This window comes from Cibotium barometz, chromosome 3, assembly GCF_041138505.1.
Source record: "Cibotium barometz isolate CiBa-2024 chromosome 3, ASM4113850v1, whole genome shotgun sequence".
In the NCBI taxonomy this organism is placed as follows: domain Eukaryota; kingdom Viridiplantae; phylum Streptophyta; class Polypodiopsida; order Cyatheales; family Cibotiaceae; genus Cibotium; species Cibotium barometz.
This window is the reverse complement of record NC_141048.1, coordinates 7,423,032-7,495,120: the sequence shown is the minus strand read 5'-3', so window position 1 is coordinate 7,495,120 and position 72,089 is coordinate 7,423,032. Positions and strand designations below refer to the sequence as shown.

The 72,089-nt window shown below is 40.5% G+C and overlaps 2 protein-coding genes across 2 annotated transcripts; one reads left to right on the top strand and one right to left on the bottom strand.

Moving 5' to 3' along the window:
• Window positions 1-13,523: 13,523 nt before the first annotated feature.
• On the bottom strand, window positions 13,524-25,282 carry LOC147639663 (uncharacterized). The gene is made up of 3 exons (XM_086822050.1): window positions 25,132-25,282; window positions 14,282-14,425; window positions 13,524-14,071 (listed from the first exon to the last, which is right to left on the bottom strand). Exons 1-3 carry the CDS (start codon window positions 25,280-25,282, stop codon window positions 13,524-13,526), a joined length of 843 nt encoding a protein of 280 aa, XP_086678176.1.
• A 14,848-nt stretch (window positions 25,283-40,130) lies between these two features.
• Window positions 40,131-42,809, top strand: LOC147639662 (pentatricopeptide repeat-containing protein At3g09040, mitochondrial-like). Its single transcript, XM_086822039.1, has one exon. The coding sequence runs from the start codon at window positions 40,131-40,133 to the stop codon at window positions 42,807-42,809; it is 2,679 nt and encodes an 892-aa protein (XP_086678165.1).
• Window positions 42,810-72,089: the final 29,280 nt, after the last annotated feature.

The following is a 72,089-nucleotide window of genomic DNA, read 5'->3' as shown; positions in this document are numbered from 1 at the left end:
GAGACAGGGAAGTCAAGGACCGAGAGTGCAAAGACCAACCCCTTCCTATCAGTCAACCATCTCGCCCAAATCAGGGAAATCCCAAGAGAACTCCAGCTCAACCATCTGCCTCTGTCTAGAGTAGCCTCAGAACTCCTTCCCAGAACTGGGGCAACCAAAGAGAAAGAGTTCTGCCTCAGACTGCACTTTCTGACAGGTCAGACATTGACGTACTTGATTAAGCATATACTTTTTTAGACCAAGCCAAAAGAAGCTTTTCTTCACAGACATGTAGGTTTTGATGAAACCTGGATGTCCTGCAATAAGGCTGTCATGGGCTTCATTCAGAATTTGACCCTTAGTTCCCTCATCATTGGGAATACATAGCCTGTAAGCGATTATAATACATAATTCCATCATCCAGGCTGTACCCTTAAACTCGGTTCAACTCTTGTGGAGTTTTGCTTTCCTGCATAAGTAGGGTAGCAATAGGGCCAAAGAATCTATCCTGCATGATCTTCTCTCTTGCATCAAAGGAATTGACACTACAGTAATTGCAAGCAAGGAGGCTTTTCTGGTGAGGGCATCTGCTACCACATTTTCTTTGCCTGGGCGGTACTTGATTTCAAAATCAAATTCCTGCAGGGTCTGCATCCACCTTCTCTGGCGCATGTTGAGATCCTTCTGAGTGAAGATACACTTTAAGCTCTGATGATCTGTCATCAAAGTGAATCTTCGACCCAGTAGGTAATGTCTCCACAACTTCAGGGCATATACTACTGAAAGTAGTTCCAGGTCGTGGTGGAGAGTATAATTCCTCTCATGCGTTTTGAGTTTTCGAGATTCATAGGCCACTGCATGACCTTCCTGCACATGAGTGCACCTCCCAGGGCAAAACCACTGGCATCAGTTACTACCTCAAAGTGTAGAGAGAAATCTGGCAGCTTTAGAACGAGATTGGTTACCAAGGCGGTCTTCAGCTTATCAAAAGCACTCTGGCACTTGGCAGACCATTGAAAAGAGATATTCTTCTTGAGAAGATTAGTTAGGGGGGAAGCTATGAAAGCTACTTTGGTATAAAAATTCTATACTTTGACCAATCTATGACTGCTTGGACTTTCACGGAGTTTGGAGAAATTCCATCTTTGGATACCAGAAAGCCCAAGTATTCAACATCAACATGGTCGATAGAGAAAGCCCAAGTATTCAACATGGTCGATAGAGAAAGTGCATTTGCTCTTTTTTGCAAAGAGTTGATGCTTCCTTGGAATCTCAAGAACTTTTCTGACATGGCTTCATGGTCAGCTGCATTCTTTGAGTAAATCAGAATATCATCAAAGAAAACAAGAAAAGAACGAAATCATCCAAGTATTCTCTGAGAATGTCTTGCATCAAGCGATTGAATGTATCTGGGGCATTTGTCAATCCAAACGGCATGACAGTGAATTCATAATGCCCATACCGAGTATTTTATTGATTGACTGTCTTCGGGATATCTTGCTCATTAATCCCCTAATTTGATAATACCCTGATTTGAGATCTATCTTTGTGAAGAACTGGGCTCCACTTAGCCTGTCCAGAAGCTCATCAATTCTGGGGATAGGATACTTATTCTTAACTATCAGCTAATTGAGACCTCTGTAGTCCACACAATCTTAGTGTTCCATCTTTCTTTTTCTAAAAGAGAACTCGCACACCCCAAGGTGAAACACTGGGTCTTACAAGCCCTTGTTCTAACAGTTGTCTAAGCTGTTCCTTGAGTTCGATGGCTTCAGGAACTGGCATTTTGTACGTGCGCAAGGCTACTGGCTGAGCTCCGGGGGTCAATTCTATGACATGATCTACTTCCTGAACTGGAGGCATCTCTGTTAGCTCTGCTGGGAGTAAATCATCATAATCACTTAAACATTCAGGTTCTTTAGCTTTTAACTTTGAGTCTACCGGATTCATTTTTACAAGATAAATGCGCTGCTTCTTTCTAAGGTATAACTTTGAGCTGACAGTCAGTTAAATTTTCATCTAAATTGAACTGAATACGATCAGTCTCAAGGTGAGTGAAAAGAATCTTCCCACTTGCCAATTCAACTTGCATAGGTTTCCCTGATTTCTGATCTAAGACTAGCTTATGTAAATTTCTTAATAATTCACTAGTTTTTGACCATTCCCTCTTCTAAAGAATTGGTGGCCACTCTTGTTGCAAACAAGAGTAGATCCTTCAAACTATCAAGCCAAAGGAAAGCTCCCAGAATTTCATGTAAGTAAAAAAAAAACTTACTTTTTCTTATTCTTTTAATGGTTTTCTAAATTATTTGTTATCTTAAAATGATAAACAGATGCTATGCCTTCTTGAAAAGGCTTTCCCCCTCTCTCATTCTTAAAATTATCCCTTCTTTATCCTAGTTAAGTGATCTAATTGTTGGAATTAAACTTTTCATATTGTTTCTCTTTTAAAAGTGAAAATTGATTAGTTTAGAATGCTTTAAACCGATTGGGGATAATTCCTAATAAGTAGATTAAGGTTAGAAAATTTGAAAAATGGTCAGCCATACAAAGGAGGTTATGGTAAAATTTTTTAAAAATTTGTGAAATAAATTTCATCTTTTATTAATCAAAACGAGTAATCCCCATCGTTTGTGTATTCTAAAAGTGTCATTTTTATTCATGCATAGAAAGATGCATATTGATTATTTTTATTATAAAAGAGTGATTTTCAATAGAATTAAGTACTATGCATAGAAAGATGCATATTGATTATTTTTTTATTATTATAAAAGAGAGATTTTTAATAGAATTAAATTCTATGCATAGAAAGATGCATATTTATTATTTTTTATTATTATAAAAGAGTGATTTTTAATAGAATTACATTCTATGTATAGAAAGATGCATATTGATTATTTTTTATTATTATAAAAGAGTGATTTTTAATAGATTTAAATTCTATGTATAGAAAGATGCATATTGATTTTTCTTTATTATAAAAGAGTGATTTTTAATAGAATTAAATTCCATGTATAGAAAGATGCATATTGATTATTTTTTTGAATTATAAAAGAGTGATTTTAAATAGAATTAAATTCTGTATAGAAAGATGCATATAGATTATTTTTTATTATAAAAGAGTGATTTTTTATAGAATTAAATTCTATGTATAGAAAGATGCATATTGATTATTTTTTTATAAAAGAGTGATTTTCAATAGAATTAAATTCTATGTATAGAAAGATGCATATTGATTTTTTTTAATTACAAAAGTGTTAATTTCATCAAAATGGATTTTATGCATAAATAGATGCATAAAAAAATATTTTTTTTATTACAAAAGTGTTAATTTCATCAAAATGGATTTTTTGCATATATAGATGCATAAAAGAATATTTTTTAAATTATAAAAGTGTTACTTTCATCAAAATGGATTTTATGCATAAAATAATATTTTTATTGTAAAAGTGTTACTTTTATCAAAATGGATTTTATGCATAAATAGCTGCATAAAAGAATATTTTTATTATAAAAGTGTTACTTTCATTAAAATGGATTTTTATGCATAAAATGATATATAAAAGAAATTTTTTTATTGCAAGTGTTGCTTTCACCAATATTGATTTTTATGCTAAAATGATGCATAAAAGAAATTTTTTTATTACAAAAGTGTTGCTTTCACCAATATTGATTTTTATGCATAAAATGATGCATAAAAGAAATTTTTTTATTACAAAAGTGTTGCTTTCACCAATATTGATTTTTATGCATAAAAGAATTTGTTTATCAAAATAAGAGTTCACTTTAATCCTTTATTTAAATCCTATGAATATTGGAAAAATGAATAAGTAAATACTCAGTGAAGGAAAATTATACCATTTTATATTCTCTAGGATGGTAAATGAGAAAATTCAAAAAAACTATTGAAGTCATAAATTAGAAAAATGACTAATTTATTCCTCATAGAAATGCGTGTTTAGTTTTGAATTCAATAAAGTAGTAATTGAAATATTACCTTCGAGAAAGATAGTTTAGCGAGAACCTTTCCAGACTCAAACCCTAAATCAGACTATGACCAAGACGTAACTCCTTCGTCAGTTTCAAGAAATGATGATGTGACCAGCTCAGTAATCTACACTCAAATCACCCACCGAATCTGAAACTAAGTTGAGACCTTTGATTTTGATCTGAGAATCAAGAATTCAGAATTCGAGGAATTCTGTTTGGGAATCCAGACCTGTGACCTAGAAGTCTTGGGATACGGAATTAAGATATACTCATTGTATTCAAAAGAAAATAAAAATTGAAAACTTGCATAGAAACCCTGTTTTCTTAAAGGACTGTCTTACGCCAGAATGCTGGAGGGAGCATTGGTATATGTGTTTTTCTAAGGGAAGTTCGGTTGCAATAGCTGGCGCGGAGTGTTCAAAGGACGGCTCACGTGGCAAAAACCTGCCCAGGTCTTGACCAGCCTGGGTATGGTGTAAAATGGTATGCTTCCGGTATGATGGGCGAGGGCCGATGAAGCGGTCCCTGAGTGAAGTGCCAAGACACCTGAGGAGGATCCTGGAGGGTTCTGACCAGGAGATGCACAAGCTCGCGGTGCCGAGGACACCCATGCGTATGTCGTGGAAGATATATATATACGATGACGAGAAACTTATTGAAATCTGTTACTGGATCTTGTTGCTTGTCTCAACGGAGAGTCTAGAGTGATAATGTTTTGTGAGAAACAAGGATTGAATGGAAATTTTGAGTTGTGACATCTGTACTCAGTAATTGTTTGTTAATGGATTGTTTTATAAATTAAAGTTTAAAGAGGAGTGTGTGAGTATCTGTATTCTAAAGCAAAAGTTAAGAAAGGCTTTTAATTATGGGTGGCTGAGTACTTGTCTGCTAGTTCTGCTATTCTTCCAGTGGTTTGGGTCGGATGGGGTTAGGCTGGAATTAGTAGAGTTTTAATAATAAAATTGTTCAATAGGAATACGCTTAAAACTCAAATAATTAAATAATAACTTGAAGACTTCTCAAATGAATAGATCAACGGCTGTGCCTAATTCAATTATGAAAAAAACGTTGATTCCTTCAAGTTAAGTCTGTTATAGTTTCCTTTCTATCTGGTTTATTCAGATGAAAGTTAGTTCAGTCTTGACTTCGTTAGAAAAATTTGCTAAGAAATTCAAAACGGTGGAATCGTCCCTGCTTTTTGGACATGGAAAATTCTCTCGGTTTCGGTTTTCGGAATGACCACTAGCTTGGTCTCATGCTCGGACATTTGAGGGCGAGGCCCCGAGTGGGAAACCCTGCCCTGCACATGAGGAAGCTACTTCCACTGCTACCATCTGGGAATCCGGTGCGTGGAGGGGGTAGTGGGATCCCACAACGGAGGTCTTACATTACTTTGGATTGAAACCGAGGGTTGGTTAGAGGGTTTACCTCTAGGATTTCCCTGACAAAAAGGAACCTGATTACTCGCTCAGGTGAAAAGACCACTTTATTTATAATTCAAATCCAACTTTAGATCCAATTGATTCTGGGGTTCCTTATAGTCTGGTCAACCCCCGCAAAATCATGGGATAAAGATCCCTTCTACAAGAAGAACACACATAACTCATTATGAGAGAATAATTCATTCAAAACATATCATTCATATCCTTAACACAATAATGATCCATCAGACCAAAAATTCTATCTGAACATTCTCCACAAAAAATTCAGTTATGCAAGTTTTCAATTTGTCATTCCTTAATTATATCCACTAGGTCAAAGGTTAACGCAGCAATTTGTCAGCACAATCCACTAATCTCATAGTGATTTGCTAAAGTTATCACTGGGATTCGTCCCATTCATCCTCATTGTGGCTTTGTTCAACTTATCTTCTTTCAACCAGAATTCAAGAATCATCATCTTTCAATCAGAATCCAAATCAATTCATCAATTCTCAATGAGAATTCTAAAATCATATCAACCAGCATTCGAATTCATCATTTTGATAGCATTTTTTCTTATAATTTCAAGGTCTTAGATTTACTCATATATATTGTCAGTAAAGAGCTATAGTTATACCCATGGTATATACGGGTAATCACGGTCCTTGGAGTTATGAGGTAAAGGATTCCATACAAGTCAAGGATTCCATACAATTGCGATACTTCCATCTGAAGACCCAATTTCTAATTTACGAATCTTTATTCTGAATATCAATTTATATGAATTTCATCAAACAATTACAATCTTTTACTGGTACTTCATAAATTTTTGACATTTCTTGCTTCTCGGTTGATCCACTTTAGCCGATTCTAATACTAGCTCAAAGATCCCTACTCCCTCTGTGCAACGAATTCGGGGGTGCTAGCAGTGAAAGTAGCACTTCTTGCACAGGGCGGCAGAGCCTCTCACTCGGGGCCTTGCCCATGGATATCCGAACAAGAGACTAATCCCTCGATTCTTCCAAAACCGAACCTAGAAACTAATGTAGTCAATAACCTTAACTAACCAAATTGATTCAACCGAACCTGTAAGTCACATGGTCCAATTAAGGGAAGAGACTTGCACTTGGATCATAGAGACCAACACTTTTTTCCTCGTCAAGAGACACAACCGTTGATTCTTTTCCATAGAACAAGGACTATCCGGGATTTACTTCAACTATTGTAACTTAACAGAATTGAATCTCATTTTAGGGATCTATCGGTCTAGCTGAACCCCATCCAATCCCATGGGTTAGCCAACCACCCAACAACTATAGTGATAGGAGCTATTTAGGAATTTGGGTATGTTTTGCCAGGGAAAAGAGTTCCCAGGACCCTTAGCCGGCGTGTTGGTGATGATGGCATGGCATGTTACATCACCATGCCATCACCAATTTGGGGACTTCTTGAATATTCAAAATTTTCCATCATGCTATATATAATTGGAAATGTCTCCAAGAGTAGATTCCAAATGTGCAATCTCCCTCAACTTTTGATTTGATTTGCAACAATTTCAGCATGATCCCATTTTTTAGAGAGAGGAGGTGTGGAAATCCTTAAGGGAAAAAAACTAAAGTCCATATTTTGTCTAATGAGTCCGAGCATTACGTGAGAGGGATAGGATGATACTGCACTCCCACACAAATGTTGGGAGCACCACTCGACCACATGGCATGTATCTTTGAACCGCGTAGCAATTGATTATGTCTCAAAGCACGTTTCACACATGCACTCGCACCATCATGCTCGCCCTTCCCATGACCAATCCCAAAGAATAACCAAATCACTAGGATACTAGACTACACATGCCACTACAAACCCATAAAAACAAGTCTTGGTTATTATTTTTTTGAAGATGAAGAACGAAGACTTTGTAGCACCGCCATGCTAGCTCTCTTCAACCTCCAATGTCAAAAAGCGCCCTCCACTCATCCATGTTGGGTTGATCGATCAAAGCATCAAGCATGCATGCATGTGATAAAGGCATGAGATCTTTGAAATAGGATTGGAAGATTGCATGGGCATGACGATGCATCCCCAACTTTGATAGTTCTTTCATATCCACACTATAGATGCCCAAAGGAAGGGGTGGATTCTTGTGGAAGAGAAGGGGGGGTGGGGGGGAGGGGGGGTCTTGTGGAAGATAAGGGGGATCTTAAGAAGGAGGAAGGGCTGGTTCATATGGATTATCTAAACTAAGGGATAATGGTGGAGAAGAGGGCGGAGGGAGAGGAAGAGGAGGGGCAAGGCTTAGATTGTCGCCAACAAAATGTGTTGCTCGTGTTGATGTGCTCTCCACTTTCTCTTTCTCTCATGAGCTACCCTTTTCCTCTCCTTCTCTTGAGCTTGGTGGACTGGGAGGAGTCTTGTCCTATCATGTTTCCAACACCTACGACTTTGAGAACCCATTCTCAAGGAAGCTAAGAGAGAAAGGATGGGATTGTACTAGAGATGTATGTGAAATAGTACTAGAGATGTGTACTTATATAGGAAAAGGAGCTTATCCACTATATAGTACGTGATTGATTAGATAATTAAGATAAACACAAAGATAAAAAGCAATCTATTATCCACTTTAAAAATCAACATTATTAATAATAAGTATTTATAAATCTAAATATTTATCATTACTACATATATAAATATAAATATATATATATATATTAAAACTATCTTTTTTTAATAATTTTCTTCCATAATGTATCTTTTTAAATTTTATTCAAAGGTTTTTCCTACACTTAAATTTTTTTTAAAAAAATATTAAATTTAAAAAATCAAAATTTTAAAATAAAATAACATGGACTTTAAAATTTTTACTATTTATCTAATTTTAAAAATATAATACTTTAAAATTAGTGATTTTAAATTCTTTTATATTTATCAGTTATATATATTTTATTCTTTAAAATTTTGTATTTTTATTCTCCTCTTTAAGAAAATATTAAACCGCGATTACATCTCTCAACACCCCCTCTTAATCGAGGTGTTCCACAACTCACCCATCACCCATCACCCATATCAATGTAGCATTGCACAAATGCAATCGCTATCTTTTCACACTCCCCCCCTCAATGATACATTGGAGTGCCCATCAACAAAACATGTGTGCCCGTGTCTATCACTTAGACACCTAGTCCATTTTGAGCCGACTCGTCGCTCACAGCGGAACCACTGAGTCCGATTTGAACGTAGAAGTTCGGGTGGGAACCAACCCATGCGCATGCACCTCACACATGCATCGCTCATGCACACATCACGCAACAGCCATTTCGAGCTTCTAGGTGAGCTCGGGCATGGTTACTCTCATACCATGGGTGAATAATACATATCTCGTTTTGAGCTTTAAACTCGGGTACGATTACCCTTATAATCATGGGTGAACAATACAATCATTTTGGCCGAAGCTAGACAACGGACTCAATGTAAAAAAAAAAATCATACATGGCTTTGTTTTACAAGCCAACATTTGCCCAATTATTTCAAGGCATAGGAGAGATACAACCACCCTTTGGGAAATAAATCTTGAGCTTGCCTTGTCCTGTCAAAAATATCAACTAGACATAGCCACAAAAACAACATTGCAGGACTCCCATGGTGCTACATTTTACATGTGACTCCACCGTCAAAAATGAATACAATACATGTGGTTTTCCATGACCATAAAACAAGGCCTTAAATGGCTATGCACCATAGAAATAATGCTGCTAAGGGTCGAACCCTTAGATTTTTTTGAGCCACACATTTTTTATTTTTAAAAAATGAAATTGTAATTGTCTGCTGTGCGCTACGTTAAATGCGCCTTTGTGCACCGACGGGCCCATGTCTGCAGTCGTTATAGATGGTCTTCTTCTCCTTCCTCTCGACTCACAGCAGCTATGGCGATCTCCCTTGCTCCTGTTGCTGCGCTCCTCACTTCTTCCTGCAGTAAGTCCCTTGCCTCTGCACCTTTGCTACTATTTGCTTAGCTTGCTGCTGCTTGGTTTGCTGCTTGCCTGCTATTGTGTTGCTGATGCACCTCCTCTAGTCTCTTCACATGTTTTTGCTTCTCACTTGTACGAGGTGTACATTGCCTGCTGGACTTCTACCTGCTACACAGCCATCAATGTGGCTACTATGGCTCAATATTTAGCCCTTAACATGCATACTTTTGATCTTTGCCTCCTTAAACCTCCAAGTAGAGTTATCTCCATAGCCATCAACATGGCCACATGAGCTCACCATTGAGCTCCAATATATGTGCCCTTCTTTGCGTGTATCCATTTCCAAGGGTCCTTCTTCACATGGACTCTCAAATGAAACCATAGGTGCATGTGAAAACTGCCAAGGTTTCCATCCCCTTCTTTGCTCTCCTTCATTGAGCAAACATTCACAAGTGAATCCTCTTCTTGATGCACACACATGTGAGCTCCATTGAGTTCATCATCTCACTTGCCATCATCTTGACAAGCATGCACCTCCACACAAGATTCATGGGATACACAAATCCCATACATAGCAACCCTTCATAGAGCATTCTTCCATGCCCAAACACAAAACTTTGAGGCAAAACTTCACAAAACCAACCTTCTTGAGACATAATCAGTAGCATATCTTCTCTTGGCAGCTTCTCCTTGACGATGATGAAGACTCCATAGCCTTCATAATGCTAAAATCTCCATCATCAGCTTCCTTGATGATGAGCAAGCTCTCCATGTTGCAAACCCCCATTTGCAACTAGCTTGGGCAGCTTCTATGCAACCTCCTTGTTGCAAATCTCCTCTCAAATCCTCACAAATGCAAATCCAAATGATAATATGAGTGTGCATAATTTTTTTTCATAATAAGCTGAAAATAATGCTTAATCAAAGAAACACACAAACAAGCTAATATACATAATAATCACCATGACTAAGAGCCCACCCAAGCTCTGATACCATGTTAACATTCTAAAAATGGGATTGATCATGGTGGACATTAAGCAACGTAATTAAGGTGGATTAAACCACACTAAAAACTCCATGAGAGAGAGAGGGAGATTGCACACTCAACACTCAATTCTATTAACTTGCATATCACAATGAACCATACAATGATATAGGCTTTCTAGCCTTATCCCACTTTACACATCATCATCCATGTGTGGCACTCCCTTTTCCACTCTTTTGGTCAACACACACACCATACAATATTACATGTGGCATTCCTATCTCACCATAATATCTTGCACCTCTAGGGTGCTTTCCCACATACACACAATACCACGATTACATATCTCAACATCTAGTGCCAATGCCAGTGTGGAGGAGGATGTTAAGATGGACACATCTGATTTCTTCCATAGTGGTGCCAATGCTAGTGTTGAGGACAATGCCACTGTGTCTAGTGCCAATGCCAGTGTGGAGGAGGCTATTAATATAGACACATCTATGGATTCATTGTGGAAAATATTGTTAGGATGGCCAATGCTAGTTTTCAGGAGAATGTCAATGTCAATGTGGAGGAGGATAATAGCCATCGTGGTGCCAATGCCAGTGTTGAGGACAATGCCAGTGTTGAGGACAATGCCACTGTGGAACAAGACAATGCCAGTGTGTGGAGGATGCTATTAATATTGACACAAAACAGGACAATGTATGGAAAATGACACTGTGGAACAAGACAATGCTAGTGTGGAGGAGGAAGTTAACATGGACACAGAACAGGACAATGGTCTTGCAGCAATCCCATGTTAGGCTATATGTACGCCCTTGCGTGTGAAGACTCGATGCATATTGCTCGATGTCAATGGTTTGCTAGAGTGAGAATAACATATAATTGGGGAGTCCCTCACGTGGATTGATGGTTAAGTATCCAGTCTATACCACATCATCACCCCCCCAAAGGAGGATAGAAAGCCTCAGTTTCAATATGTTGTAAGGCTTGATGCTCTCAGATTTCTCTATGTAGTTGCGGCACACTTTCATGTTGCCTTATGGACTAGTATGGTCAAGGACAACCTATATGCAGTGTTGAAGGCATGTTTTCTTGAACTACAAAGATCCTTTTTGTGGGATATTTTTCCAAAAGAGAGATGCCAGGTTGCACCATTCACCTTGAGAGATGTGATAGGTATCCCCATCTATGATTCCACATACAAACTAATATTTTTGAAGGTGATTAAGGATCACTTCCTATTATGGCGCCCACGGTTTTCTGCCCAAGACCCTTTGTTGATCAATGACACACGGTACAAAAGCATGAAGAACCCTTGGGAATGTTGTATATGTCCACTCTCAACATTTGAACCGGAGGATGAATCTCAAGAGCCAGAATTCTTGACGAGGACCTTATTTCCATGGATGGTCAAGTGGAGGTGTGCTAAGGATCCCTTGTGTTATGCACGGGGTAACATGATGTATAATCCTAAGGATAAGGTATCTGCTGTTGTCATTGAATACTATGTATGCTCACAGCAGAGCGACGAAGGCAATGAAATATGCAATTGGGAGGCTTTTTGTATACACCCCCATTATCCTTTTTGTATACACCCTCATTTTTGTAACAACCATTAACTTGAATATAATATAACTCACAAAAGTTATTATACGATTTATGGCTCAACTAGAATTGGATCTTGTTTTGTCTATGCTATTTTTTCTTGCTTAATCCTTGGTTATGTGTCTTGTGCACTATGTTGTGTTGTATAGTACATGTGCTATATAGCACAACCAGACATGGTGAACTTAGAGTGAGGGGCATTGTGTTGTGCTGTATGGTACAGGAATTGTGCTATATAGCGCAACTAGACATGGTGAGCTTGGAGTGAGAGGGGCAATGTGTTGTGCTGTATGGTACAAGAATTGTGCTATATAGTGCAACTAGACATGGTGCACTTGGAGTGAGAGGGGCAATGTGTTGTGCTGTATGGTACAGGAATTGTGCTATATAGTGCAACTAGACATGGTGAGCTTTGAGTGAGAGGAGCAATGTGTTGTGCTATATAGTACAGGAATTGTGATATAAAGCATAACCACACATGGTGAACTTAGAGTGATAGGGGCACTATGTTGTGCTATATAGAACAGGTATTGTACTATATAGCACAACGAGACATGGTGCACAAAGACACTTTGCTTGCTAGATAGTTCTGTCTTGTGCTATATAGTACAGGTACTATGCTATATAGCACAACCAGACATGATAAGAGAATGAGAGGGACACTCTATTGTGCTATATAGAATAGGTATTGTGCTATAGAGCACAACCAGACATGGTGCACAAAGACACTATGCTTGCTAGATTGTACTGTCTTGTGCTATATAGTACACGTACTGTGCTATATAGCACAACTAGACATGGTAAGAGAATGAGAGGGGGCACTGTGTTGTGCTATATAGAATAGGTATTGTACATGTATTGTGTTATATAGCACAACCAGACATGGTGCACAAAGACACTCTGCTTGCTAGATTGTACTGTCTTGTGCTATATAGTACAGGTACTGTGTGCTATATAGCACAACCAAACATGGTAAGAGAATGAGAGAGGGGCACTGTGTTGTGCTGTATAGAACATGTATTGTGCTATATAGCACAACCAGACATGGTTCACAAAGATGTTCCACTTGCTAGATTGTACTATCTTGTGTTATATAGTACAGATACTGTGCTATATATAGCACAACCAGACATGGTAAAATAATGAGAGGGGCAGTGTGTTGTGCTATATAGAATAGGTATTGTGCTATATAGCACAACCAGACATGGTGCACAAAGACACTCTGCTTGCTAGATATGTGTACATGTTGTAGTCATATGTTGTAGGTATGCCTATCAGGAAATATAGCACATCTCTCTGCTATATTATCTCTTTGCTTTGTTGAGACAATGCAAATGTTTAAGAAATGACAACTTGCACACATTTGATTTGCAGAATTCACTTTTCTGAGACTTTGCAAAGATTTTGCTAATGACAAACTCCACAAATTAGATTTAAGAAATGGCCTACATACAAATCAAGTATAAGAAATGAGAACCTACATACATATTTGATTGCACATGCGACTCTCTCAACAATGTTTTTGCAAGGTTTCAAAGAAAGATTACTATATAAAAAGGATACATAGAAAAGCTTTCAAGAAGCCTCATATGGCATGGCATTGTAAATGGACTCGTGAAGTTTAGGGGATAAATAATACATCTTAGAGGCAGCATCCACAAGGGGCATGTCAAACTTGATTGACCTAACTACTAGGTCAGAATATGTGTGGCCCACACCCTTGTCACCGAGTAGTTTGTGGTGATTGGGATTCTCCATTTGCTGCTTATAATAAAGACCTATGACAACATATGTGCCTCTAGCATACTTGTTTTTCCAAGTGTCCTTAAGAACCTTCTCTGTCTTCCACCTTGCTTTTACACATTTCAACACATAGAAATCTACTCCTATGTTATTAGCCTCTGCATTGACTGCATAGTTGTCTTGCTCAATAAGAAGTTGGCTGAGCATATCTAATGATCCCTCAAACATGGGTCTCTCATCTTCAAACTCAGCCACCCTATCTAGTATATTGATTGGTTCTTGCATATCTTTCATGTCCAACCCTTTTGTTATAGGCTTGAGAACAATATGTGACCATTCCTGGACATACGACTTGTTAGAGCATGATCTCCAATGACCAGCTATACATGCATTGCAGAAACAAGCCAAATTTCTTGTTTTCAACTATGTCAGGTCTAGTTTGCAAAACCCACACACAAAATGTAGGGATTGTGTCCCCTTGAGTATTGCACATCCCCATGCATTAGACCTGTCCACATCATCTGCACTTACTAACCAAAAATTTCGATGAATATGGGGACCATTTCTAGTAGTGCAAGCATACAAGCTACTTGCACCATGAGACTTATTTTTCATTAAGAAAGCTACAATGCCAGCAGCATTTTGAAGAACTACACCATCAGACTTGAGTTGTTCGTGTGTTAATGTCCTCTTCACTACTGCACCAGCACCATCATGTTCTCCCTTGCCATGGCCTGAAGCAAAAAAAATTCCAAGTCATCTCCACACGTACCAGTTTGTAAAAGCGACCAACAAAATAGAATGGTCGGGTAGCTTTAAACTGTGAAGCGGCACCATTATACCACACCCACTACTTTCAAACTTTCAAACCCTGGTCTTCAAGCAACCAATTATGAAGCTAGAAGCAATGTTGCACAAAGAGAGTATCATGCTTCTTTTCATCAGAGATATAGAAATGCATCTCCATGATTATGCTTTAGTCGTTGCTTGTACTACGCCTATATGTAATGTGAACAAGGATTTTGCATTGATCTGAGTGCCAATGCATGGACTGTATTTCATTTTGCTGTTTGAATGAGTAGTTTTCAGCAAAATCCATTACTAATACTATAGGAAATTCTTGAGACACTCCCTGTACTGATCACCTTGCCATCTGTACTTGAACTTATGCTTAATGAACTTTGATGTGTGGTGTTTCAGCATCACTAATAACTCTTTGATAACAACCTACTTGATGGATAACAATTTTTGTTGTCTGGTTACATCATGTCTATTTTGAACTTGAATATTCTCAAAGACCTAAATAGTGGCTATCGTTGTTATCTCCTTTTCTTCATGTGGACACAAGCGTAGCTTTTTAACTCCGCATTTATTGCATTTCCCCATGATACATCTGAATTGATGGTATGTGGAATCCTCCTTCTTTATGCATAGACAAGATTCCCACAGTTCTGTAATTCTAGGCATGACGTGCTCGTGTGCAACACATTTTCCCTTGGCTACCACATATTTGTAAACAATACAATGACCACGTGATATAGAGGATTTACATATAGTGACCCCCCCCTGACAGTGATAGTCCTTAATGAGAGTGCAATGCAGCCGTCCCCCTACTCTATTTTTCATTTGGCATGTGAGAGTGGAGAGGACTATTTTATACACATCAAGGTACAAGCTTGGTGTACATGTCCTGATTTCATGCAAAGAGAATCTAGAGGAAAGTCTTACATTGCATGTAAGCATATCTATTTTGTCTTCTTGCGAGTTTTGGGATTACATAAGAATGAGGATATGGTAATGCATCAACCGACACTATCACCAGAGGAAGGCAAATTTAATGGGGAGCAATTTTATACATGGCAAACAAAAACCATGTATCTATTGAGATATCGAGCTCGTCTAGTGAGGCGGTGGACACTGATGACCCGCCTGGGGGATAGGCCCCACACTTACACCACTGGCATGGTTGGTGAGATCATGGGTGATATGCGGCCAGTGGGATGACAAGCTATGTGACAGCCATTCTAGAGACTGGCATAGTTATAGCGCCAGCTCATTTAGTTGGGTTTACACTATAGAGAACCCTCATATGTATTGGTTGAGTACCTTTCATATTATGTGTACTCTTATCTTGTATATGGTGTGTTGAGTGTTGAGTGAAGAAGAAGAAGATTTTCAGCCTCTCACCTTGTGTGTTCTCTATTAGGGTTTTGTAAGTGTGTGTGTGCTTGCAAGAGCTCAAGCTCTCTTCCCCCCTGCATCGTTTCATGGTATCAGAGCTTGGTTCATGCTAAGGATTGAGCTGCAAGCAAGAGAACCACATGAAGCGGTACGAGGATAAGAGCTTCAACTACTCTTCCCTATTTGTGTTGGTGACTACACCCTTGTCGGGAGCTCTACGGAGGCACCGACAAACGATCTCTAATTGAGGAGTAGTCTTCGGGAGAGTAAAGGTATAGGGCAACTATATTGTCCTAATGGACACCATTTTTTGGGCTAAAAATGCGTTTCGGGCACGTCTGGACCTCCATTTTTTCAGAAAGCAGGCGATTTCGAGCACTGCGGATAAGTCATCGAGATTCTCTGCAGAACTCTATTTTAAGAACTGCAGGAAGACAGATTGGCTGTGCAGACATAGTGTGTGCTGCAAAGAGGTCAACAGTTGCCATTGGGTGTATGTATACATATTGAAGTCACTGGTTGTGACATTTGAGAGTACTACAATACCGCTGTAGAAATATAACAGTTTGTGCAGGACAAACCAGAGTGCTATTTCTGATAAAATTGTGTCTGGCAAGATGTCAAATGATGGCATAACCCAGATTGTGACTAAGAAGCTTGATAAGAATAACTTCCATGCTTGGAGGTTCAGGTTGATGAATTTCCTGATGGGAAAGGGTATTGGGACTACATAGAAGGTGAGCATGAAGAGGCACTGGAGATACCGGCGGACATAAATCCGACTACTGCAGATGTGAAAGAGTTTAAAGACTGGAACCAAGGAGCCAGGAAAGTTATGTATTGGCTCTCCATTAGTATATAGGACACCATGATTGGGCACATTGAGGATGCCAAGTCCCCCAAGGAGGCGTGGGACACCTTGGTAAAACTCTATGAAACAAATACCAAGGCACGTAAGATACAATTGAAGAATAAACTTCATACTGTGGAGAAAAAGAGCATGTCTGTGAATGACTATGCATTGAAGATAAAGGGTATTGTGGAATCCCTTGCATCTATTGGTATGTCAGTAGATGATGATGATAAGGTGGAAGTCTGTCTACGTGGTCTCGGGCCACAATACAAGGCATTCGAGACATCTATTTCAGACTCGGGAAAACATTCCCAACTTTACAGATTTGGTGTCTATGCTGATTATAGACGAGAAAAGCTTGGGTGAAGACCAACAGTCTTCACAAAACAAAAATAGTGGCCTCAGTTGGTCAAAGGGTGGAACAGGGTTTACAGGTTCGTTTCAACGAGCATGGTTGCTTCATTGAGGATTTCAAAAATGGATGTCCAAAGGCAAGAAAGAAGGCAGGTTGTTTAAGCTAGATGCTGGAATTCCTGAGTTGAAATCCACCATGTTCTCTAAAAGCCAAAATGTGGTACAAGACATTGACATGTGGCATAAGAGGATTGGACATGTGAATATACAAAGGTTAAAGAACACGCAAGCAAGAGGCATTGTTAGTGGGCTGCCTAGATTCAAGTATGATGGGAATATGCATGTTTATGAAGCCTGTCAGTTTGGAAAGCAGGCGAGGTTGCGGTTTCCTAGAGAAGGCAACATGAGTAGCAGGCCACTTGAGATAGTACATAGTGATGTATGGGGTCCTACAGCACAAAACCCATCCATTCAAGGCAGTTTATATTATGTGACATTCATTGATGATTTCAGCAGAATGACATGGATTTACTTTCTTAGAGAGAAAAGTGAAGTGTTGGGAAAATTTATGGATTTCAAAGCTTTTGCTGCAGAGAAGCAATATGGCTCTTGGATAAAATATTTGAGGACAGATGGAGGTGGTGAATACACCTCACATGCTTTTGAGCATTTCTTGAGAAAGCATGGCATAAGAAGCCAGTTAACTTGCAGGTATACACCTCAGCAATATGGTGTTACCCTGCTGAGAGAAAGAATAGAGTCATTTGTGAAGTGGCCAGGGCGATGCTCAATGAAAAGAGCATGCCAGATTATTATTGGGTAGAAGCATGTGCCACTGCGGTGTATATACTTAATAAGACACCCACAATAGCCATACATGGAAGTACGCTAGAGATGCGGCTTACAGGTTTTAGGCTAGACATTGGACACCTCAAAGTATTTGGTTGCATAGCTTATGTACATGTGCCTGATGAGAGAAGAAGGAAGTTGGATCCTAAGGTAGAAAAGTGTGTGTTTGTTGGATATGCACAGGATCGTAAGGCATACAAATGTTACAATCCACAAACTAGGCAAGTGGTTATCTCACGAGATGTGGTGTTTGATGAACTTGCTAGTTGGTACAAAGCAAAGGATGAGGGTGTCATTGATTCACTTGATGATGATGTGCATGTGAACTTGCTGTGAGAAATAAGAGATGAGAGAAGAGACAATGTACTCAAGAACTCATCAATGAACCACTAGCCAACTTCATTAGAAATGAACTACAATGCCTCATATATATAGGAAAGTTCCTCCACCCTTTCCTCCACCCAAAAATGTGTGTAGATAGGAAAAAATGGAAATGAATGCTATAAATCCCAAAAATGCCTAGAGGCTAAAGAGTGTGCCACTAGCGTGACACCATCTGGAGCTGACACCTATCCAACACCTCCTCTTCAGGTCCAGATGGGAGGACCAACGCCAACGCGCTGAAGAAGATAATCCAAGGTAGGTCGAGGAAGAGGCTTAGTAAACAAATCAGCAACATTATCTTTGTTAGGACAATACTCAAGCTGAATGCGACCTTCAGAAATCCAATCACAAACAAAATGAAAATGAACGTCAATGTGTTTGGATCATCCTCGAATAACTGGATTTTTGGCTAAAGCAATAGCACTCTGTGAATCTGAGTAGATGAGTGTCGGAGTAGATGAACATGTGATTCAGAATTTGCTGAAGCCAAAGTGCTTCAGAAGTGGCATCAAGATATGACTTGTACTGTGCTTCGGTCGATGAAGAAGAAGTAATTCGCTGCTTTTGACATTTCCAAGAAACAAGTCCTTTACCAAGCATAAAACAATAGCCTGACATGGAACGCCTAGTATCAATACACCCTGCCCAATCAAAATCTGAGTAACCAATAAGTGTATCTCCACCTGCATAAGAAATGCCATACTCAAGAGTTCCATGAAGATATCAACGACAAAGAACCCTCAAAGTTGCCTGCCAATGAGATCGATGAGGCTGTGAAGAGAATTGGCTGAGAACACTCATAGCATAGGAGAGATCTGGCCGAGTGTTAACCAGATAAAGTAGAGAACCAATAAGTTGGCGATACTCTGTAGAATCAACCTCAGGAGAATCATCATCTTTGGATAATTTAGAATTAGGATCCATGGGACAAGTGAGTGATGCACAATCATGCATGCCATATTTCTCAAGCAACCTTAAAGTATACTTCTTTTGACAAAGAAAGATGCCAGAAGCAAATTGCCACACTTCTAAACCAAGAAAATAGTGGAGTAGTCCAAGATCAGTCATGGCAAATGATGTTGTGAGTTGAGTTTGAACCCATTTGAGTAGATCCAAATTAGATCTAGTGAGTGTCAAATCATCCACATAAAGCACAAGAATGCATATATCATCATCCACAATAAGCACATAAAGATTAGGATCTACATGAGCCCTCTCAAAATGTAGAGAAAGGAGAAAACTGTAAAATCTTCTAATACCAAGCTCGAGGAGCTTGGTTAAGACCATAAAGAGCTTTCTGTAATAAATACACATCATGTTCATGACCGTGTGCAATAAAACCTTCAGGTTGTTCCACATAAACTTACTCCTCTAAATCTCCATTCAAGAAGGTAGATTTAACATCCATTTGATATATAGGCCAGGCATAGTGAGAAGCAAGAGCAAAAACAACACGAATAGTAGAATATCTGGCAGTAGGAGCAAAAGTTTCATCAAAGTCTTCACCTTCTTTTTGAGCATAACCTTTAGCAACAAGGCGTGCCTTGTACTTATCAAGAGTCCCATTTGAATGAAACTTGACTTTGAAAATCCACTTAACACCAATGACCTTTTTATATGTGAAGATCGTGGAACTAACGGCCATGTGTTATTAGATTCAATAGAGGAAATCTCTGCTTGCATTGCTTCACACCAATGTGGTAAGGAAAGAGCTTTCCTTAACCATTTCAGGCTCAAACACATCACTAATATGAGACATCAAGGTAATATTTACTGAAGGGCGTGTACGTAAGACACGTGTAGTAGATTATTGAGCATCTAAAAGTGATATACCTGAATCGTGAAGTAGAGAGCAAACCCATTTTGGAGGACCAGAAGTCCGTGTAGAATCCAATGAAGTAGTAGGTGTCGCAATCGAAATGGATGAAGTAGTAGGTGTCGCAATCAAAATGGATGAAGGGGATGAAGTAGGAACTAATGGTGTAGATGAGGATGAGACTGTAGGGAATGAGAGAGGCCCAAGCTCAAGAGATGGAAATGGATCTGAGAGAGATGTAGAAGGTGGTAACTCATCAAGACCAAAAACATGCCCATCAAAGATGGCATCACGTGAAAGAACAATATCCTCACGAGAAGGATCCCAAAAACGGAACCCTTTGGAGCGAGAAGCATATCCCGTGAATATCATAGGTTTGGACTTAGCATCAAGAGTCCTCCTCTTAGAAGAAGGCACATGCACATGAGCAACACAACCAAAGACATGAGAATGAGAAATAGTAGGCTTGTGGCCTGTGAAAGCCTCCTCTGGAGTCATGTCGTCCACTGCTTTCGTAAGAGAGTGATTGAGAAGATAAACTGAAGTAGCTATAGCCTCACCCCAAAAGGAGGAAGGTAGCTTTGCATGTTGTAAGAGGGAGTGGGCTATTTCCTTCACCGTTCTATTCTTTCTTTCAACCACACCATTCTGCTGAGGAGTGTAGGATATGGTGGTTTGTCGTTGTATGCCTTTTGAAGCTAGAAAATCCTCAAATGCTATAAACTCACCTCCATTGTCAGTCCTGAGAAAAGATACCTTTTGACTTGCTTGATTCTCTATTTGGGCAAGCCAAACCTTAAAATGAGAAAAAGCATCAGACTTCTTAGGTAAGAAATAAACCCATGATTTGCGAGAGGTCATCCACAAGAAGCATATAATACTTGGATCCACCAACAAGCGATTGTACTTCCATAGGTCCTGCAAGATCAGCATGAATAAGCTCAAGTATGCGTGTGGCCCTATGAGTAGCCTTCTCTAGAAAAGAAGCCTGGTGTTGCTTTCCTTGAGCACAAGAAGAACAAATATGATGGCGAGGTTTCCGAAGCTTTGGTAGACCTGTAACCATGTCATGTGAGACACGATGTTGCAAAGTAGCAAGAGGAACATGGCCAAAGCGGAAATGCCATAGATAACTATCTTCATTAGAAACAAGTGCTTTAGGAGAAGCAAATAATTGATGAAGATGAGACTCATGTGGTGGCAACTGTGCTGTAAGAGAGCTTATATAATAAAGCCCAGCATTTTGATAACCATGTGCCACACAAGAAGGTGACTGTCGATCACTGATTTCAATCACTTCATCATCAAAGTAAACCCCAAGACCTTTAGAAGTAGCCTTAGAGATAGAAAATAATTTGGCAGACATCTTAGGCACATGCAAAACATCATGTAAGATAGCATCTCCAAAAGAAACATCACCAATACCAATCACAGGGAGAGACGAAGCATCACCAATGTGTACTGATGAAGAGATAGACTTATAGTTTTCCAATAAGGAAGAACTATTAGTCATGTGAGAGGTAGCACCACTATCAAAAATCCACTCATCTGCAGTATGCGTATCGAGATCTTTGATTACCACAAGTGATGTGTCACATGAAGAAGTAGAAGACATAGCAACATATGCAATCTTGGTGCGTTACCATCTTCCTTCTTGTCTTTGTTTTTGTCGTGAGAAGATGTTGATGTAGAAGAACCCTTAGATTTGGATTCAAGTTTAGCTTTTACCTTCTTGGATGCCGCCTTCTTAGCAAAACAACAATCCTTCGTATGGCCACTACGACCACAGAAAGTGCACTCCTTGGAAGAATCCTTTGATTTGTCCTTGTCGCCTTTGGTTGAAGAATCTTTAGCATTGGAATTAGAGCCTTTGCGTTGATCATTCCCCTTGCCTTGTCTTTTCCCTTGCCTTGGCTTACAAAAGCCGAGTCCTTTTTGTTTTGCTTGCGAGTAAGGCACTTATTATCAAGAAGACCCATAGTCTTGTTAAGATTCTATTAATGGGATTGGTCATGGTGAAGGACATAGATTAAGCATAAGATTAAGGTGGATTAAACCACACTAAAAACTCCATGAGAGAGAGAGATTGCACACTCAACACTATTCCCTTGTATTGCATATCACAATGAACCATACAATGATATAGGCTCTCTTTAAAAGGTGGAGGGAGGAATCTTACATCCTACCCCACTTCAAAACGTGAGATGTCCTCATCTCGTAGGTGGAGTATGATCTCTTTCATCTTCTTCTTTTTCTTCAATCACTTCGAGCGTTACTTCCTTGGAAGTGGACGGCTGATTTGGGAACATACTTCCCCTATTATGAGGCAGAGGTCTTGCATTACTTTGGATTAAAACTGCGGGTTGGTTAGAGGGTCTATCTCTAGGATTTCTTTGATTTTGGCAGAAAGAAACGTGATTACTCTAGAAGGAATGAGCTGGAATCTAGAATCTTGATCCCTGATTTTCCTGTCCTGAAAATCTTGTTCCAAAAGGAGTTGGGCAATCCATACTACGATATCCAAATCCTTGACAGTTATAGCATTTCACTCCCTTGTTCAAGGGTGGAACTTCTGAAGTTGAATTCCAAGGGATTGAGTTCCGGGAAAAGGACATTTCTTCCATTCTGGAACTTCCCATATCCTGGGCTTGACCCTTATATCTCTTAGACGGTGGAAGGTTGGAATCATCTTCTGGAGCTAAAAACCTTTTGAAAGGTGATGGTGCTCTATAGCTTTACTCCCGCGAAGAAAGCTCCTCAATCAGAGATCGTTTGCCAGTGCCTCCCGTAGAGCTCCCGACAAGGGTGTAGTCACCAACACAAATAGGGAAGAGTAGTTGAAGCTCTTACCCTCGTACCGCTTCCTGTGGTTCTCTTGCTTGCAGCTCAGCCCTTAGCACGAACCAGGCTTTGATACCATGATGAAAAGATGCAAGGGGGAAGAGAGCTTGAGCTCTTGCAAGCACACACACACTCACAAAACCCTAATAGAGAACACATACGGTGAGAGACTGAAAATCTTCTTCTTCACTCAACACTCAACACACCATATACAAGATAAGAGTACACATAATATGAAAGGTACTCAACCAATACATACACAGGTGGGTTCTCTATAGTGTGAACCCAACTAAATGAGCTGGCGCTATAACTATGCCAGTCTCTAGAATGGCTGTCACACAGCCTATCATCCCACTGGCCGCATATCACCCAAGATCTCACCAACCATGGTGCTTTATGCATTGTGTGAGATGGGACATTGCTTCCCTCAATGGTTAGGATTTGATTAATACATTAGGGTTTGCTCCTGTGTGTGTGTCTCCTCTCCCTCTACCTATTTTTCATCATGGTATCAGAGCCTGGTGCTCTCTATTAGGGTTTATGAGTGAGTGAGAGAAGAGGGAGAAGAAGCTATGAAGAAAAGCTGTGGAGCTTGCCATTGGAGCTATGAAGCTTGGAGAACACTGAGTTTCACCAAATCTAAGAGCTTGGCCTATTGGGTAAGGAATACTAAACATCCTTGAGTGGATTGCAGGTGCAAAAACACAAACAACATCAAATTTGAGTTGCCCAAAGCAAAGAAAAAAATTCTGTTTTGCAAGCTCTCCATTGAAGCTTGATTGTGGTGAATGTATGAGCTACTACGTGCCTTCATGGTAGTGGGGCTAGTCAAGGAATGCCTCTAGTAGCGTGATGATCAAGTTAAAGAATCTGATCGCTACTATCAAAGACTAGGTCTGGAACTTAATCATATCTTTGTATGAGCTCATGGAAGCGCATGATCATGGATTACTCTATGCAGGGTTGCTGCACCGTCAGAGGAGAAAACCACGAAAAGTTAAACTATAGCTTCGGGTGAGGTTCCATGCCCACCATCTGTGGATTGGTAGGTACTCTGGGTTTATGTGGAGGGGTTGTATCACCTTGAAATATGTCTCCCAAATCAAGGGCTTAAGAAGAAAGGGCTGTGGTGGCTGCTTACCCATGAGTTCAAAATTGATGGGGAGAGCAGCAGCAGTGAGTGGCCGAATGTAGCCTCCTCGATTTCTGGGTGGATGCTCTTGCCACCATGTTCGATGCTTGGCCTCTATGTCTAGATGTAAGACATGGATGTCCATGAGATCCTTGATGTGGGTGATTGATGCCACCTAGAGTTGTTGACCAAGTACAATTTGGATGGCCTACTCAAACTTCGTTCTGTCAGATGGTCGTGCCAATTGAGTGGATTGAGCGGAGGGTCGACTTCCTCACGCTCGAGCGGTGGCAGTGGCAACAAAACTTCACTTTCTTCCAAGGTTGGGTGGGAGGGATGATTTGTCGATGATGAGGAAGTGGCCGAATGTAGCCTCCTCACTATCTGGGTGGATGCTCCCGCCACCATGTTCGATGCTTGGCCTCTATGTATGGATGTAATACATGGATGTCCATGAGATCCATGATGCGGGTGATCGATGCTACTTGGAGTTGTTGACCGAGCAGGATTTGGATGGCCTACTCAAACTCCATTCTGTCAAGAGGGTCCCACCTGTTGAGTGGATTGAGCATAGGGTTGACTTCCTCTCACGCTCGAGCGGTGGCAAGGACAAAATTTCACCTTCTTCCATGGTTGGGTGGGAGGCGTGATTTGTTGGGTGGGAGGCATGATTTGTTGGTGATGAGGGTTGAGGGGTAGGCGATGAAGAGGCTACCATCGCGAGGTTGGCATCAAATAGTTGTGGGGGCTTTGCTGAGGTTGAAGGGATATCTCGGAATGTTGTGTCCATTCCCAAATTCAAGGACAAAGAGGGAGTTAAAGGTGGGGTGGGGTGGGGTAGGAAAATGTAGTGGTGGGGATGATTGGGAGGGGAAGAGGGGTAGGGTTAAGGTGCCATATGGGGGTGGAGGTGGCAGGGTTGAGAGCTAGTGCTTGGATGAAAGGCACTGGTGGGGGGAGACGGTTGATGTGGGGGAGATGAGGATGGTGGGGGTGGAGGTGGGAGTCCTCCTTGGTTGTCGTCTCTCACTGTCATGCCCGTTGTTATCATTTCCATGAGCTTCATCCTCTGAGTATTTTGGGCCATGTGCTCTAAAAAATGCTTTCGCCTCCATAGCTTCCTCAGGTGTGATGTCCATTGGGAAGGCCACGTGCGAGTCATCAAATTGGCTGATGCCCATGGCTTTCATTACCCTCATATGTGCGTGGCACCTTTGGTAAAGGATAAGAAGCCTAGCTACAAAGTAGGTGGGAAGTTCATCGCGGTGGTAGAGGGAGTGGTGTGCTGTATCAACCATGTGCCAACCCCTACTGTGGAGATGTTTTAGAGCCTCAGCTATCCTTTGGGAGGAGTAGGGGTATGGACACAAGCCATCGGGGACATATAGGTCAATGACATCAGCTCGTTCTATTGGTTGGCCAAATCAGAGGAGGTGACACTAGCTGATGAGGGTGGATTGGAGAGGTTGGGTGGGTGAAAGAAATAAGCCCTTGGAAGAAGAAATGGGGAATGAGGGTGATGTTGGAGAGGGGAATATTTGTGAGGATATAATTATACATTGGCGGGAGAGTGGCTCGTCTAAAAAAACATTGTGCTAAAGTAGATTGAGTCAGACACTCTAGTAGTGGAGGTCGAGCTGAAAGGGGTTCTGTGGGGGGAGGGCGAGGAGGGAAGGCTCCATTGCTGTATCCATTAGCACATCCACCTTTCAGAGGCAATGGTGTTAGTGTGGTGGTTGTGCTACTTTGACATCTGATGCATCCAGTGCGGCCTCCATTTCACGGAGTGTCCTTAGAGATCTCCCTGTATCATTGGGAAATCATTTTGTGTATTTGTGAGGGCCTCTTCCACAGCATGAGCTCATTCTTTGGAGTCTTTGGAGTCTTTGGAGTCTTTGGAGTCTTTGGAGTCTTTGGCAATGGCTTGGGATAAAGATAGATTGTGGTGGGCCCTCTGTGCAGCTTCTTAAGCTTGCTAGAGCTGTTGCTAGAGTTCGGTGATAGTTGAGATGACCTGCCCAAGTTGCTGCTCCTTCTCATTGAGCATGTTCTGGAGCTGGAGGTTGTTGAGGTTTGTAGTGTAAAAATCTTCTACAATATTCCTCTCTTGAGCCTTTTCCAGTAACATCTCTCTTTGGGACACGGTTGCCACCTCCTCCTTGCGGTATATACAAACTGTCATTTGAGTAATGAGCTCCCTGACCATATGAGAAAATCCTAGTGCAAAGTTCGACACTGCTCCATGGGCCGCATGCACACTCTCCGCATATGCTTGGCTTGACTGAAAGCTACCTAACCTCACCCAGTGGTGGAGGGTCTCCAGCGTGTTGACATAAGAAGAGTGAGGGGAGGAGGGGCCTACTTCTTTGAAGTGAGGGGGGAAATCTGCAAAGTTGTCCGAGGGCAGGGTTTCATAAAGATTTTGATTGAAGAAGTCCTCCTTTTGCCTCTCATCCTCCGTAGCCTTTTGTGTAGCTTCCTCAGCTTCCAGCTCCTCTTGTGAAGGGCCTTGACTGGGTGGTGGGGAAATTGGCTCCTTTCCTTTGGGTTCTGGGCGATGGTGCTTTGCGGGTGGTGGTTGGGGAGAGGAGTGTTAACAACCCTAAAATGGGATTGATAATGGTGATAGACATAGATTAAGCAACATAACTAAGGTGGATTAAACCACACTAAGACCTCCATAAAGACAGAGAGAGATTGCACACTCAACACAAGTTCTATTGCATATCACAAATGAACCATTCAATGATATAGGCTTTCTAGCCTTATCCCACTTTACATATCATCATCCATGTGGCACTCCCTTTTCCACTTCTTTTGGTCAACACTCACACACCATTCAATATTACATGTGACATTCTTATCTTGCCACAATATCTGGCACCTCTAGGGCGCTTTCCCACATACACACAACATCGTGTGATTACATCTCTCAACACCCCCTCTTAATCGAGGTGTTCCACAACTCACCCATCACCCATATCAATGTAGCATTGCACAACCACAATCGCTACCTTTCAACACTCCCCCTCAATGATACATTGGAGTGTCCATCAAACCAAACATGTGTGCGCGTATCTACCATCTTAGACACCAAGTCCATTTTTTAGCCGACTCACTCACAGCGGAACCACTGAGTCCAATTTGAATGTAGAAGTTCGAGTGGGAGCCAACCCAAGCGTATGCACCTCACTCGTGCATCGCTCATGCACACATCATGACAACCATTTCGAGCTTCTCGGTGAGCTCGGGCAGGGCAATCCTCATACCAATGTGGGTGATTACAAAAAAAATTCTCATTAGGAGAATGCAACCTTCGGTCTGGTTACCCTCATGATGTGTGCATCGCTCATGCACACATCATGACAACCATTTCGAGCTTCTCGGTGAGCTCGGGCAGGGCAATCCTCATACCAATGTGGGTGATTACAAAAAAAATTCTCATTAGGAGAATGCAACCTTCGGTCTGGTTACCCTCATGGGTGAAACAAATACAATGCCTTTTGGCCACAGCCGGTTGGCCACAGCCGGGTAGTAGACCCTGATAAAATCTAGGTGAGAGAAAATACAACCATTTCATGCGCACAAGTAAGGGCAAGGCACCCATCTCAAAAAAAAAAGGATCAACATCCACAGCTTTTGCCACCAAAGCCGATATTTTCTCGCTATTTCAGGGTTGTGGAGGGATACAAATCCATTTCACATAGGCAATAGAAATTAATCATACATGTTACAAAGCATGTGAATGGGGGCTTAATAATAAGTGGTGTAAATGGTCTTTAAAAAAACATTAAGGTTTCATCCATATCTTCTTCTTCTTCTTTTCTTTTTTTTTTAAAAATAAACTAAAGGAGATAATGTGAGCTGCGCTATTTTTTTGGTGGCTGCGAGATGAAGGCCTTCTACCTCTTTCTATATGGGCCGTGGTGGGTGGACCTTGTGGTATCCCTGCCCCCTCTATGCATCGAACTCTGGAGTGCTGGTGGCAAAGCGAAAGTAGCAACCTAATGCGTGGGGTAGAGCTTCCCACTCGGGGCCTCGCCCACGAGTGTCCAAAAAAGAGATTAATCCCTCGGTTCTTCCAAAACCAAACTCGAAAAAAACTTCCCACCCAGAAAGCATAGGCAATTCCTCCAAGAAAATCTTCTAACGTAGTCAAGAGCTTTAACTATCCTTTGTATTATCTGACCGAGAACCCGCGGGTCACATGGTCGAATCAAGGGAGGGACTTGCACTTGGTTCATAGAGATCAACGCTTTTTTCCCCATCAAAGAGGCACAACTGTTGATTGTTTTCCATAGAACAAGGATTATCCTGTGACTTACTTCAACTATCGTAACTGGAACAGAATTGAATTTTATTTAGGAATCCATCAATCCAGCCTAACCCCATCTAATCCCATGGGTTAGCCAACCACTATATTGATAGGATCTATCATAAAAATTTGGTTATATTTTATCCCGCGGGTACTAGGGAGAAGAGTTCCCAGGCCCCCTAGCCGGCACTCATGCAAAATTTAAATAGACACACCACTTACGCACCCGATATAAAATTACCTTTTCTTAGACTCAACTATTTCCAAAACATCATTGCAATAAAACCACAGTGTTTCCAACATAATCCTTAGTATTCCAAGTCCAAGTCCAATTTTCAATCATTCCTTCCTCGACGTACCTATGGCATCATCAGCAACCAAACTGCTCACCACCTGGTCAGTCCCTCCTCTAGGCTCACCTAGTACTTCACTAAGGGGCCTTTTCAATAGTTCCTAGCCCATAGTACCTAGGAGTATAATCACATAAAATCCATATGGACTCTCCGTTGAAAATTAGCTAGATCAACCAACAAGATCCATTTAAAAGAACCATGAACTCATCCATTAAAGACCAGCAAGGCCAATCAACCAGATCCATGCCCATGTTTAGAAAACAACTCCAACTCATTTTCTTACTCAACGCATGCGTGGGTATCCTAGGTGACCCATAGCCCAAGCACCGTATGGTTAGCACCCTCTAGGTTCCTTCACAGGTGACCTAGCGCTTTACTCATAGGCCGCTTCCTTGGTCCCTCATCCACCGTACGAGAAGCTCACCATTTTAACCAAACCAAGGCTGGTCAATACCTCGGCCAATCTTGCCACGCGAGACGTCCTTCTTTGACTCTCCATCAGCTATTGCAACATTTTCACTTAGGTCCTCATTCTATAAGATAGTCAAAATGCTTCCCCTAGCATTATTGACGTGAAACAATCTTTAAAAAATAGGGTTCACATACAAATACAGTTTCCAAACAAAATTCCCATCTTTCCACATCATTCCTCATCATTTCTTATCATTCCACATCATTTCTCATTATTTCACATTTTTCCACATCAATTCGTATTATCCCACATCATTTCCACATTTATTCACATCATCCCACATTCATTCACATTATCCCACATCATTCCCACATTAATTCACATCATCCCATATCATTTCCACATTCATTCACATCAACCACATCAATCCACACAATATCCATGTCAATCCACATCATTCACATCAACCACATCAATCCACACAATATCCATGTCAATCCACATCACTCCACACATCAATCCACATCAATCCTCTCATCAATCACATCAATCCACATCAATCCTCATCAATCACATCAACCCTCACATCAATCCTCATCAATCACATCAATCCACTCATCTATCCTCATCAACCACATCAATCCTCACATCAATCCACATCACTCCACACATCAATCCATATTAATCCACATCACTCCACATCATTTCCTCACCTCAATCCAATTTCCACAAACAAGGTGGTCTCTTTTCGCTTTGAGTGAATCAGTTTTGATTATCAACTTTCCTTGATCTAGTTATCAGAATCTTTGTTCCACATCAACCAGGTTAAAAGTACAGTTACTCTACTTTTCATACTGACAGAACTTTCTAAGTCTCGGCCAATTACTTGGCTCAGTTAAAGGCAGTTAAAGGCAACTTTTTCTCGACTCAAGTCAATTAAGTCTAAATTTCCATTCACTTTTGGATCCTCCATCCTTTCAAGAATTCCAGATTCCTTTATTAAGGAATCTAGGAATAAGTCAGTCATAATTATTTACGTTCATCCAACTACGCATGTTTCTGGTCTTTTTCTGGGAAATACTTTTCCAATTTTAAGAATGTACCCAAGATTCTATTTTTTTGAGAATCTAGACGTATATTTCATAATTCCAAAAGTTAAACATGTTCGTGATTCCTCTTTCTGATTAAAAATTATGCATGTTTTCTCGATGCATTCCTATTAATATTTTTCCATTCTTTTCTCAATTTTCCCAAAATAAAATATGCTCAATGTTCCTCTTTTTGAATAAAAGATTTATGCATATGATCTCATGAGATTTACAAAATCAATTATACCCATAATTCCTCTTTCACTATAAAACATTTATGCACCCAAACTAATTCATTTTTATCTAAATGAATTATATTCATAATCATTTCCCTAATTCTCATAAATTGAATGAATCTAAAAAATTTGTGCATAACCTTCTTTATTTTTATGGTAAATGAATAATGCTCAAAACTCCACTTTTAGCATAAAATTTATTATACATAAATTCATTCTCTAATGATATTAAACTTTTCATAGCTTCCCCACATTTTCTATGAAATGATAATACTCAAAATTCCACTTTTAATATAAAAATTATTTATGCATAAATTTCATTTTCTAATGATAAAGATTTTACCATAACTTCCCCATATTTTCTATGAAATGAGAATGCTTAAAATTCCACTTTTAGCATAAAAATTAATTATGCATAAAATTAATTTTCTAATGATAAAATTCCTACCATAGTTTCCCCGCATTTCCTATGAAATGATAATACTCAAAGTTCCTCTTTTAGCATAAAATTTAATTTATGAATAAACCTTAATTTTCTAATGAAAAAATTTTGCCATAGCTTCCCCACATTTTCTATAAAATGAGAATGCCCAAAATTCCACTTTTAGAATAAAATTAATTATGCATAAACCTTCATTTTCTAATGATAAAATTTTGCCATAACTTCCCCGCATTTTCTATGGATTGAGAATGTTAAAAAGTATAATTTTAACATAAAAATTAGTTTATGCATAACTTCCCGCATTTTCTATGGATTGAGAATGTTAAAAAGTATAATTTTAACATAAAAATTAGTTTATGCATAAACCTAAGCTTAAACATAAACATTAATTCATCATAAATCAAGAAAAGTATGGTTTTAAGAGGAAATCCATAAAATAAAATGCTTCCCAAGCATGAGAGAGGTTAGGAAGAAGATTAACATCAAAAAGAGAGAATAAACTTCATTGTTTAGGCTTACCCTTGGTTTGCTTGATTCTTTACCTTGAAAAAGTTGTGTAGCCCTCAAGGAAGAGGCTTGGCCACCAAGGAAAATGGATAATCTTCAAGAGAAGAAGAGGTTTAGTGAAGCACCAAGGCTTCACAATGGAGATCCAATGAAGAGGGAAGAGGAAAATACACTAAATTGAAAATTACACTTGCATAGAATTACTCTAAGATGAAAATACAAAGGAATAGGGGTCTATTTATAGGTGAGGGAGGCCACCAACCAAGCCCAACTGGGATCTAGAGGCTTCCAGCTTCAGTTTGATCCATTTTGGACAAGTTTTAGTCTAGTTTTGCCCACTTTTTGATCTAGTTTGGAAGAGGAGAGAGGAGAGATGAAATATCTAGACACTTTATGATATGTTTGAATAAAAAAATGCTTCCTTGATGTGATCTCCTTGATGAAGGGTTTTCCCTCTCCTGAGGTGTCACCACAAAGCCTCCCAAAAGTCTCCTAAAATATCAGAAAATTCATAATTAAGGAACCTTCACCTCATGTGAGCCTTTCTTTAATATTTTCTTGTGGATAATTCCAAATTTTTCCATTTTTCTTTTATTTTTATTCTCCAACCTTAATGAATAAAGATATCACATTTTTAAATTTAAAAGAATTTAATAAAGCTTAGAACTTTGAACTAGGGGACTCCTTGGTTCACCCACCATCCAAATCTAATGCAACTTAGGAGTTTCTGATTGAAATTCTGTTTTAGGGGATCACTTCTTATTGTCTGGAAGAAAATACTTATCCAAAAACATTTCAAAACTGTATTATCTCACTCTCTAGAATATTTTCTCTCTCTAGACCAAAAACAAGGAAAACAAGATCTCTTTCCATTCTGAAGGGGGGGATGATTACAAGAGACTGAAGGGGAGTTTCTTACATTTTTACATCTCAAAAGCTTGAAAGAGGAATCTTACATCCTACCCCACTTAAAAAATGCGAGATTCATAGCTCGAGAATAATCTTGATAAAATCATGTTCTTACCCCCAGGGCGATAAAAATTTAAATTTATGACAGAGAACTGAAGATTTTAGAGTTGATCATCAATGGTGACATAAATCTATCCATGCTCTTTCTTCCTGCACTACATTAGCTATGGTGGCGACTCTTGCTATGCGGCTATCTGGGGTGGACTCTTTCTCTCCTTTGTCAAGTTCGTTTTTCCAACTTAACAAGACGCTCAAGGAATCGCAGGTGAAAAGACCACTTTATTTATAATTCGAATCCAAAAGGAGTTAAACTTTAGATCCAACTGATTCTGGGGTTCCTTAAAGTTTGGTCAACCCTCTCTCAAAATCCTGAGATAAAGATCCCTTCTAGAAACATACAAAACTCATTATCAAAAAATAGATCATTCATATCCTTAACACAATAATGGTCCATAACAATAGATTAATGATTATTTAATTTTTGTGATTTATTCTTTAAATAGATAATTATTTCATCATACTTATTGAAACAAGATTTACTCTGATAATTTTATTAACCATATTCACAATCATGAAAATAATTTGGAATTTTTTTGCACAACATCGTTTATTATCAAAAGTTTGAGATATATACATAGAGCATCACGGCTCCAAAGTCACTGCCTCAATCGCGTACGCATAAAGAAGCAAAACTGTGAAGGAGACATGCTATGATAAACACGATTCATCACTGAAAGAGGTGCCATAATTCTACTTCTAGGGATAAAGCGACTAAGAAGCCTAAAAACTCGGCAAGAAATTCTAGAATTCCTGGTGGGTGAATGATTAAAGAGTTGTACAAAATGAACAACCCCTAGCCTTATCAAGATCATGGCTAAGGAAATATTTTGCCTGAGTCTCTAATGCTGATTGGTATTGATATTAATACATCTTCCTCCAGAGAACCACATATACCGATGTCACTCTATAGGATCAGGGAAGTATAGATCCTCAAAGTGACGAGCAACCTCACTCTGCTTACACGGTTTGTAGTAGCGGAGTTGAGGAGATGCTCGAATGCAAAGGCTAACATATCTTGACTCTAGGAGAGTCCAGGAATGCCAGATAGATTTGGGGTATCCATCTAAAAATCCAATTCAAGTTATGAGTTTTCAAGTTATGAATTCATTTCAAACATAATCTTAGCAAGTGAAAACATTTTTTTCGTAGATTTACTTTAGAATTTCAAGCAATTTCTGCTGCTGTTTTTATATCAAAACTAAAGTTCTCTTCGATTCTATGTTTAATTTCCATGAATAATTGATAAAGGAATAAGTAAATACACTGTGAGAGAAAATTCTATCGTTTCATATTCACTCGGATGGTAATGAGAAAATTCAAAAAATCTATCGAAGTCAAAATTTAGATAAATTGATTAATTTATTCCTCATAGGAATTCGTTGAAGAAATCAGTTAAGTGAATATTCAATGAATGAAATTCAGTAAATTAGTGATTGAAATATCACCTCCTTTCGAGAAAGGTAATTCAGTAATAAGAACCTTACCAAACTTGAACCCAGAATCAAACTTTGACCAAGACCAAACTCCTTTGTCAGTTTCAAGGAAAGATGATGTGACCAGTTCAAAAAAATTACACTCAAATCACCCACCAAATCGGGAATCTGGTGATCGGAGGAGGTAGTGGGATCTCACAGTTGTTGGTATCAGAGCCCTTGTAAACTTATGAAACAGCAGTAGAAATTGCCTGAAATTCTAAAGTAAATCTGCGAAAAAAATGTTTTCACTTGCTAAGATTATGTTTGAAATGAATTCATAAATTGAAAACTCATAACTTGAATTGGATTTTTAGATGGATACCCCAAATCTATCTGGCATTCCTGGACTCTCCTAGAGTCAGGATATGTTAGCCTTTGCATTCGAGCATCTCGTCAACTCCGCTACAAACCGTGTAAGCAGAGTGAGGCTTGCTCGTCACTTTGAGGATCTATACTTCCCTGATCCTATAGAGCGACATCGGTATATGTGGTTCTCTGGAGGAAGATGTATTAATATTAATACCAATCAGCATCAGAGACTCAAGCAAAATATTTCCTTAGCCATGATCTTGATAAGGCTAGGGGTTGTTCATTATCGTGTTTATCATAGCATGTCTCCTTTGCAGTTTTGCTTCTTTATGCGTACGCGATTGAGGCAGTGACTTTGGAGCCGTAATGCTTTATGTATATATCTCAAACTTTTGATAATAAACGATGTTGTGCAAAAAAATTCCAAATTGTTTTCATGATTGTGAATATGGTTAATAAAATTATCAGAGTAAATCTTGTTTCAATAAGTATGATGAAATAATTATCTATTTAAAGAATAAATCACAAAAATTAAATAATCATTAATCTATTGTTAAAGTTAAGTTGACGAAAATCTCGTTTTGTCAGAATTATGAGGCGCGCGGCCCGTGCAAGGCAACCGGATCCTCTAACTGATGAGGAAGACTTGGAACCGGATGTTTGTAAAGCCCTGCACAGATCCCAACTTGGTCCCTTCAAGGGTGAAGGGGAGCAGTTAGGTGAAGTAGTGGAAAAGCAGATTGAGGCAACGGAAGAATACTTTGATGTAACTGGCTATAACGAGAGAAGCAAGATGGCTCTCTCCAGATTAAAGATTGTGGAAATGGCAAGGGTCGTTTGGAGGAATCATTGCGAGACAAATTGTCTCGACCAAAATACCCAGACCTGGACAGATCTTAAAGCTTACCTCAAGAAGAGGTTTTGCCCTCCGGGCTTCCTTGAAACCAAAATGAATGAGTTCTTAAATCAAAGCAAGATAGCCCGACAATTGAAAAGAGGCCTTTGCCCTTCTCCTCAAATATTCCCCCCACAATTCGATAAAGAGCAGCTGATGGCCAGATTCATTCGAGGAATGAACGAGCCATTGGACACCTTAGTGAAGAATGCCAAACTTGTCTCAATGGCTGAAACTGTAAGGGCAGCAAGGTCCAAATCAAAATCAGGATACTGGGAGATTCAGAAGTGAAGGAAGACCCTTCCCACCGAACACTTTCTCAGGAGTCCCACCTCTTTCAAGGATTCAGAGGGATGAGCTCAGAAGTGAGAACCGATGTTTTGGATGTCATGGTTTTGGTTACTAGCTGAAAGACATCCCGACTCCGGCCATGTCAAGGGGACAGGGAAGTCAAGGACCGAGAGTGCAAAGACCAACCCCTTCGTATCAGTCAAATCAGGATCCCTCTTGCCAAAATCAAAGCAATCCCAGGAGAACTCTAGCTCAGCCATCTGCCTCTGTTCAGAGTAGTCTTAGAACTCCTTCCCAGAACTGGGGTAACTAAAGAGAAAGAGTTCCGCCCCAATCTGTAGAGCAGCCAGAGCAGTCACAATAGCAAAAGTAGTGGAAGAGGAGAGAGGACACATTTATGTAGCAATTGAAAACCAAGGGTGGCCAAATTGTCAATTCTTCGTCATCCATACTCCAGCTGAGTATCAAGGTAAACCTTTTAAGCTTTTGATTGATTCAGGCAGTACTCATTCATTTATTTCCCCAGGATGCTTATGTAAGCAAGTCTTAGAATAGAAATCAGGGAAACCTATGCAAGTTGAATTGGCTAGTGGGAAGGTTCTTTTCACTCACCACCATGAGACAGATCATATTCAGTTCAATCTAGATGGTAATATAACAACTGACTCTCAGTTCAGAGTCATACCTTTGGGAGTTTTCGACGGAATCCTTGGAAAAATGGATTGGCTCCACAAAAATCAAGCTAACATTCACTATCACAATGGAACCATTTCCTTCTGTGACCTTCACAGAAACAAAGTTCAAGGAACCGGAATTTATGGATCTCCAATTAGTAAAAGCTTCTAAGTTACTAAAAGGACTTAGAAAGAAGCAACTCGTTTATGTTGTCAAAATGAATCCGGTAGACACAAAGTTAAAGGCTAAAGAACCAGAATGGTTAAGTGAATATGATGATTTATTCCCAACAGAGCTAACTGAGATGTCTCCGATTCGGGAAGTATATCATGTGATAGAATTGACCCTCGGAGCTCAGCCAATTGCCCAACGCACGTACAAAATGCCAATTCTTGAAGTCATCGAACTAAAGGAATAGCTTAGACAGCTATTAGAACAAGGGTTTGCAAGACCTAGTGTTTCACCTTGGGGAGTGCCAGTTCTCTTTCAGAAAAAGAAGGATGGAACGTTAAGACTCTGTGTGGATTACAGAGGTCTCAACCAGCTGACGATTAAGAATCAATGTCCTATCCCCAGAATGGAACGTTAAGACTCTGTGTTGATTACAGAGGTCAACCAACTGACAATTAAGAATAAATATCCTATCCTCAGAATTGATGAGCTTATGGACAGGCTAAATGGAGCCTAGATCTTCACAAAGATAGATCTCAAATCAAGGTATTATCAGATCAAGATTAATGATCAAGATATCCCATCAGTACTCGCTATGGGCATTATGAATTCACTGTCATGCCATTTGGATTGACAAATGCCCCAGCTACATTCAATCGCCTAATGCAAGACATTCTCAGGGAATACTTGGATGATTTTGTTCTTGTTTTCTTTGATGATATTCTGATTTACTCAAAGAATGTAGCTGACCATGAAGCTCATGTCAAAAAGTTCTTGAGATTCTAAGGAAGCACCAACTCTTTGAAAAAAAGAGCAAATGCACTTTCTCTACCGACCATGTTGAATACTTGGGCTTTCTAGTATCCAAAGATGGAATTTCTCCTAATTCTGTAAAAGTCCAAGCAGTCATAGATTGGCCTGAACCAAAGACACTGAAAGAAGTCAGAGGATTCTTAGGATTGACTGGTTGGTATAGAATTTTTATACCAAAGTATGCTCTCATAACTTCCCCCCTAACTAATCTTCTCAAGAAGAATACCCCATTTCAATGGTCTGCTAGGTGCCAGAGTGCTTTTGATAAGGTGAAGACCATCTTGGTAACCAATCCCGTTCTAAAGTTGCCAGATTTCTCCCTATCCTTTGAGGTAGTATCTGATGCCAGTGATTTTGCCCTAGGAGGAGCACTCATGCAGGAAGGTCATGCAGTGGCCTATGAATCCCAAAAACTCAGAACACATGAGAGGAATCATGCTGTCCATGACCTGGAACTACTTTCAGTAGTCTATGCCCTAAAGTTGTGGAGACATTACCTACTAGGTCAAAGATTCACTTTGATGATAGATCATCAAAGCTTAAAGTGGATCTTCACTACTCAGAAGGATCTCAACATGTGGCAAAGAAGGTGGATGCAGACCTGTAGGAATTTATTTTTGAAATCAAGTACCGCCCAGGCAAAGAAAATGTGGTAGCAGATGCCCTCAATAGAAAAGCCTCCTTGCTTGCAATTGCAGTGGTGTCAAATCCATTGATTAATGAGGCAAGAGAGAAGGTCATGCAGGATTCTTTGGCCCTATTGCTACCCTACTTATACAGGAAAGCAAAACTCCTCAGGAGTTGAACCGAGTTCAAGGGTACAGTCTGGATGATGGAATTATGTATTATAATCGTAGGCTATGCATTCCCAGTGATGAGGGGACTAAGGGTCAAATTCTGAATGAAGCCCATGACGGCCTTACTACAGGACATCCAAGTTTCATCAAGACCTACATGTATGTAAAGAAAAGCTTTTTTTGGCCTGGTCTAAAAAAGGATGTACTTAATCATGTACGTCAATGTCTGACATGTCAGAAAGTCAAAGCCGAGAGAGTAAAAATGCTTGGGAAGTTACATCCATTAGACATCCCCCAGATGAATGTATCAGTATGGATTTTATTACTGGATTACTTTCAGTGTAATCAAGTTACAACTCCATCTTCGTGGTAGTTGATAGACTAACCAAAGTTGCCCATCTGATTCCAGTAAAAGAAACCTATGCTACAGTGGATGTGGCCAGAGTGTTCCTCAAGGAAATCTTCAGATTGCATGGCCTACCCACAGGAGAATAGTGAGTGATCGAGATCCCAAGTTCACGTCAAGATTCTGGACTGCATTTTTTGAAGCACTAGGAACTTTCTTGGATCTCAACATAGCTTACCACCCCGAGACCGATGGTCAAACAGCAAGGGTAAACCAAGTAATCGAAGATATACTTCGGTCATGCTAGCAGGGAACCCAAGAAGTGGCTAAGCTATCTGCACCTAGTAGAGTTTGCTTACAATGCTTCTTATCACGGAAGTATCGGGATGAACCCTTTCAAAGCTCTGTATGGACAAGATTGCTTAACTCCATTAACTTGGTCCGACCCATTAATTAGGGTCGAGATGTCCAGACAGATGCTTGACGACATAGAGCAACAGTTGCAGTCAATTCGCAAAGATATAAAAGCTGCCCAGGACAGACAGAAGTAGTATGAAGATAAGAAGAGGACAGACTGAAAATTTGAAGAAGGAGATATGGTCTTCATTCGAGTACCCAAAAGAAGTTCTCTATCTCTTGGGAAGTACAAGAAGTTATCCCCCAGGTATCGTGGACCATATCTGATTACAAAGAAAGTAGGTGACTTAGCCTACGAGCTTCTTCTGCCTCCTCATCTCAAAGTACATAATGTATTTCATGTCAGCCTACTTAAAAAGTATGTGCCAAGCCCGAATCATATGCTTGATTGACGAAATCTTAACTTCTTCAACCCAAGGGCAAATGGAACTCCACAAATCCTCGCTTGATTCATTTGAGGTTGACATATAGTCATCAGATCGTGACCAATTGTCGGTGCCTTCAACAACATTGTCATTGATTGATGTGTGCACCAAAATCTACACATCATCCATTCATGTGTAAAAAAGGATGATTGATGTGTGCCCCCAATCTATGCAAATCAACGTGGATGCTGGGTGAAAAACGCAAAAGGAGCAAAGAAGTCTACGTAGATCCCTTGCCTTGGTTTTACTGACACTGTGTTCAAACCATGGTTTATGCACGAACCATGGTATGCCTTGCATGATTTGCATGCACGATGATGCGACATATCGCATGCCCGACATGTGTCAGCCTCCATTAAGCCTGGTTTACCAAAATAGTAAACTTGGCCCTGTTTTTAAAACTCTCACACTTGCAAACCATGGTTTCCAATCGGTCGATCCCATGCCTAGAGTTCCATAAATGCCCGATGCCATATATAATATAGTGTTGGGGGAGAATTTCGTGCCATTGAAAAAAGGCTTCCGACATACATCCCGCAAAGGTTTTGGAATAGGGTCACCTAGTTAATATTATTGGGAGGTTTGTCTTCAACGCCGCGCCCATCTGACATTTCGTAGTAGCCTGAAGGTTGATCTCGTGAAAAGCAGAGAAGGTCGCGTGTAACGACTGTGTTTCGCTCCAGCGGCATAGCACTTAGGAATCTCGATGAGAGACTCGATTTTTAGAGAGATGGACTATCTCCCCTGTTTGAAGTTGTAAGCACTGAGTTTGATTCCAAGGCTCCATGCTTTCAGGCATGTATGCTGCTAACCTACGCGCTTTAAATTACCAAGCCTGAATGCGCAAGAGAGTGTTTGGAAATCAAGAAAAATGAATGGGAGTAAAGCATGTCACGGCCAGGTATGGCCATGCGCCCAACATCCTGCCATGGTTGTGGATGTAATGGGGCATGTACACCAACTCAAGCCATGCTTTGGGTCCAAAATACATGTGCACTCCACGTGCATAACACAGCAATTGAGGGGCTGGGAAATGCTGAGTATAGAGGAGGCTTTTTCTTCTCTGGAGTGGATGGCCAAGCTGCCTGCTGCGGACAAGGAGCTCCCTTTGGTGGACAACCTCATCTCCATGGTACAGAAGTGTAGAAAAAGTAAAAATCTAGCATCCGCTAAGCGTCTGCACACGCACATCTGCGGAGATGGTTTGGAGGCTCACCTAGCAGTGAGGAACCACCTTGTCCCAATGTTCGTGGAATGTGAAGGCATGCCTGAGGCGCAACAGGCCTTTCAGGGGCTCCTTCAACGAAATGAGTACACTTGGAACTTTCTCATACAAGGGTATACTGATTGTGGAGAACCCCAGCATGCCCTTGACCTCTTTGGAAAAATGCGGAAGGACTGTGTCTGCCCAAATAGTTACACTTTTCAGGCTTTGCTAAAAGCTTGCACCCGGCTAAAATGTGCAGAAAGTGGCCGAGAAATACACACCGAGATTGTGAAAGAGGGATTGGAAAGAGAGCCTGCTCTTGGCAGCACTCTAGTGGACATGTATGCTAAATGTGGCGCATTTCAAGAAGCACACAAAGTGATCGACGAGCTCCCCATCAGAAATGTAATCTCATGGACTGCACTAATTGCAGGGTACGTCGAACATGCGTTTTCAGAAGAAGCGCTGACCTGTCTAGAAAAGATGCAACTAGAGGATGTGTTTCCAGATGCTATTACCTTTGTTTGCAGTTTGAAAGCTTGTGGCATCATAGGAGCCATAGGTAGGGCCAGAGAAATACAAACCGAGATTCTCACAGAGGGATTTGAAGAAGATCCTTTTATTGGCAGTGCTTTAGTTGATATGTATGTCAAGTGTGGCTTGCTTGTAGAAGCACAAGATGTGTTTGATGAACTGCGAATTCGGGACAGAGTTTCATGGACTGCCTTAATTGCAGGGTATGCGGAAGAAGGGCTGGGTGAGGAAGTCCTAGACTGTCTGAAAAAGATGGAACTAGAATGCTTGCTCTCAGACACGTTTACTTTTGTGTGCAGCTTGAAAGGCTGTGGCAGTTCAGGCCAGATTGACAAGGGCAGAGAATTACATGGTGAGATTTCCAAAGTAGGCTTGGAGAGGGATCTATTTGTTGGCAGTTCTCTGCTGGATATGTATGGAAAATTTGGCTTGCTTGCGGAAGCACAGGATGTTTTTAACAAGCTTCCGGTTAGAGATGGGGTCTCGTGGACTTCACTGATTGCAGGTTATGCAGAACAGGGCTTTCATGAGGAGGCTCTCAGCTGTTTAGAACAGATGAAAATGGAGGGTATGTTGCCCACTGCTGTCACACTTGTTTGCAGTTTGAGCGCCTGTGGTGGCATGGGATCTCCAAGTGAGGGCCGAAAAATTCACAATGACATTATCAAAGCGGGGTTGGAAAGAGATCCTTTTGTTGGTAGTTCTTTGGTGGATATGTATGTCAAGTGTGGGTTGCTTTCAGAAGCACAAGAAGTGTTAGGTGCATTGCCTGTTCGAGATGTAGCCTCATGGAATGCACTTATGACAGGGTTTGCTGAGCATGGTCTTGGTGAGGAAGTGTTGGATTGTTTGGAACAGATGCAGTTGGATGGCGTGCCTCCGACTTCTGTCACTTTTGTTTGCAGCTTGAAAGGTTGTGCCAGCATCAAATTTTTAGACAAGGGCCAAAATTTACATGCTGAGACTGTCAAAGGAGGATGTGAAAGGGATGTCTTCATTGGCAGTACTTTGGTGGATATGTATGCCAAATGTAGCTGCTTTGAAGAAGCACTGCAAGTGTTTGATATGCTGCCAGTTCGAAATGTTGTCTTATGGAACGCACTTATCACAAGTTATGCTGAGCAAGGGCTTGGCAAGGAAGCACTGGCCTGCTTGAAAAAGATGCAGCTAGAGAGTATCTCACTGGATGTTGTCACATACGCTAGCAGCCTGAAAGCATGTAGCATCATTGGATCCATAGACACGGGCCAAGAAATACTTGCTCAGATAGTCAAAGAGGGATTTGAAAAAGATCCTTTTATTGGCAATGCTTTGGTGGATTTGTATGCCAAATGTGGCCGCCTTGTAGAAGCACAAAAAGTGTTCGAAGAGCTGATAGTCAAAGATGTGGTTGCATGGAATGCACTTATTGCAGGATATTCCCGCCAAGGAGAGAGTGGACTTGTTTTCCAACTGTTTGAGAGAATGGAGGAGGAAAATGTAAAACCTGATGGGATTACGTTCCTTACTCTCTTCTCTGTGTGCAGTCATGTGGGTCTTGTTACCAAGGGGCAGGAGTATTTTGACGTTATGAGTAAAGATTATGGCATGAGTCCTACTATTGAGCACCATAATTGCATGGTTGATCTTTGGGGCCGAGCAGGCCAGCTCAATGAGGCTGTTGCAACATTGAAGAAAATGCCTTTACCACCTAATCTGGTGACATGGAGTAGTGTGTTGAGTGCTTGCCGAAAGTGGGGTAATGTAGAACTTGGCAGACAGGCCTTTGACTGTCTAGTGAGATTAGATGAGAAGCAAGTTGCACCATTTATCATGATGTCCAGCATCTATGCTGATGCTAACATGTGGGATGAAGTCAGAAAGATTGAAGAGATGAGATTAAACCTAGAAGAAAGGAAGGAGCAAGGAAAGAGGTGGATTGAGATCGGTGAATCTGTGCAGACATTTGTGGCAGGTGATGAAAGACACTAATGAAACCAAGAGTTGAGTACAAGGCTAAAAAAATTGTGTTAAAATGGATGGAGCAAGGTGTTTGTTTAATTGTGACAGTATGTTAGAGTTCATATTCAACAAACATAAGGAACATGGTTATAGTGAAATGTTGCCCATTGCGTGTGGCTTTATCAACATGCCAGAGAGGACACCCATTCGTGTTGGTAAAAATCTATAGCTAAGGGAAGATTGTCATGCAGCTGTTCCAAGGGAGACCAGCAAACTGTTATTTGCAGAGATGTAGGCCGCTTCATGTCTTCAAGGACTGGAAATGCTCGTGTGGGGATTATCCTTTACAGAGTGCATCTCAGACAGTGGAGCCTTACATCCACAGAGGCTAGTCTGCTTCATGCCATTTAGGAATACCAACGTCATTTTCTTTAAGGTCCTCGTGCACAAGCAGATATACATGCATGCTTTTACAAACAGTCAGGAGCCAATGCTGCAAATGTGTCTTCAGGAACCAATGCTGCAAGTGTGTCTTCAATATTGTTGGCCCAGATCTACAGTGGGAAGAATGTCCCTATGCCATATTCAATCACCAACTTTTCGAAATCGCAATATGTTTTTGGACTTGAACACATGCCTGCTTATGCACCTGGATGCTCATCCAAATTTCCCCCTCGCACCTGGATGACAATCTAAAGCGAGTTGTTCAATTAGACAACCATGGTTCCGTGGCATTGCACACAGTACGAAGGATCCGATCATCACCATGACCTCAGGCCATAGGGATATGGAAACCTATGAAAGCCTGGAGGCTTGGCAAAAGTAGCTAAAATGCAGAGGCAGTATGAGTGCCATGGTTATGACGATTGGATATACATGCTAAAAAGTAATCAATTTAAAAGGAAAAGCAATGAGAGAATGTGTAAAGAGTAAGAGCTGCCGAGAGCTCCCTAGTCCATTGCTTCTAGGTCAACGAAATTGAAATGGCTCGCTCCACTTGGCCAATCCCGACAACACAACCTGGCTGTTGGTGGCTCTTGGTGGCTCTCTCTGTTTTTTTCACATAAAGCAAAAAATTTGCATTGGATATCTGAAATCCGACGGTAACAAGATACTATTCGATTTTGTTTGACTATGCCCTGGGTGCTTGAAAGAAAGAGAAAACATAGATTGTAGGGGCCCAAACCACAAACTATAGAAGGTTGGGAACAGTTGATTATTGTTGAAAATGAGCACGAGGTGCTTACAAGCATAAGAGACTGTTGCTACAGCCAATGACCTTGAGCAAACATGCAAGAATGAGATGAAAGTGAGGGGAAGGGTGACAACCCTTATATATCCTTCCAAAGAGCGACTCGGGGCCAACTGTAGAGCAGGCCGACAGTTGTCCAATAGCATAAAATGCTATAAAATACCTAAAAATGGTAGAAAAAATCCAAATAATATTTGCTAAATATGCCAATGTAGGGTCTCATAAAATGACCAATACAAGCATGAAAAAAATTGATGTAGACCCTCTCGAGATGATATATTCCAACACCTCTTCAGCACAAGGCGGTCTTATACTAGCATGTTGAAGTAACACCTCCAAAGTAGCACTCGGAAGTGGTTTGGTTAAGAGATCAACCACATTGTCCTTGGTAGAACAATAGGCCAGCCGAAGAAGTCCCAACTTGATTCAGTCACCTACAAAATGATAATGCACCTCAATATGCTTGGATCGTTCCCGTATCACATGATATTATGCTAGAGTAATAGCACTTTGAGAATCCGAGAATATGGTAGCTGTGAAGTGTCAACACAACAAAAATTCTCCAGAATGTGATGAATCCAAAGTGGCTATCAAAGACCAAGTGTGATTCCTCTCAACAGAGGACAGCTCTGCATCCATGGCTTGTCACCCCTGCGGCTGTGAAAGAGCCTCCTCTGGACTTTCAGGCTTTGCGAGAACTCATGAGAGCATAATTCATTGTATGATGAGATGTGGAAGCCCGAGATGAACAGCGAGGTCCAGGGGTGGTGGTAGAGATCTGGTTATGAAGCTGTGCATCAGTGAGACCAGAATCTCTAAGGAGTTGTTGAACCCACAGAGGTAGGCTAGCCTTCCTCTTAAAGCGTGAAGAAGAAGAAGAGAGGTGATGAAGTAAGCAATAGTGGGGACAATCCCGGAGTCAAACAAAGACTCGTAGAGGGACTAGGAGGTGCAGAAGCTGGTGCAATAGGAACTAGTGGCTGTAAAGTAGCAGCTGGCACTGGAGGAGGAGAAGGAGGAGGAGGAGTTGATTGTGGAAGAGGTATAAGATCACTAACATCCACCGGGAATGGATCATCCCCAAAATTTGTAGATGCATCAAGTGGAAAGGATTCAATGCCAAACAAGCTCTCATCAAACCGAGCATCACAGGAAATGATGATCTCATCAACCTTTGGATCCTAGAAGCAGTACCCTTTGGATCTTATACTATAGCCTGTGAAGATCATCCTCTTTGACTTTGGTGCGAGTGTGGTCCTCTTCTGATATGAGACATGCACATAAGCAACACAACCGAAAACACGTAGATGAGAAACAGGAGGCTTGTGTCCTGTAGAAGCCTCCTCCAGAGTCATTCCCTCAACTGCTTTTGTGAGAGAGAGATTAATGAGATAAACTGAGGTAGCCACATCTTCACCCTAGAAAGCAAGAGAGAGACCTACATGATGTAATAAAGGATGAGCCATCTCTTGCTGAAAACCTGAACGAGTACGACTAGATATAGGTGTATCAATTTTACTATCACTCAAGGTTTGCACCAGCCATTTAGGCATACCTCTAGCCTACTCATTTTCAGCCCTATCCTCATGAATTACATCCTGTAAATCCGCATTAGAAATAGGCTGATCTATGATGTCGTTTGAAATCTGCATAGGCTGAGTATTTGCCTCATTAGGACTTACATTTGAATTCCCACCTGTAAATAGAGGCAACAACGTATCAAATACGTCCCGTGAGCTCACACCTCTCTTTGGTACATATTAACAAAGGCTGCACAACATCTTCCACAAAAACATCTCCTCGACTAATCAAGATACGCTTTGACTGCGGATGATACAATTTGTAACCCTTGCTCTCGGCACTGTAACCAACAAAAATGCATTTAATAGCCTTATCATCCAATTTTTTGCGTTGTTGTACAGGCACTAAAGCATAGGCCAAGCAACCAAAGACACGCAAGTGACTAGCCATGCCAAGATTCGTATGGAGTAATAGACTGCAAGGCCTTAGTGGGACACCTGTTGAGTACATATGTAGCACACATGACAGCCTCAAGCCAAAACGCATGTGGCAAAGCTTGGCTCTTGACCATACATCGTGCCATCTCCATAAGTGACCTGTTTTTCCTCTCAGCAATACCATTTTGCTGAGGGGTATACGGCACTGTACATTGGTGTTTTATCCCATGACTAGCCAGAAATGCATCAAACTCTTTAGACATGTACTCCCCCCCCTCGATCAGAACGGAGGGTGCCCATAGTACAATTGGATACATTTTCAACCATAAGCATAAACTGTTTGAAGCACAAAACACTTCGGACTTTGCCTTCAGTGGATATACCCATGCATGCCTTGAGTAATCATTAATGAAAGTCACGAAGTACAAGGGTTTACCAAATGACGGAGTTTGCATAGGCCCACATACATCACTATGTACAAGTTGCAATTTGTGAGTCGCTCGCACAGAACCATCCTTTGGAAACGCAGAACGCTGCATTTTGCCCAAAATACAGCCTTCACAAACATGTTTCAATGGTGCCTCAAGAGGGGGCAATGAAGCAACCATATCAAATTTCTGCAAATGCAGCAAACTAGCAAAGTTGAGATGACCAAAACGACCATGCCATAGTTTTGCATCTGAAATTACCTTTTCATCAGAAACTGTATTTGCTGAATCTTCCACACACTTGTCATAAGAATTGAGCCTATACAGCCCAGGAAACAAGGTGCCAGATACAATAATCGTATCACCAGAAGTCAAATCATGAACAGTACATCTGTCATCCACAAATTTGACTACAAGTCCAAGTCTAGCAAGCGCATAGACAGACAATAGATTCTTCTTTATCCCTGGCACATACAAAGCATCTGAAAGTGTGAAAGCGCTGCCATTTGCAGCAGTAAGCATAATTTACCAATGCCCTTCACTGGGTAAGAAGCATTATTGGCACATGTGACAATATTCCCATTAGGGACAGCCTCAAGACAAGTGAACATATCACGATGCGAGGTAATGTGCTTTATAGCACCACTGTCAAAATACCATACATGAGAGTCAACAGAAACTGCCAAACATGCATCATGTACAGATGGATCATACTGGCAATACACGCTAAATGCCCATTCTGTATCCTGCACAACATTTGCAGAATTTGCATTTGTAGAAGCATCCGCTATTGTGGGTTCATTTGACTTTTTCTTCTTTGCCTCTTTAGCCTTTAGCTTAGGGCAATTCTTAATGACATGATCAGTTGCCTTTACAATAGTTGCACCTCATTTTTTTCTTGCTTTTATCAAGAGCCTTCTCAGACCTATTGTTGCTACCTGTGGAAGGAGAAGAAGTTGCAGACCTACTAATAGGAGAAGAAGGCTGCCTTACCACTTCTTCTTTGCTGGGGTAGCAACAAATGCTTGATCAACTGCACGCTGCCTAGTCCTGTTTTGCTTGGATTGCACTTCTTGCAAGAGCTTGTTGACCAAAGTATCATACTTGACAACATCAGGTCTGTCCTCAGTAACAAGTCTCCACGTGGAAGCAAAAGTCTAATATGACTCAGGTAAAGCATCAAGAACAGTCTGCACATAAGAGAATGATCAGGAATAATCTCACCTGTAGAAATCAACTGTTCCTTGAGATCTTTAATCTCAGCAAGAAAAACATTCATGTCATCATCTTCCTACATAATCTTCGATTCTAGCTCTTTACGCAGGTAAGAGATTTTTGCCTCATTACGACCTGCATACAAACCAGCTAGAATATCCCAAGCCTGTTTTGCTATTTTAGCTGAACGAATATGTGGGGTGATGCTACGTTTGACAGAAAGTGCAATCAAGGCATGATCCTGCACATCTTTACCATCCCAACGAGCTTGTTCAGCAGTGGGTAAAACAGTAGCAACAGTAGAGCTGCTAGAACCTGCAACATCCTTAACAGATCCTACATCCACAGAACCTGGACGTACATCCATACCCTGCACAATGTTCCACACTCTTTTTGTAACCAAAACATGCTGCATCATGTATGCCCAAAGTGGGTAGTTGTTGCTGTCTCCATCCAGTTTGTCATCAACAGACAACATGCGAAATACATCATTGCTGTTATCAGCCATGGTCACTGACTGAAATTGATACAAAAGCTACCTGTAAATGAAGCAAAGACTGAACAGAAAACAAATCATGCTATGTAGCACGGTCCACAATAGAATACATATGCCTGTTTTGCAGAAAACTGTACTGTCAAAATTGCTGCACAAAATGACGAAAACACCTGTGCAGAACTTGAAATGCAAAAACGAAGCCCGAAACGACCTCAGATGTAATTTCTAAGAACGCATAGCCTTACGGGTTTATTTGCAGAGTATAGGGACCTGCTCTGCAAGCGCTCGTGAAAGCTCACCTCAATCGAAGAACGTGAGTCGGAGGGTGCTGGCGACGTAGCCCTGGGAGCCGATGCCTGCTCTGATACCAATTGTTAGAATTAGGGTTGCAGGAAAGCATACGAAGCTTGGAGAAGAAGAAGCAAGAATGCACACGACACACAATGTATTAGATTGTGTCAAATGTACAAAAGATAAGTTAGCTCTAGAATGATGGGCATATATACAAGCCGGGGAAAAAAACCTCCTAAAGAGGAAAAAAGTGCCCCGGCGGTCCTAAGTGTATTCACACACATCACTGCCTATATATATGGCAACAACAAACTCACAAGCCCAAGAGAGACGATCAAGTTTATAACCATGGATGTTTGGCTTTGTCCTACAAAACAAAAGTCAATGTAAGATTCTTCCTCAGCCTGAATAATGAATAAGCTTTACTTCAATCCCCTGTAAATCATCCCCTATTTCTGAATACAAGAAAATATTATTTTTTCTTGTTTTTGCCTAGAGAGATAAAAAATTCTAGAGAGAGATAATTCAATATTGAGATATTTTTAGATAAACAAATTCTTCTAAAATCAAAAATATATTTCCCTGAAATAGAAGTTCAAAATAAATTCTCCAAGGTGCATTAAGAATCAATTAAAAATGATTGAAAAGACCTTAGCCTAAGAGTCAAGATTTTTTAAAATTTTTGGATTATGGTCTAATTAAGGTTCCTATGGGCCAATAAGATTAATCCAAGTGTTTGGATGAGATAAATCCAATGAATAAAAGAAAATACCCAAAAATGAGTAAATGCTCACATAAGATGAAGAGGGGACTGAGTACAAGGTTTATTAGTTAAAAACTATAAGATACTACTAAAAAAATGAGATATTTTAGAAACACCTTGGTAAGGAGGGGGGAGACTTTGAGATAGGCACCTATTTCACACATGTGGATGAGTTTTTAATTCAAAAATATTAAGATATTTTTATCTCTCCTCTCTCTTGAATCAAACTAGATCAAAATGGGAGCTAAACTGGTCCAAATCTTGTCCAAATTCAGCCAAACTGAACCTGAAAATTTTTAGAACTTAGTTGGACTCAGTTAGTGGCCTCCCTCACCTATAAATAAACCCTCATTCTTTTGTATTCTCATCTGTGAACTAGACCATGCCTTACATTAAAATAAGCATATTTTTTATTATCCCTTAAAAATTCTCTACATTTTGAAGAGATTGGAGCTTCTCTCTCTCTTCAGCCATCCTTGGAGCTTTCCTCTCAACACACTAACCAATTGATTGGTTGGGGGCTTCTTCTAAGATAGAGAAACAAGAAAATCAAGAGGTGAGATGTAATTTCATGTTTTTTCCTCTAATATTCTTAATGTTTTCACTTCTCAATCCCTCTCAATCTTGAGAAGTTTCAAATAAATGATTTTTCAATGCAAATTAAGCTTTCTAAAGAATTCTAATGATTAATCACAAAAAGTTTACATTTATGCTTAGGATGCTTTTTATGTATATCTCTCTCTCTCCAAAAGAATGGTCATTCCTATGACCAATTCTTATTCAAATGATGCTTGTCATTGATAAAAACTCAATTCAAAGATCAAACTCTATGCTACTTAAGCTAGTTAAGCTAGAGGTTAGAAAATGACTTTTTTTAAATGCTTTTATACTAATAAAATTATGGTAAAATTATGATTAATTTCATAGATTGGATTTAGGTCCCAATGATAGTTACTCTATCATAATCGTATTACTAAGTCTTATTATTTTAGAAAATATTAAAAATTATGAGTAATAGCAGCAGCGAAGCTATTGTAAAATTTTTGGAAAATTAATATATAAATCATTTTTATGCATAATGTGAAAAGAGGATTTCCTACCATATTCTAGAATTAGTCACCGTATGCTAAAAGAATAATTTTTATTACATTCATGGAAAACTAATTTTTAGTGTTTATACTTAAATAATTAATTAGAGAAAAAGAGAAATTTTTAGTAATTTCATTTTTATGCAAAAAGAGGAATTCCAATGATAATGGAGATCCATGTATTTCAATGGAGAAAGAGAAAATTTGGTATATTAAAATAATGAATATTTTTATTTAAAATTAAAGAGAAATTTTAGATAAATTATTTTATGCATGAATAAATTTAAATGATGAAAGAGAAATTCCCATCATATTTGGAATTCAATCATTTAAATGGTAAAAGTGGAATTCTGGTCATATTTAAATTAATGGATATTTTTATTTAATTTTAAGAGAAATTTTAGTTAAATTTATTTTTATGCATGAGAAAACTTAAATGATAAAAGAGGAATTCCCATCATAATTGGAATTCAATCATTTAAATGGTAAAAGTGGAATTCTTGGTATAGTTGGAATAATGCATATTTTTATTTAATTTAAAGAGAAATTTTAGATAAATTCATTTTATGGGATAAAAGAGGAATTCCCATGATAAAGAGGAATTTCCATGACAATTGGAATCCAATCATTAAATGAGTAAAAGAGGAATTTTAAGCTTATTCAAAAAAATGGATAATTGTATTTAGTTAAAAGAAGAATTTTTATGATATTTAAGTAGAGAAAGATTTGAAATAATTTTTGGTGACAAAAGAGAAATTTTCACCATAATTCCACCTAGAGAATTAAGGTTGAGAAATTTAGTGGTAGAAAGAATATCTTTAGATATTTTATGTGGTTAAATCACCAAATTGGTATTTACCCAAAATTAGATTAAATGAAAGAAGAGTATTTTCATTAAAATCCGATATTCTCTAATAAAACCATTTCTTAATCTACTATGGTTAAGAAGGAATGAAATTCACAAAGTTAGAATTTCCTTACAATTAGAAGTTCAATAGATATTTATCTAAAGAAATCCTTGTTAGAATTAAACCGAATGATTTTGGTTAGACCACGAGAGGGACGATCATTAAACCTACTTGTCCATCTCGATCTGAATAAAAAAAAAACCTTGTGTGACTGACTCCAGTTATTAATATAAAGAATAGACTACCGTTGAATTAACTAGTTTTTCCTTGACCGAAATCACCAAGAATCTAATTGGACAGTCAGTCAAATGATGGGTAGATTACCCTGATGAGAGATCAAGGATTCTCATTATGAAATTGGGGAAAAAAGGGTTTTGTGGAACCAATCTTAATTTGGAAATTTTGCTTGTATAGAACCTCTGTTTTCTTTTAAAGGATTGTTTTACGCTAGAATGCTGGAGGAAGCATTTGGTATGTGTTTAATCTAAGAAGAGGCTCGTTACAACAGCCTGGGCAGGGAGTCGTCTTGAGGGACGTCGCTCGTGGCAAAGCCTTCCGAGGTCTTGACCAGCGTCGATACGGTTAAAATAGTGCGCTTCCGGTACGATGGGCGAGGACCGATGAAGCGGTCCCTGAGTGAAGTGCTAGGACACCTAAGTAGGATCCTAGAGGGTTCTGACCAGGTGATGCACAGGCTCACGATTGCTAGGACACCCATGCATCGAGGAAGATTCGGATGGACTAAAAAGGATGACTTTTGTGAATCAAATTTTGATATTGGATCTCGTTGGTTGGCGAGCTGGTCTTCAACGGAGAGTCCAGATGACATATTTTGTAATACAATGGACTCAGAGTTTTGGAGGATGATGATCAGTAATATTATGATTTTCATTGAAGAATTGTTTTAAAGACAATCGATTCTGTTATAATGGGCAATTTCATGTTGAAGTTAATATTAGATAAAGTGGGAAAAATCCCATTCCCATGAAAAAAGTGGGGGTATGGTAAACTCATTCAAAAGTTTGTCAAAACATATTCATGTGACAGATCATTGGAAAGAGCTTGAAAAGTAGAATCTACATCTACTTTGTCCGAAAAATTTGGAGTTTGCATGTTCAAGTTATGGCCAAAATAAAATTTTTAAATACATTCCCATTTTATCTAAGATTGACTTGTTGGGTGTGTACGTGGTATGCCTACCTTAATTTTTGCATAAAACGCCGGCTGTAAGAAATTACGAAACAACAGAAGCCAAGATCTTTGTAGACAAGAGAAAACACAGAGATATGGAGAATAAATTTTTTTTGATTATTGTATGTAATTACAATAGATAGCTACCGCTTCCCAGCCATGTGCTTCGGTGAAGAAGCTTTGATAGCTGACCGGAAGAAGTGAGAGCAAAGGCTATAAGCAAAAAGCGTGGGTGAAGAGTGATTTTAGTGGAAAAGACCGTCTCGCTAATAAATAGAGCTTTGCGTGCATGATTTTTCATCATGCAATCATAAATGACCACCGCATCTATATTCCGGTTGGCCCACAAAGTCCGCATGGAGTTTAGCGTAAACAGCCCTTCGGGCCGGGGGGATTGCGTGCATGATTTTTCATCATGCAATCATAAATGACCACCAATGACGATTGGCTAAAAGCCATGGGCCGGTGCTGGATGGAGGGATTACTGGGCTGCGATACCATTAAGATAAGATTAGTTGCTTTAGTTAGATTAAGTCCTGAGAAGACCCTTGTTCTGTGGGAGGGAATCAGCGACTGTGCCTCGTTTAAAGGAGAAAAAGCGGTGATTCTATGGACCAAGTGCTAGTCTCTTCTTTGATCTGACCATGTGACTTCAGGTGTTCGGTCAGATCAGTTTGAATAGTTAAGCCTTTGACCCGCTAGATTAATTCTTCCGTTCGAAGATTTTCCCTGAAGGAATCGCTCGTGCCTTCTGGGCGAGGGAAGTTTTTTTAGATTCGGTTTCGGAGGAACCGCCGGACTAGTCTCTTGTTCGGACAACCGTGGTGGGCGAGACCCCGAGTGGGATATCTGCCCCACGCGAGAGGCTAACGCTACTTCCACCACCAGCGCCCTTGGAGGGGGCACCTCGAAGGGGGCGGGGTCTCACAATTGGTATCAGAGCCAGGTTGAAAGCTAATAAGGAGAAACGAATTCTTATCAGAAAATTGTAATAAAAACTTAGAAAGAGCATTTATATATTGTATTTTTATTCCTTAAGCTTCATTAACGAAGAATTTTAATCAAAGAATTTGGTTTTATAGATGGAAGTTCCTCACTTATCTGGTGTTCCCGACCTCACCCAGTCACACAAGACATGACTGCGTTCGCCTTCGAGCATGTCATCTCTTCCGCTATAACTCGAACGAGTCGAGCTAGACTCGCAACAAGCCATTTCAAGGATCTATATTTCCCTGACCCAGCGGAGAGATGGCACCACAAGTGGTTTGTAGGGTAGTATGTCTATGCCTCTTGTGATGACTAGCGTGTGATGCTGAGGTAAAATCTCTCATTAACCATGATTTTGATGAGGCTAAAAGTGATACATGGTGTTATTTTATATCACTCAATGCCTCGAAATTCCAGACTTTCTTGCCAAATCTACAGACTCCTTAGTCGCTTTATTCCTAAAAGGAGAAGATAGTAGCTCCCTTGGCAGTAAGGCAACACTTGTATCAGGACATGTCTATAGCTCAGTATCTCCGTCTTATGCGTCTCCCAAGGAGATTTTGACTTCTGAAGCCGAGCTGCTCTATGTACATATTGCAACCTCTATATAAATAAAGAAATGTTTTGTGGAAAAATTCCCTATTGTATAAGTGTTTGTTTATTGACGAATTGATAAAGCAAAATCTGTTACCGGACATATGTCATAGATCTCCAATAAGATCATTTATCGTGTTTAAGAAATTATTTTCCAAACCTCTTAAGTCTTAGGATCTTGTGGACGATATCAAAACAAAAATTTAATAATATATCATTTTTGGCAAAATCATGAGGTGAGGGAACCCTACCCGTTAGCCAGACCCTCTCACTGATGAAGAAGAGCTTGACCCCAACGTTCGCAAGACTCTTCATAGAACTTAGAAGGACCCTTCAAAGGTGAAGGGGAGAACTTGGGTGAAGTTGTCGAGAAATGGGTTGAAGCAATGAAGGAGTATTTTGATGTCACCGATTACAATGAGAGGAGAAAAATGGCTCTTGTCCCAAGCTGAAAATTGCAGAAACAGCTAAGGTGGCATGGAGAAACCATTGTGACACCATCCATTTGGACAATCAAGGCAACCCTAGAAGAGTGCTAGCTTAGCCTATAGCCTCCATGCAAAGCAGTCTCTAAACTCCCTCCCAGAATTGGAGTAACCAAAGAGACAGAGTTCACCTCAGACTGCAGCAGCTAGATCTGTCACTATAGCTGAGGAAGTGGAGGAAGAAAAAGGACATATGTATGCAGCAATAGAGCATCAGGGGAATAACCGTCAATTTTTAGTCCTCCAGACTCCAGACTCCAGTAGAGTACTAGGGAAAGAAATTCAAGCTTTTGATTGATTCAGGCAGTACTCATTCTTTTATTTTCCTAGGATGTATGCGTAAATTAGTCCTAAATCAAAAATCAGGGAAACCTATGCAAGTGGAATTGGCCAGTGGAAAGATTCTTTTCACACACCTTGAGACAGACCTTATTCACTTTAGCCTAGATGGGAACGTAACAGAGTGCCAGTTCAGAGTCTACCCTTGGGAGTCTATGATGGAATCCTTGGAATGGATTGGCTCCAAAGAATCAAGCTGATATTCATTGTCACAAAGGAACCATATCTTTCCTTGACCTTCACGGGAATAAAGTTCAAGGAACTAGAATTTTTGGATCCCCAATGTTGCAATTAGTCAAGGCTTCTAAATTGTTAAAAGGGCTTAGAAAGAGACAAGCTATTTATGTCGTTAAGATGAATCCGATAGACATAAACTGCAAGGCTAAAGAACCAGAGTGGTTAAGTGATTATGCAAATGTATTCCCTGAAGAGCTGACTGAGATGCCTCCGTCTCATGAAGTAGATCATGAGATCGAGTTAACCCCCTTAGCCAGTAGCCCAGCGTGCATACAAAATGCTCGTCCCCTGAAGCCATAGAACTTAAGGAGCAGTTAACACAACTATTAGAGCAAGGATTCATCAGACCCAGTGTCTCACCTTGGGGTGCGCCCGTTCTCTTTCAAAAGAAGAAAGATGGAACATTAAAACTCTCACGAAGTAGATCATGAGATCGAGTTAACCCCCTTAGCCAGTAGCCCAGCGTGCATACAAAATGCTCGTCCCCTGAAGCCATAGAACTTAAGGAGCAGTTAACACAACTATTAGAGCAAGGATTCATCAGACCCAGTGTCTCACCTTGGGGTGCGCCCGTTCTCTTTCAAAAGAAGAAAGATGGAACATTAAAACTCTGTACTGACTACAGAGGATTGAATCAATTAACATTAAGACTCTGTACTGACTCTGTACTGACTACAGAGGATTGAATCAATTAACAATTAAAAATAAGTATCCTATTCTTAGGATTGAGGAACTTCTGGATCAGTTAAGTGGGACCCAAATGTTCACAAAGATAGATCTCAAATCTGGGTACTACCAGATCAGAATCAAGGAGAAGGACATCCCAAAGACAGCATTCAATACTCGCTATGGGCATTATGAGTTCACATTCATGTCATTTGGATTGACTAATTCCCTAGCAACATTCAATCGTCTTATGCAAGATATTCTCAGAGAATACTTGGATGATTTTGTTCTTGTCTTCTTTGATGATATCTTGGTATACTCAAAGAATGCTGCAGATCATGAAGATCATGTGCGCAAGGTCCTGCAAATCCTAAGTAAACACCAACTCTTTGCAAAGAAGAGCAAGTGTTCTTTCTCTATTAAGGACCAGGTGGAAATCTTGGGATTCACAGTGTCAAAAGATGGGATTTCTCCTGAGACCACAAAGATCCAAGCAGTCATAGAATGGCCGGAACCCAAGAGAGTAAAGGAAGTCAGAGGATTCCTTTGATTAACGGATGGTATAGGATCTTTATACCCAAGTATGCTCAGATAGCATCCCCTTTAACTAACCTTCTCACAAGAAGAGTACACTTTTTCAGTGGACTGCAATGTGTCCGAGTGCCTTTGATAAACTAAAGACAGCCTTAGTAACCAACCATGTCCTTAAATTACCAGATTTTACCAAACCCTTTGAGGTAGTTACTGATGCTAGTGGGTTTGCCTTAGGCGGTGCTCTTATGGAGGAAGGTCATGCAGTGGCCTATGAATCCAGAAAATGCAGAACACATGAGAGAAATTATGCCGTCCAATGACTTGGAGTTACTCTCAGTAGTTTATGCTTTGAAGTTGTGGAGACATTATCTTTTGGGACAAAGGTTCACCTTGATGATGACAGATCATCAAAGTCTGAAGTGGATCTTCACCCAAAGGGATCTTAACATGCATCAAAGGAGATGAATGCAAACCCTACAGAAATTTGATTTTGAAATTAAGTATCGGTTGGGGAAAGAAAATGTGGTGGCAGATGCACTCAGCAGAAAAGCCTCCTTGCCTGCAATTACAGTGGTGTCAAATCCATTGTTGTTGGAATTAGGGTTGCAGGAAAGCACACAAAGCTTGGAGAAGAAGAAGCAAGAATGCACACAACACAAAGTGTATTAGATTGTGTCAATGTACAAAAGATCAGTTAGCCCTAGAAGGATGGGCATATATACAAGCCGGGGGAAAAAACCTCCTAAAGAGGGAAAAAGTGCCCCGGTGGTCCTAAGTGTGTTCACACACATCACTGCCTATATATATGGCAACAAATTCCCCCTGGGAGTGATGGTGTGAACGAGAGCTGGCACTCATGTATAGGGGAGTGCCATGCCCGAAGTAGATCAATCCACAAAGGGGAGCAAGCCCAAAGCTTTGCGAAAAGCTTCGAACTTCTCATGAGGAAGCGCCTTTGTGAAAAGATCGGCGAGGTTGTCTTGTGTTGGCACATAGGCCAAGCTGATCTCTCCTGCTGAGAGTCTCTCCCTGATATAGTGATAATGCACCTCAATGTGCTTTTTGCGAGCTTGAAAAACTGGGCTTCTCGCAACTGCCAATGCGCTCTGACTGTCAGTGAAGTTAGAGGTGGCAGACTCCTGTCCAACACCCAAGTCAGCCATAAGCCGTCTGAGCCACACACACTCAACCGTAGCTGTGAAAGCTGCCCTGTACTCAGCTTCACAACTAGAAGTGGCCACAGTAGGTTGCTTCTTGCTCAACCAAGATATGCATGAGCTACCGAGCATGAAACAAAAACCACTTGTGGACACTCTTGTGTCATAGCAACCAGCCCAATCTGAGTCCGAAATGAAAAGATGCAGGGGGGAAGAGAGCTTGAGCTCTTGCAAGCACACACACACACTCACAAAACCCTAATAGAGAACACACAAGGTGAGAGGCTGAAATCTTCTTCTTCTCTACTCAACACTCAACACACCATATACAAGGTAAGAGTACACAATAATATGAAAGGTACTCAACCAAATACATACACGGGTTCTCTATAGTGTGAACCCGACTAAAATGAGCTGGCGCTATAACTATGCCAGTCTTTAGAATGGCTGTTACACAGCCTGTCATCCCACTGGCCGCATATCTCCCATGATCTCACCAACCATGCCAGTGGTGTAAGTGTGGGGCCTATCCCCCAGGCGGGTCATCAGTGGCCACCGCCTCACTAGACGAGCTCGATATCTCAACACTCCCCCTCGAGCTCAACTCCATCTCATGTACACCAAGCGAAGCCTTGAATCTATGGAGCTTCTCTGTACCTAATGCTTTGGTGAAGATGTCAGCTACCTGATCCTCTGTGCTGACATAAACAAGGTCAAGGTCTCCTGCTAAGACCTTCTCTCTGATGAAGTGGTAGTGGACCTCTATGTGCTTCGTACGAGCATGAAAGACTGGGTTCCTGGCCAACTATATACTGCTAACGTTGTCACAGAAAATGACAACTTGTCTATCCACTGATAGACCCAAATCTGCAAGTAGCTTTCTCAACCAAGCTACCTCACATGCTGCCATAGCAGCTCCTCTATACTCGGCCTCTGTACTCGATAGAGCAACCGTAGGCTGCTTCTTGCTGCTCCAAGTCACAGTGCTCAGCACTCCCCAAAGAAAACATGAATCCACTGGTAGATCGTCTATCTGAGATACTACCAGCCCAATCAGCATCTGTGTATCCATGTACACATATCTCTGTCCCAGTCTCATAGAATAGTCCACAATGCAAAGTAGACCTCACATACCTCAGTATGCGTCTCACTGCATCCAAATGTGGTTTTCGAGGAACCTGCATAAACTGACTCACCAACCCAACAACATAGCTCAAATCTGGTCTGGTGATCGTCAAATGATAATGGACCTCTATGTGTTTGGTCCTCGCATGAAATACTGGATTCTTGGCCAACTGTATACTGCTCATGTTGTCACAATGAATGACAACTTTGCCATCAATAGGCTCACATAAATCTGCCAAGAGACTCTTTAACCATACTACCTCACAAGTAGCAATGGCTGCACCCCTGTATTCAGCCTCTGTACTAGATAAAGCAATTGTAGGTTGCTTCTTGCTACTCCAACTCACAACGGCACTTCCAAGTGTAAAAGCATATCCACTAGTAAACCTCCTGTCATATGCGCTACCTGCCCAATCAGCATCTGTGTAGCCATGTATGTCCAAGCTTTTACCACTCTCATAAAGTAGACCATAATGTGCAGTGGTTTTCACATATCTCATGATGCGTCTCACTGCATCCAAATGTGGTTTTCTGGGGCTCTACATAATTTGGCTTACTAGCCCCACAACATAACTCAAATCCGGGCGTGTGATAGTCATGTATATGAGACTACCAACTATCTTCCTGTACATAGATGGATCATCAAGCTCCTCACCATAATCAGCCCGCAACTTCACATTTTGCTCCAAAGGTGTACTCATAGGCTTACATCCTGCCATGCCATATTTTGCCAACATATCCAATGCATATTGGCGCTGTACTAACCAAGTACCTGCATGATCTTTGATCACTTCTATTCCAAGAAAGTATCTCAACTCACCAAGATCTTTCATGTCAAATTTCCCACTCAAAGCTTTCTTGACATGCATCACATCTGCACCATGATCACCTGTGATAATCAAGTCATCCACATAGATGACTAGTAAAACAATCCCATGCTGTGTCTTCTTCACATAGAGTGAAGAATCTGTTGTAGAAATTTGAAAACCAAGTGAGATAAGATATCTGCTCATCTTATCACTCCAAGCACAAGGTGCTTGCTTCAAACCATATAATGCCTTTTTCAACCTGCATATGTGAGTGGGATATCTTGGGTGTACATACCCTTCTGGCTGTGCCATATACACTTCCTCTTGTAAATCTCCATTTAGAAATGCATTCTTGACATCCATCTGATGCATTTCCCAGCCATTAGCTGCAGCCATAGCAATGATTTCTCTTACTGTGCCCATCTTAGCCACTGGACTAAACGTCTCATCATAGTCCAATCCTTGGGTCTGTGCATAACCCTTTGCTACCAATCTTGCTTTGTGTCTCTCAATAGAACCATCAGATTTGCACTTCACTTTGTAAACCCATTTACATCCAATAACATTCTTGTCCTTTGGTAATGCAACCAAGTCCCATGTATCATTATGGACCAAAGCGTCCATCTCAACATCCATTGCTTTTTCCCATACATGCTCTCCAAGAGCCTCTGTATAGCATGTAGGTTCCACATGCTTCACCATAGATGTCATATATACATAGTGCATAGCAAAATCTCGATATGTCAATCTGTCAACTGGATATCTGACTCTCTGGGATCTCCGCAATGCATGCGGGTCACTCTGTACACCTAAAACTCTAGCATGTGGTGGCACATATCTATCCTGTCTAGCACCAGGTGTGCGTAAAACAGGTATGCCAAGCTTCTCATCCAAACTCTCTGAACTAGATGACTCATAACCTGTGATTCCAATTCCTTCGACCTTCTTCTTTCCTTTATCCATAGCACTACTCCCAGTGCTCACACTCTCAAGCCTCAGACGTCCTGACCATGGACGTACACTGCTACTCTCAGCTTCTGCTGCTGCTGGCCCAGACATAGAAGTAGAACTAGAACTTGCTTGTGGTGGCAAGTTCACATGCACATCAGCCTCAAGTGACTCAATGACTCCCTCATCTTTTGCTTTGTACCAACTAGCAAGCTCATCAAACACCACATCTCATGAGATGACCACTTGTCTAGTTTGTGGGTTGTAACATTTGTATGCCTTTCGATCCTGTGTATATCCAACAAATACACATTTCTCTGCCTTAGGATCCAATTTTCTTCTTCTTTCATCAGGCACATGTACATAAGCTATGCATCCAAAAACTTTGAGGTGTCCAACCTGTAACCTGTAAGCCGCATCTCTGGCGTGCTTCCATGAATGGCTGCTGTAGGTGTTTTGTTCAGGATATACACTGCAGTAGCACATGCTTCTACCCAATAATAATCGGGCATGCTCTTTTCATTGAGCATTGCCCTAGCCACTTCACATATGACTCTATTCTTTCTCTCAGCCACACCATTCTGCTGAGGTGTATACCTGCAAGTCAATTGTCTTCTTATTCCATGTTTCCTCAAGAAATGCTCAAAAGCCTTTGAGGTGTATTCACCACCTCCATTTGTCCTCAAACATTTAATCCAACAGCCATATTGCTTTTCTGCAAAAGCTTTGAAATCCATGAACTTTTCCAATACTTCACTCTTCTCTCTGAGAAAGTATATCCATGTCATCCTGCTGAAATCATCAATGAATGTAACATAGTATAAACTGCCTTTGATAGATGGGTTTTGTACAGGACCCCATACATCACTATGTACGATCTCAAGTGGCCTGCTACTCATATTTCCTTCTCTAGGAAATCTCAACCTTGCCTGCTTTCCAAACTAACAAGCTTCACAAACATGCATATTTCCATCATATTTGAATCTAGGCAATCCACTGACAATGCCTCTTGTTTGCATGTTCTTTAATCTCTGTATATTGACATGTCCAATCCTCTTATGCCACATATCAATGTCCTGTACCACATTTTTACTTTTGGAGAACATGGCTGATTTTAGCTCAGGAATTCCAGCATCCACCAGCTTAAACAATCTGCCTTCTTTCTTGCCTTTAGCAATGACTCTACATACATGTTTGAAATCTTCAACGAAGCATCCATGCTCGTTGAAATGAACCTGTAATCCCTGTTCCACCATTTGACCAACTGAGGCCAAGCTCTTTGTGATAGAAGGCACATACAACACATCTGACATAGACTTTGTCTGACCATTGTGCATAACCAATGGTACACTTCCAACATGTGTAATGACATGCTGGGTATCATCACCTATTTCCACATAGCCTTTTACATCCATAGGCTTCATATGCTCAAATCATTCACCATGACATGTCATATGGTTTGATGCTCCTGAGTCCATATACCATGTGTCATCATTCTCAGCATTTGTCGTCATTGATCCCACAACATGTTTCATGGCAAACAAATGATTTGCAGTGCCATCATTACTGCTTGATGCATAGTTTCCACCATGTTGTGCATAATTTCCACCATAATGACCACCACGTTGTGCTCTACCCCCTCTCAAATCATTCTGTTTGCGGAAACAATCTCTCGCCATATGACCATATTTCCCACAATAATGGCATTCCACATCTTGTATAGAATTTTGTTGGCCTTGCCAACGTCCTCTACCACGGGGGTTACCTCTGCCTCTCTGAGGTGTATATTCACGACCACCTCTAGCACCATATGAAGGCTGAAAGTTCTGTTGTGGTGACCTGTCCTGCCATCCACGACCATTACCACCACGTCCATGTGATGCAAATCTCCCCTTGCCTCTAAAACCTCTCTACGAGTAGAAAGCCTGATTTCCGCCATTATGGTGACCTGTCCTGCCATCCACGACCATTACCACCACGTCCATGTGATGCAAATCTCCCCTTGCCTCTAAAACCTCTCTGCGAGTAGAAAGCCTGATTTCCGTCATTATCATCATGGCTAGTAGATGCATCCAGAAATGAATCACTGAGTTTGATTTCCTCAACCAGCAAGAGTGAAACCAACTCATCAAAGTTTGGTAAGCCTGTACTCCTCACTGAGATAGATGTATCAAAAGATTTGTATTCCTTGCCAAGACCACGCAAGGTAATATCCACCAAATCATCATCAGGCATGGGGGCATTTATTGTGGCCAATGCATCTGCAAACTTCTTGATTTCTTGCACATAATCATGTATGCTCCTTTTATTCCTTTTGACATTATGTATCTGCTGTCGCAACTGAGACTTGTGAGCACTCGTATATCTGTATCAAACATCTTGACCAAAGTATCCCATGCATCTTTGGGATTCTCAGCATCCTGTATGTGTATGAGCATAGCATCAGAAATACATATAGACAGATAATGTAGCACTTTGAATGCTCTCTCTGACTATTGCTTATGAGCAATAAGCTGCTGCTGTGTAGGTTGTCGAGGTAGCTCAGGCTCTGGCGGCTCAGCACTTGTAATGAGATTCTAAAATCCTTTTCCTTTCAAGAAACTTTTTATCCTGTACTTCCATGCCTGGAAGTTCTTCCTATCCAGCTTTTCACCAACAATCTGAACTGGATTATCCGACATGTTTGCTCAATGCATACACCTTCCACACACTTCAAATCTGTAAATGAGCCTTCCTCAGCTCAACCATACTCCAATGAATGTTCCAGATACTCCAAGGTAGCCAACAAACTCCAAATTTGATGTAGAAAATCAACTTGTATGCATCCCAAGATGAACTGGCTCACGCAGTCTGAGATACCGTGTTTTGACACGCTTTCCAAGGCTCCAAAATGCAATGTAGTGGTGCAATCAAGTATGGATAACTTGCATTGACACCTAAACAACCTCAATGTAGAGTATCAACACCATCTGACATGTGTACATATCAATTTTTGAAAACCCCTTTCTCTGTTTTGGGAAAAACCAGAAAAACCAGTAGTAAAATGGCTCTAATTTCTTCAATATTTATCCAAATTGAGCAACCAGGCATTCATTAGCTTAGCAATAGTGTCCATCAACTCCATGTAATAGGAATTTGTCCAATTGTATAAGACCAAAGATTAATTGCTCAATTAAAAATGCTTTGTTTCTCTGCAACCAGTGGACAGCCTGTTTAATCAGCTCATTCCTAGCACAATTAGGCATTCATTAGCTTAGCAATAGTGTCCATCAACTCCATGTAAGAGGAATTTGTCCAATTGTATAAGACCAAAGATTAATTGCTCAATTAAAAATGCTTTGTTTCTCTGCAACCAGTGGACAGCCTGTTTAATCAGCTCATTCCCAGCACAATTAGGCATAATTCATCAAAAAAAATCACATAGCTCTCTTCTCCAATGTGTGTAGCAACTAATTGCTAAATCAATTGTGGAATGTATCAAGCACCAAGATGTAATTTGGTCCTCCACTCAGTAAAAATATCAAAATCTTCTCTGTTTCTGCTGTCCAGCCAGCGCCGCCTGCTCTAGAGGGTTCTGGGAGTGGTTGTAATGCTCAATGATGAGGTAATCAAGTCCCCAACACTCCTAGGTATGTGTGCAATCCATCAATGCCTTGATTTTTGCCAAAAACATGCTCCAATTTCATCAATTTTTGGCTTCCTTTTCTCTGTTTTGTGAGAGCTCGAAAAACCAATAATTTCACTCATTCAAATGCATGTAAATTGCTCCAAAATCACAGTAGGGCTTGCATAGAAGTTGCCAATACATCCCTCTTTATCAAATACATGTGTCTTTTGCCAGATTTACATGTATTTCCACCATACATCAATGCTTCCAAGCTTTAATGGAAAGCTTCCAAAAACCATAAATTTTCTTTACTTTGATTTGCTCTAACTTGCTTTGTTTTTGCCTGTATCACCTGCAATCCACTCAAGGATGTTTAGAAGACCTTACCCGGTAGGCCAAGCTCTCAGATTTGATAGTATTTGGTGTGCTCCAAGCTTCACAGCTCCAATGGCAAGCTTCATAGCTTCTCTTCACACCTTCTTCTCCCTCTTCACTCACTCACTCATAAACCCTAATAAACAGCACAAGGCTCTGATACCATGTTGAAATAACGGTAGAGGGGGAGGAGACACACACACAGGAGCAAACCCTAATGTATATTGCAAACCCTAACCATAGAGGGAAGCCATCTCCACTCTCACACAAAGCATAATGCCATAATCCATAATCCACACAACACTCTATGAGTTGTGTCCACACTCATCTAACCCTAGCTAATGTCCACACACTATGACCAGCTAGACACGTGGTCATTTATGTCTCACACATGTTCCTACCTAATCTGCCAGCACATAGCATAGCTGGCTCACACTGACATCGAGCTTGAATCTCAACAAGTAGGACCATCACTACATTCATAAGAGAGAGAGAAGCAGGTTGAATGCTTGTGCAAATTTGTGGCAGCAAGAAACTTGGATTGCTGAGCTCCTTATTGGAGTCTAGGAGAGCACGCGGATAGCCCCAATCACTAAGGAGCTACCCTCGGCGGATGGCCCCTTACCACTTGCAGCCAATGCTGTGCCATCTTGGCACCCAAGCTCTAGAGATCATCCAGCCATGAGACTGTCGTTTTGAGTACCCCTGGCCCTCACAAAGGCTGCATCTAATAAGCTATTGAGATTACCATTGGTCGGCTACTATGTCCCACAACAAGTGCCACCACAAGTGCGATGTAAGACTGCCCTTGCATGTCCATCAAGATGCATACATCAAAATTGCATTGCATGAGCAAAGGCTCCAACCAATGCCAAGAAGAAACATGAAAACATCAACACCGCCACTCCTACAAGAAAGCATCAAATTGTAATGCCAAAGAGCCACAACAATACTAAGTGCCAAAGGCAATCCCAAAGCCCGAGAGCCCGAGCAAGAGCCAAGAGAGCTGAAGCCAGAGCTACCTAGCAGTCAAGAAGCAAAGAAACCAAGATCCAAGTGACAAGCCAAATGAACACGTAAAAAATCCCTCACTGCCCAAGCCAACATTGTAAAGGCCACCAAATGAGTAGGCGTTATGTGCATCTACCCAACCACCTGAGAGTAGCTAGTTGAACCCTACTCTTATAAGAGACCTCTAGACCTCAAAGATAGGTCAAGTCTCTATCAAGGGAGGGACCTCACTCTTAGATATGACCTCTAGGCCTCAAAGATAGGTCAAGTCACCATCAAGAGGGGGGGTGTGGTTGGAGAATATGTTGTAACGTCGTATGTATCTGGTACTGACACCTCACCTATTGGGCCTACTTTTGCTATCAGCATGTCCTCTAAATCCGTTGTTGGAACAGTGAATTTGGTTCTAGTGGAAGTATATAGGCTGCACCTATTCCTCCTACACCAGAACAACTTAGATGGGATGAGAAAGATGCACAGGCATATGCACTAATTGCTCTCTCTTGCAATAGGTAAGTTATTCCTCATGTCCGATCGTGTTCCTCTACTAAGAGTGCATGGGATGCCCTTGCCTCTCTATATTAGATGTGCAATCAAGATTGAGTTGCCTATCTTTGGAAAACTCTTAACTTGGAGCATCTGATATAGAGGGTGAATCTATGGATGCATTTTTTACCTGTGTCAAGGATGTGCAAGAACAACTGATCAATATTGATGAGGTATTTCTGGATGGTTCGCTTGTCTCTATCATTCTCAATAGCCTACTTGAACCATATCAGCGATTTTCTACTATTGTCTGCCTACTTCCAAAGAGGAATTCATATTTCTATACCTTTTGATGAGTTGGTAGCTCTCATGTTTACAGGAAGAGAAGTCTCCTTTCAATTAGAACAATGTGCTCGCTTCCGATCAGGCTTTTTCTACCTCTCACTATGGCAAAGGGAAATCTGGGGCTCCTTCTCCTGCTGAACCTAACAATAAGGCACCAGCCCATTCATATTCTTTTCATTTTGAAGGGGAGAAATCTAAGAAGAAGAGATGCAACTGTTGTCGGAAACTTGCTCATGTCATTGAGGACAGTTGGAAGCGAAAAAAAAGTGAGGAGAAAAAGAAATAACAAGGTCTTGCTACCATCACAACTGATAATGCAGAGAAAGCTAATTCTGCACATGATGGCTATGCTGAGGCTATGCTTTAATAGTAACATGCATAGATTTGCCTCCTTTTCCATTATCAAATGTTGATTGGTACCTCAAGTCTGAATTAGGATTGTCAATTGCTCGTGCTATATCTTACATTGATCCTGATGACGATCAGTCCTCAACTACTTTATAGCAATTGCATTGAAAGGGGACACACATTGTGTATTTCTAATGCTGTCGTATGTGGTCACTTATACATTTGACCCCTCAGTTGTGCTATGTCTTGGAGACATACCTATATGTAGTGATGTTTACTTGTTGGGATGTATTACTTATGCTGAACTAGCTCCTTGTTTAAATCACCTCACCTTTGCATCTCATTGACATGGATGCTAATGGAGTTAGATTGTTACATTGTCTTCAGCTTGGTTACCTTTTTACAATGCATAACTACCTTAATATGTGTGGGATTACACATCTTCTTTATTTTTCCATACTGAGAGGTTACCTTATACTCTCATTGATTGTTATATCGGCATTTTTTGCCGGGTTTAATAAATCAGCCCACTTCCATTGCTGCTTCCACCATGTCATCTTGTCCATTAACAAAGTTGTTTTTCAGATATATTGGCATTTAGTGGACCTTGACAGTTTACACATTACTATTGTTCACAGTGCTCACATTCTCTGTTTATTGTTGACTCAACTCAGCTTGTTTAGGCTTTGAATCAGTCCTTTGCTACTCTACTAACATTCAAATAGATTCAGCAAGCCTCAATTTGCCATATTTCTCTACTTCCATGGATCGTGAATTACTTGAAGAGCATGCAGCCATTGTGATTTCTTGGTGATAGCAATTAGACACATGCTGCCTCGAGAAATGGATCAAAATGGCTGCTATAGCGCTTGTTGCTTCTGTCGCATTACCTCAAGAGTAATTTTTTCCATTTGCTGCTTTGGGAGCTCATAATCAGGTTCTAGTCGTGGATGCGTTAAAATTTGAGCTTCTCTGCTGACCAACCGGATTCAACAATTAATTTGCTCGTGACGTTACAACATGCATGTAATGTTTTAGACATTGGGCTTTTGCACTATTTGGGTATCCAGTTTATACCAATGGAGGGGGGCCTCCTGATATATCAGTTTTTCATGTTGCCCCTTATCAACACACTATATCGGATGTCTTCTCCTTATGCAATATCCATCTTTTGTTCATCATTCATGGAGCGTGAGTTAAGCAAATTTCAGCATTTCTCTAGTACTTAGCATTGGCAAGAACTAAAGCACTCGATCTTCTTTATGCGTTTCCACCACCTCATAATCACTGGGCATGATGATCAAAAACTTAGGTGTCAAGAATGGTAACTATTTCCTACACTGTGGCAGACACTTCAAGTTGCAAATCTGAGTACAACAACATTCACTTCAGGTTGTAAATCTGAGTATAGTAGCATTCACAACTATTCAAGCATGTGTTGACTCCGTCATCTATTGGCAGCCCTTGTTATTAGATATTTGTCTTCTACTGCCATTTTGAGATTGCCTTGATTTATGTGCCTACATATAGGCCAATGTGGCACATGGGTTTACCCAATTTCTTCTACACTCTATACATGTTCACATCAATCACTTCAGCTGGGTTTATTAGCCTAGAAGTCCCTGGTGTAAACACTGTACACACAAGCACTTTTTACCTTGTGCTTGTTGCAAGGGTTTTTTCCCCATGTAAACACACTCTTGTGTGTTAGCCACATCAGCCCTAGGGCTAGGGCTATTTGTACTCTTGTACTCCATTCATTCCATATCTATTGACTACATTCTAGCTATCACTATTGTCTATGTTTCTCTCTGAGTTTGTGTGCATGTTTTGTCTGTCTGCACAAAGCATCTTTTTTCACATCCAATATCTCCATTTCCACCTAGTTGAAAGACTAAGTTTTTCCAATGTGCTCCCCCCTCCCTATTGACTTCCCACATTTGACTGAAGTCATCATGGGGTTCCATAACTCCAAGGTAATAGAGCCAATCATGGCATTTTTCAATCACAGAGGTTCTGATAGGGTTTTTTTCCCTCCTTTTTGAGTCTCTCTAGGTTCAACAATTCTTATTTGAACCACACTTTAATCCTCTAGGGGTTTGAAGGATGCTTCCTTAAGGATTTTTCAAGTTCACAATAAAAATATTGGGGGAGGGGGGAGAGCTTGAGCTCTTGCAAGCACACACACAACCACACAATAATGGATAAGACACACACAAAGATGAAAGGTTCAAATCTTCTTCTTCTTATTTCTCTCAAAAGAGATCTACAAAAATTAAGTGAAAACCAACATAAGGATACTAGAGTACTATGTACAAGTGGTCCATATAATGAACATTCTAAGTAAGTGAGCTGGAAAGATGGAAGGGTGAAATCTTCTTCTTCTTATTGCTCTCAAAAGAGGTCTATAAAAGATACATGAAAACCAACATAAGTGCTAGAGTACTATGTACAAGCGGTCCATAATGTGAACATGCTAAGTAGATGAGCTATTCTTGTTTTGGGAGAAACAGTCTTCACCCAAAGACTTCTCTTCTATGATTAACATAGACACCAATGAAAAGATGCAGGGGGGAAGAGAGCTTGAGCTCTTGCAAGCACACTCACACACTCACAAAACCCTAATAGAGAACACACAAGGTGAGAGGCTGGAAATCTTCTTCTTCTCTACTCAACACTCAACACACCATATACAAGAATAAGAGTACACACAATATAAGGTACTCAACCAAATACATACACGGGGTCTCTATAGTGTGAACCCGACTAAATGAGCTGGCGCTATAACTATGGCAGTCTCTAGAATGGCTGTCACACAGCCTGTCATCCCATTGGCCGCATATCACCCAAGATCTCACCAACCATGCCAGTGGTGTAAGTGTGGGGCCTATCCTCCAGGCGGGTCATCAGTGTCCACCGCCTCACTAGACGAGCTCGATATCTCAACACTCCCCCTCGAGCTCAACTCCATCTCATGTACACCAAGCAAAGCCCTGAATCTGCGGAGCTTCTCTGTACCCAATGCTTTGGTGAAGATGTCAGCTACCTGATCCTCTGTGCTGACATAAACAAGGTCAAGGTCTCCTGCCAAGACCTTCTCTCTGACGAAGTGGTAGTGGACCTCTATATGCTTCGTACGAGCATGAAATACTGGGTTCCTGGCCAACTGTATACTGCTAATGTTGTCACAAAAAATGACAACTTGTCTATCCACTGATAGACCCAAATCTGCAAGTAGCTTTCTCAACCAAGCTTTCTCACATGCTGCCATAGAAGCTCCTCTGTACTCGGCCTCTGTACTCGATAGAGCAACCATAGGCTGCTTCTTGCTCCTCCAAGTCACAGCAGCACTCCCCAAAGAAAACATGAAGCCACTTACTGGTAGATCTTCTATATCTGAGATACTACTAGCCCAATCAGCATATGTGTACCCATGTACACATATCTCTGTCCCAGTCTCATAGAATAGTCCACAATGCAAAGTAGACCTCACATACCTCAGTATGCATCTCAATGCATCCAAATGCGGTTTCCGTGTGAAACTTGCATAAACTGACTCACCAATCCAACAGCATAGCTCAAATTTGGTCTGGTGATCGTCATGTAGATCAAGCTTCCTACTATGCGCCTATACATACCTCCTCCAAGATCTCTCCTGAATCTGCACTCAACTTGCCATTCTGATCCAAAGGCACTGAGATAGGCTTATAGCTTGTCATACCATACTTGGACAACATGTCCAAGCCATACTATCTCTGCAGTAATCCAATACCATGTGGTGACCTAATCACCTCAATGCCTAAGAAATATCTGAGCTCCCCTAGCTCCTTCATCTCAAACTTCTGTCTAAGCAAGATCTTTACATCAAAGATCTCTGCATCATGGTCCCCCGTAATAATCAAGTCATCTACATAGATGACAACAAGCACAACCCCTCTATCACCATGTCTCACATACAGCGAGAAATATGCATTGGCTACATGAAAGCCAATAGTGACAAGATATTCAGAAATCTTGTCAGACCATGCTCTTGGTGCTTGCTTTAAGCCATACAAGGCTTTCTTCAGCCTGCAAACATGCTCGGGGTGACTCACATCCTCATAACCAGGTGGCTGCAACATATACACCTCTTCTTGCAAATCCCCATGCAAGAATGCATTCTTTACATCCATCTGATGTAAAGACCATTGCTTTGATGCAGCCATGCTATCACAACTCTCACTGTTGCCATCTTGGCAACTGGGCTGAAAGTTCCTTCATAATCAATGCCATATGTCTGCGCATACCCTTTGGCAACCAATCTAGCCTTGTACCTGTTTATGCTTCCATCACTATTATGTTTTACTTTGTACACCCACTTGCATCCAATGGCTTTCTTGCCTTCAGGCAATTGCACTAAATCCCAAGTCTCATTTCCATATAGTGCATCCATCTCCTCATCCCCCAACAAGGGTGTAGTCACCAACACAAATAGGGAAGAGTAGTTGAAGCTCTTACCCTCGTACCGCTTCCTGTGGTTCTCTTGCTTGCAGCTCAGCCCTTAGCACGAACCAGGCTCTGATACCATGAAAAGATGCAGGAGGGAAGAGAGCTTGAGCTCTTGCAAGCACACACACACTCACAAAACCCTAATAGAGAACACACAAGGTGAGGCTAAAAATCTTCTTCTTCTTTACTCAACACACCATATATAAGATAAGAGTACACATAATATGAAAGGTACTCAACCAATACATATACAAGGGTTCTCTATAGTGTGAACCCGACTAAATGAGCTGGCGCTATAACTATGCCAGTCTCTAGAATGGCTGTCACACAGCCTGTCATCCCACTAGCCGCATATCACCCAAGATCTCAACAACCATGCCAGTGGTGTAAGTGTGGGGCCTATCCCCCAGGCGGGTCATCAATGTCCACCGCCTCACTAGATGAGCTCAATATCTCAACAATATCCATGAACTGACAAGCGTGGTCTAGTGGAGAAGTATTAAAGTTTGAGATTTTTTACTACAGCAGCCATCAAGCTCCCACTCAAAGGTGACAGTGTGCTCCATAGGGAAGGCAATACGAAGATGCAGAAAGTACAGGAGAGACAAAAATGTGAAATGAAAATATCAAAACGAAAGAACAGGTGGAGCAATCACGATTGAGAATGTAGGCGGTTGAAATGATAAAACAAGGTGGAGCAATCACGATTGAGAATGTAGGCGGTTGAAATGATAAAACAAGGTGGAGCAATCACAATTGAGAATGGTCACGATAAATTTTTTTTCTAAAAAATATACAAATATATATGTATCTATAAATATATAAAAAAATATACAAATATTTATTGATTCTAAGTATTATTTTTATAAAAGGCTAGTCTGTTTGTAAATACACACACACACATGTCTATATTTATATATTATATTGTATATATTTTAGGCTAAGAATCTATTAGGATATATGTATTTTAGTGTGTGTATATGTGTGTATTTACAAAGAGACTAGCCTTTTAACTATTTTAGGATCTATAGATATATTAGACTATATATCAATTAGGCTACACACACACACACAACACACACATTTATTAAAATACATATAGCTTAATATGTGTGTGTGTGTGTGTGTGTAACCTAATAAATACCTAGACTAATATATATATATATATACACATCAATA

Excerpts from the sequence above, each read along its gene's own strand:
- LOC147639663 (XM_086822050.1), bottom strand. The coding sequence starts at position 25,282 with ATGGGCATCAGCCAATTTGATGACTCGCACGTGGCCTTCCCAATGGAC. Across the intron at positions 14,426-25,131 it reads TGATAACAACGGGCATGACA|GCCATGGCAAGGGAGAACAT; the intron begins GTGAGAGACGAC and ends TTTTTGCTTCAG. Across the intron at positions 14,072-14,281 it reads AAATAAGTCTCATGGTGCAA|CTGGTCATTGGAGATCATGC; the intron begins GTAGCTTGTATG and ends ATGCATGTATAG.
- LOC147639662 (XM_086822039.1), top strand. The coding sequence starts at position 40,131 with ATGCTGAGTATAGAGGAGGCTTTTTCTTCTCTGGAGTGGATGGCCAAG.